Raw genomic sequence first — 56,212 nt, 5'->3', positions numbered from 1 at the left:
AATCCAACCGTCTGGTCTGGTCTGATTTTGAAAACCATGGATAGAGATATATGCAGCCTTATCTCAGCACGTAAAGAGGCTCTTTCCAAGATTTGAACACTAGTCACCCAGATCTCAATGGAGCAACCCAGCTATTGCACAAAGGCCATCCTCTTCTGCAATCTATGTATTGACCCACTTTATTTTTTGCCAAAAAATGCCATTTTGGGTTTATGCCTGGTCCAATTCTCTCAACATTTAGTTTCTGGTTCAGAGAGAAATACCACTTCATTAAGTGAAAAAAAATATAAAAAATAAAAGGAAATAGAAAACTAAAATTAGAAAAAAAAAAAAGAAGCAATAGTAATATAGTACCATCATTTGGTTACGAGTTCAAGGGTTCCGCCACCACGTACGTGAACCTGGGCTAATAATACATGATTTGGTGCTTTTTGGATACCCTTCTTTTTAACACTAAACGCGTAGAGAGCAGTGGTTCTGAAAAATGCCTCCATAGTTCAAAACTTCAAATCAAACTCATGAGTCATGGCGTACCGCGTATGGGGACAATGTACAAACAATGGGCTAACCGCTAATCCAATTCCAACAAAGACGGATCAACCATGGATCTCTTAACTGAAGTACGAGTAGAAGTGTAGAACAGAACAGAGGACGGTTGGAGCTCAGCTGCTGATGAAGAAATCGACACAAGGGAGAGAGCAGGCGAGGTGCACGTAAGGTCTGCCTATACCACCACGGACACGGAGATCCTGTCACTGGGTCAATAAGCCATTCGGTTGATAAACGGCTCCAGTGGCTGAACTGAACTGAATGATTTATATTTATTGTCATTGTGGATAAAACAACGATAATAATAAATATACAAGAGTACAATAATAAGTCCAGCTTCAGCTTCAGCCATTAACGAACTCAGAACCTCCTTAACGACTTTATATTCACAAAAAGACAACAAAACATTCGGTTCAGCCATTTCAGCTGTCACCAAACGGGCCCCTTATTATGACACTACAAATGTGGGCCCTGGCACTGGCGCTTTACCCAACTGCCACATTCAGATCTCAACCTAAACCTACACCTGATGTCCATGTAGGCTACCACCTGCAACCGTCCAACATTAGATGGCTGAACGATTTTTGAGAAATTACTAAAGCTCTTTGCTACTCAAACCGCAGCTACCACCTAAAGAGTACTCGGGGCAAAAAACCTGAACGAATGATCATGTAACCAGAAAGATGAACTAAAATGCATGCAAAATTTAGAATGATCTTTACTACAACAAATCTAAGAATGAGTGGAGAATGTAGCCCTAACGTGGTTATCAGTCTAATGTACACCCATCAGGACATTCGGGTTTGCACTATACTGTGCATCTCTTGTATGCAGAATTGAAACTTTTTGTTCACTTCTGCATGACCCAAATAAACCCTTAAATCTACCAAAAACTAAAAGAATGTAACTACGTGGGCAAGTTCATATAATGCCCAGTTTTCCGTCTGTGCCGGCTGAAGTCTGACACGAACCGGAATGTTAGGCCACATCCCGCAACCTTGCACTTGTAAGGTCGCTCCCCTGTATGTACCCGTAAATGCTCTGTCCTTGCCCAAGCCCACTTAAATGACATCTTACAACCCTTCCATGGGCACTTGAGAGGTCTGTCTTCAACATGAACCCTCTGATGAAGCATGGCATACTTGTGGGAGCTGAACTGTTTGCCACAGCCCTGGTGTGGGCACCGATTTCTCTTGTGCACAAGGAGATCTGCTTTTACCTTGAAACTCATATGGCAGCCTTCAAAGTCGCATTTGTGAACCCTGTTAGTTTCATCTTTATTTTGTTTAGAAGCAGTATCACCGTCCAGTCGTCTCTTTATCTTCTTAACCACTGCCTTTTCCACTCTTGTATTGATACGAGTTCCAGGCCCAGATGTTGCACCTCTGCCTGCCCTTGGCCTCAGCCCCTCACATGGGCTTCTAATAAAGCCCTCAAGGCACTGACCTGTAATCTTCTCTACTTCTCTTCTTCTTTTGTTTCCCACTTTTTTATTCAGCTTGGTGTCCAAAATACTGGAGTCGGCCGCTTCCAACTCCATTCTGTTGTGTGAAGAATGATCATCAGGACCAATGCATAGCCCCTCAGTATCTTGTATCTCTTCTGGAACTCCAGAAGATTCTAATATTGGGATGGGATGAATACACTGATCTGTTGTTGAGTTGCCATCATTATAACCCTCAGGATCTTTGTTAGTCCCATTTACAGTCTGGATAACTTGTTGCATTTCTGATTTATCCAGTGTTGAATAATTATGAGACTCAGCCTTCTCATTTGTTTCCCCCAGAATTCCGTCATCCATATTTGTTTCATAAATTCTATCAGTTGAGATAGCAACAGACAGAGAACGTGGGAAATTTGGATGAGTAGAGAACTCATTCATCTTGTTGATTTCATTGGTGAATTGCATGTCATGCTCTTCGGAACCATCCTGTGTAACCAAATTACAAGCCTTGCCCTCAATGTCAGTCTTCACGGTTTTATCTGCCTGTGCTTCAGCAGTTCCAAATGCTGGAACAGCAATGGCATGCAAACCTGCAGACTGGGATGGATCAGAAATCACACTCATTTTTCTAGTTTCTTCAGTTGTCTGGATTTTATGATGTATGTTGTCATTATGAATGACAAAAATAGATGACTGCCCAAGATCATTTTCTTGCTTCTCAGCGCCACAAGAATTATCTTCAGAAGATTTTTTGCTGTTAACATCTGAGTCTTCATTATTAACCATTGCAACTTCCCCCAACAGGGGCTTTCTAAGGTAGCCACAAGGCCGATTAGCTCCTACAGGATTACCTGTTTTACCATTGGAGCTTCTTCTTGAATATTGAATGATTTTATTTTCTGTGGCAACCTTGCTGTCATCTGGTTTTCCTACCAATGCATCGGCAGCATCGCTTTTCTCAACTTGTACGTTCTCACAGGATTTTGCTTGATTTGGTCCAATTCCTTTGTGATGTGTTCGGGATCTTCTGCACTGCCACTTCAGCCCCGAGAGTCTTGAGCCAGGAATAATATCAGAGAACAACCCACCCAAGGCACGAGCATGCTGCTCCTGATTTGAGAGAGATGCCTTCCTGAGCTTGACACAGTATCGCAAGTTGAGTCCGATTTTTGAGGTCCAGTCTTCTCCACATTCTTCCTGTCCATCATCAATTGAAATATTAATTAAGTTCAGATCTTCTTGAGATGCATGCTCCAGTGGAATGTCTTTGTAGTTGAAAGGAACACCAATTTCATCTGCTATGGCTGTAGCATGTGCCTTTATCTTGGGATAGTCTATAGAAATCAAATCCATAAATGAAATCATAGTCAGTCCTCTTCAAGTATACAAGATAGAAAAAATTCAGATATCTCATCTAGTTTGATCATGTAGAGCCATGTTAGTCACAGAAAGATGTAAAATAATAAAGTGAATAATAATATAAAATAGATTGCCTCACCTGAATGGCAAATTATGAGTACATTTACACCACCTTTTGACAGCAATAGCTTCTTAATTTCTAGTGTGTGCTCCAAACAGAAGACCCGTGGTCTTAGAAATTTATTAGATGTGTTCCACAGCTTGCTAACCTTACCAGATGCAAACATCTGCAGACTCCCAGATTTTGAAATAGATGGACCAGCCATGAAATCTGCAGATCGAAGCATGTAATGGTTCAATCACTTGAAAATGCCTCAACAGTTAAGTGACTTGGTTGTTTTTGATGATGATTGGTAGTGATGAAGAATTTCCAGCTGTTATTTTTTATTAGCTTGATTCTTGAAATCCCTCTCATAATTCAGGGCTCCAGTCATGGGTATAATATTATATTCTTCTTGCAGCTTGAAGGTAATTTTTCCTATTTTCATTCTTATCTTGCCCCCCTTGTATATCTGTATAATAACATCTACAAAATTCAAATCTTTTTAACCTAACAAAATACTGAAAATAACTCACTTCTATATTTCATTTTGGACTTGGATGTTTGACACAATATATAGAGCCCAAATAATTGCAATTAAGGTTGAGTTGGGTAGATTTTTGACAAAATATCAAACAAAAAGACACAATTTTTTTATCAGAAACAAAAAAAAAAAACAAAAAAACACAATTGGCAGTGTTAAAGGTCTCTTCTTTTAAGGGGTAAGCAAAAAATGTACATAAAACTTGCAGAAGACACCCCCCCCCCATTTCCCAAAGATGGAAAAATAAAACAAAGGGATGATCTACCTCCTATAATAACAGAGACAATGGACCTTTCCCATACAACCACTTTAGAAACCATCATACCTCAAAGAAATATCTTGACCTAAGGATTGAACCATTTTAATGCTTCTTTCATCCTAACACAATTATGATACTCAAGCTTCTTAAGGAATACCCTAGACCTACAAAAAACACCCCAGTTTATGCTAAATTCCAACATTAAAGGTCATGTCAGAGTCAAGACAGCTGTACCTTATGCTTGAAGCAGGGTAGAATTCTGAGTAGAATACAGAATTATTTAATGTTTGAAATAGTTGCACAAGGATAATAACACCCCCCCCCCCGGTCAATGTGGAATAGAAAATTGGTGGTCAGTATCTAGAGGTTGATCTCTTGAAGCCACTCCCCCCTTTATCTTTCCAAGGGTAAAAAAGAAAACTAAGAAAGGTTATCAATCCATCATATGCATGGAGATCATCTCAAGGTTGCAAATTTACAAGTCCCTTTGTATTGAGACTTTAGCAGTTCAGCAAACTTGGAACGCATCCACATGTTTGACCCTCTGCAGGACCTATGATGACCAATGCAGAGGGAAAAGAGCCATTACAAGCACACTGTTCCTGGCTTTTCATTACTATTTCCCTACAGATCTAAAAAACATAACAGATAGATGGTGAGATCAACTAATTCTTTCAAGTGTTGGCTTAGTAGATGGCTTAAGGGGGGATACACTCCTCTGCATAGAAAATTGCATAGCACAATAAGTTCTTAAGTGAGATCTTCATCCAATCAATTATCAAAATAATGACTATATAACCCAAGGAAACCAGGAAAAGATATTAAATAAGACCAAGTTTGCAGCAGTAGAACCTGAAGCAGAACCATTGCAACTGACATCCATGTATGAAGAAGAAAAAGACTTTTCAGAGTTTAGAGTTGTCCCTTCTTGAGACGATTGGCAATCTGCATGAAAGAATTTCTCAAATGCTTTCTCAGATGGTTGTACTACAGACATAAATGGAAAACCAAGAATCCCACAAGCCACACATGCCAATGTTTCTGAGTCAACATGTAAACCATATGGCAAATCAGCATCTTCCGCATACAAGTTGTCGGAAGTGTCCATATTTAACTTTGTTTGGTCAACCACACTATCACAACAATCGTCATTATTGGTACCAATAGGCAATAATTTTCTGCTTGATGTAGTACCAACACTATCGAGCCCATCATGTAACACATTCTCTGGATGGAAAATTTTCTTTTCATTGTTGCAGGTTTCCATGTTTCTCTCATCAATTAACAAGCTAGATGCATCTGGAAAAGTGGGCAAAGGAAATGACTGAGAATCTTTACAAGGGGAAGGCAGTGATTCAGGATCCCACAATACTGCATGATAAGTTGATCCTTTTCCAAGAAGATTCGATAATAGATTGTTTTCTGTCAACATATCATCTATAAATGCTTTCTTTACTAGTAGTTCTCTTTCTTCCTTCTGGCGATCTCTCAGTCGAGAACTTCGTGCTCCTGGGAGTAAGGATCTAGGTACTCTGGCATGAAAATAAGTCCAGCAGATTCAAACTGGAGAAAAAGTTATGGATTAGGTGCCCTCTCTAAAATGTTTGGACACCACAAGAATGGAAATATAATCTACGAAGGCAAACAAAAGGAATAAAATTATAAAGGTGGTGCAATATTTTACCAAAACTTTCCAGTGAAAACTTAAAATATAAATATATATAACTCAACAACTCACATAAGCATAAGGGCATAAGAACCTGATTTACCACATATAAATCTAAAAGTTTTATACACACAATCACAGAGAAGAAATGCATTAGCTACTTGCAATTTGCAAAGGCATCTTTGGAGATTCCTGTTGGGATTATCAGATATAGAACTAATGAATCCAGTGTAGCCATTAGATGACTATTATATTTGAAATCATAAAACATGGAAAGATATTTAGGATTGGTTGATTTCATAGGGTAGTTGTAAACCCATTCTACCTTCAGGATGTTGCAGCACCTTGCAGGCCCTCCAATGATTCCATAGTGCTTGAAAGTATTGTGTGATGCAGAATCAATTAATGGTGAGAAAGTGTACAACAAAAGATAATGCAGTAGCTTAATGATCCAAGAGTGAAGGAAAAACCCAAATAGTAGACATACAAATCAGAAGTCCAACGCTGGAAAACTTTCCACCATCTTGTTAACATTCTTTATCAAGATTTTCAAAATCACCCAATTACTTCCTTTCTTTTGTCCCCGCCCCCCCCCCCCCCCCCCCCCCCCCCCCCCCCCCCCCCAAACCCTTTACCAGGGATCTATCACCAACATAAAAAAGGAGAAAAGGAAAAATCTCTTGGCTTACCAAATACCAAGGTTACAACCATTTACCCTAAAAGAAATAATTCAAATTTTAGGATACTAAGATCATTTAGATTCACAAAAATTAAGAAATTTGGATATTCCCAGAGTTTGTATGTGCATGTTGTAGTAAATTGTTTTAGACATGCATGGTTTATGAACAAGCCCAACCCCCTCCCCCCCGGCAGTGGCCAGCCCAAACCAAGCCCGGAACTCCACACCTAAAAGCTCAGGTCCATCCAACCCCAGCTCAGCAACCTAGAGGCCACCCATTTGATATGTTTATCCAGACAACCACGTCAGTTAGTGGTTGAAATGAGATCTATAACTAACTAATTCAGTTGTAAAAGGCATATAAATAGTGGGTGATTGAACAATGGAAGGCATGTGTTTATCAAGGAAGCATTCTCCACGATGATACTTAGAGCGAGAGAATGAATTTCGGCAGCAAAGAGAACAGGATAGCGACAGAAGTAATCACAGGAGAGGCGGATTCACTGGCAAGTTCACAAAGCTTGATTTCCATACCTTCTCCAATGATGATCCAATATCTTGGATCTTCAAGGCTGAACATTACTTTGAGTACCACAAGACTCCTCCACACCAATGGGTTTCAATAGCTTCCATCTACCTTGATGTAGAGGTGATTTTGTAGTTTCAATGGGACAGGAGATCACATGATCGGACTTCACTAAATCCATCTGTGTTCTTTTTGGTTCACCGGCCTACAAAGATTACAATGAGACTCCCTCAAAGCCGAGGTAAATAGGGACCATTCAAGAGTACCAGGTCGAGTTTAGGAGGCTCACCACCAGGGGCACCGGCTGGTTGGAGAAGGCTTTGGTTGGCAGTTTCATCGGAGGCCTTGGGTAAGAGATCCCCAGATAGGTGAACCAGAGACCAGGGCTGATCTTGAAGACCCCACTCAATCAGGCCTAACTGCCACCATTGAAGACAATTGGGGCTATAGTCCAATCTCCTATGCCTTTCAGACACTTGACTTGGGCCGAAATGCAAGCTTGGCGTAGAAAAGGCTTATGTTACAATTGTGACAACAAATTTGCACCAGGCCATTGTTAGAAGATCCGGCAGATTTATCTACTACAAATTGATTATCTACCTAATGATGCAAGCCCAAATGAGGAACAAACGTCTGTCCAACTATAGGCTGAGGTTCCTAAAATATCTCTCCAGGCCTTGATGGGCCACAACTCTACCCAAACCATGAAAGTTGAACGTCTACTATTGGGTCAAGCTGTCATGGTCCTCATTGACAGTGATAGTAAATAGAATTTTATCAAGGGTGATCTGGCCAGACAAATGGGCTTAGTCATCCACTCCACTAAAAGTCCAAGGGAAACTCTTGACAATGGCCTTTTATCCATTAGAGTCCAGTGGAACAAACATCATGTTGGATGTGCAATTGGTTGCATTAGTTGGGCCGGGTGATCTATGACTGGGCCCAACTCATCATGGAATTCCAAATGAATGGTATCACACTTCCTCAAGGGAATTAAGCCCAACTGAATCAGTTGGAGACCCAAGAGGAGAACCTCAAGTGTTTCCAGTGGTGGTCCAATCAATGTTTTGATTTGAATGTTATGTCTGGATCCTTTTCTGTAAAAATCTTATATTTATGTTTCAATCCCACAATTTGATTCATAAATCTTATGATTTCTACGATTCACTATGATTCAAATAAATTCAACTAAGAACTAGTTCTCTAATTTGTTATTTTTTGTTTATGTTCTACCAAGGGAGGCTTTTTTAAAGCCCTTACAAGAAAATGATTTATGTATATTATTTAAGACAGAAATGAGTTTATTTTCCATCATATGTAGGTTAAAGAGCCATTTTATGCAAATTTGTTTGATTTTCAAGTCAAACTTGATTATATCATCTTAGGCTTCCATTGTATAAGTGGTAAATTTTATTGGTTTAAGTACATATATGGTAGATATAGATTTAAAATGGAGTAAAGTCATTTTCCTTTATATATTTAGCCTTTTAATATATCTATATTTAATTTTTTGATAAGTCTGTAAAAATAGAAATAATCTTACAATTTACGATATGATTCACGATTTGATTCGATTCAACTTTCTCTATGATTTACAATACAAATATGATTTTCAAAACATTGGGTCCCAATAGCTAGTCCTCATGCAATTGGGCTTAGTTATGCCTGGCCTAGAGTTGTTTTCATCTATAGAGGTAGCGCAAGCCGACCCTCACAAACAGGCATCGGACCATCATCTCCTACAACAATGTGTTGATGTGTTTGTTGAACCCAAGGAATTTCCTTTGGTCAAGGTCCAAGATCACCGCATTCCTATACAAGCGGTGGCACCACCCACTAATGTAAGACCCTACTGCTACCCTCATTTCCAAAGGAATGAAATCAGAAAAATGGTGCAAGAATGGCTAGAGAAGATGATACAACCAAGTATTGATCCACATTGATCATGAATCCTCTTAGTCAAGAAGAAAGGCAGAACATGGTGGTTCTGTGTGGATTATAGCACCCTAAACCACATAACTATTACAGACCAATTTCCGATATTGGTCATAGATGAGTTGTCGGATGAATTATGGGCTGCTACAGTGTTTTCTAAATGGATTTGAGGTCAAGGTACCACCAAATGCCCGAAGGATGTGCACAACACCGCCTTTAGAACACACGAAGGCCATTACGAATTTCTGGTGATGCCTTTTGGGCTTACAAATGCCCCATTTGTTTTTCAAGCACTCAAGAATGAAGCTTTCAAACCTCACCTCAAGAAGTTTATATTGGTCTTCTACGACAATATACTCTTCTAGGAAGGACCCATCCAATGGTGGGTCCTAATGCTCCATGTGTCCCCAAATCCTAAGGTTTCAATGGCTATAAAAGCAGAACTAGAAGAACAAATTCCCAAGCATCAAAGAATTCCAACTCCCCTAAGGCTTATGAGAAATGAATAACCATAACTCCCAACTTTTTTTTTGATCAATAACAATAAGCTTTATTAAAGATCTGAATCTTTAATTACAAGAGAGGGGGGTAAAATGTCTTAACTCCCCACCAGCATATTATAAGGAAAGAGGAATTAGAAATTAGCCCAAAACAAAGAATCCCTATTCACCCCTTACTTGGCTAACCAATCGGCAATTGAGTTAGCAGTACTCTTCACTCAACTGTATTTCACCTCAATGTCCCTAGTAAGCCATTTGAATATTTTCCTTTCATTGTTGTAGCTCCACATATGCCACTGCTGTCTTCCTTTAGCCATCTAACCACTACCTTCGAGTCACCTTCAAGGACCAATCTTTTGATGTTCAACTCTCTTGCTCTTTGGATTCCTTCAAAAGCCAAAAAGGTCTCAGTCCTAAGAGAGTTACCTTCTCCAACTGGACCTGAAAACATGGCAAGAATAATCCCTTCTTCATTCTTGAACACTCCCCCAATCTCAAAAGGCCTTGAATTCCTTATGCTACTACCATCAAAATTTAGTTTTATGAATCCAGAGGATGGAGAGGTCCAAGAGGGGCTAGGAGTCCTCTTAACCTGGGCAGAATCAGCTATCTCTTTCTAATTTCTCAACAAATCAACCACAGAAAAATCTGTGAATAGGTCCAAATATTTCAGCCTATGGGCCACCCTTGAGTGTATCAACTCTAATAAGTTTTCAATGGTTCTTTCCTTGTTTGAAAAAAGTTCATGAGTTTTTTTCTTCCCATAAAAACCAACATATTGTTGCCCTAATGCTTCTCCACATAATCCTCTCTCTTTTCTTAGGCCATCTGAAATAAGGAGAGAACAAGCTTTGCATATTCAAAGGGGGATTCCAATTACACCCAAAAAGGGAGAAAACCCACTCCCAAATAGTTTTAGCAAACAGGCAAGTAACCATAAGGTGGTAGCCAGTTTCCCCATCAACTTTACAGAAAGTACACCTATTCGAGGATAAACAAGAATTGGGTCTCTTTCTTTGAAGTAGGTCATTTGTGTTGATTCTTTGTAGGAAAGTTTCCTAGCAAAAAATACCAAGCCAAGGAGGAATGGGCTTGCTCCAGATCTCTTTAACAAGGACGGCCAACCCAAGAGAGGTAGGAGGTTGAATTGGGGTTTCAAAGAACGAGGCACAAGAGAAGGTACCCGAGGAGGAAGGGGTCCAAATTCTAATGTCTTCCTTAGTGGGGTCCTGGCTAATAGAGTCAAAATGCAACCCAAATCTGTATCCCTAATGGCCCTTCTCAGGCCTAGGTTCCACCCAAAACCAGAAGTAGAGTCTGAAGGAACTAGGAAAGAAGAGATAGGTTAATTTTTCAAATCTAACAGAGTATGCAAAGAGGGAAACTGGTCCATGAGGGAAATCCCAACCCAAGTTTGCTCACAAAACTTTATTAGGTTACCTGAATTCAAGCCATACTTGATCCAAGGGGAGAATACTGGAAGTAGATCATGGATGGCTCTCCATGGAGAAGCAGTTGTAGCCCTTGTAGGAATTCCCAGATCCTAGCCATTGTCCTCCAGCCCATGAATGCTAGCCACTATCTTCGTCCACAATTTCTCCTTTTCCAAAGGAAACCTCCACAACCACTTCCCCCAGCAAAGCCATGTTTCTTTTCCTAATATTCCCAATCCCAAGACCTCCTAGCTTCTTACATCTAGTTACCACCTCCCAACTCACCTTGTGGTCCCTCTTCTCCTCTCCTGGCTCCCCAAAAGAAATCCCTCATTAACTTTTCCAAATTGTTGGAGACGTTTGTGGGAATCTTAAACATTGATAGGAAGTAAACAGGTAAGTTATCTAGGGTAGACCTAATCAAAGTGATCCTCCCCCTAAGGAAAGATAATTTTTCCTCTAAGAAGCAAGTCTTTTCTTAAATCTTTCCACCATCAAGTTCCAAAAGCTTTCTTTCTTGGGATTATCTCCTAAGGGGAGGCCTAAGTAATTCAAAGGCCAATCTGAGATTGCACAGCCTAACACACTTGCATAAGTCCCAGCTTTCATTACCCCTTACTTTAATGAGCAACATTTGCTCCAACCCTTGATCATTTCAAGGAGCATTCTGCATTGTCCCGTTCACACATAAAGAGTCCCATTACCATTTCTAATACCTTTTATTTTCCCTAGTTGTCCATTGATCAGTTTGGTTTACCACCTATATGAGTATATGATTGTATGGTCTGTATGTGTGTATTGAAAGGTAAAGTATAGCTCTTCCATTTATGTATATTAAAAAGGGAAATTGTCTAAAACTCAGCGTGGGTTTTCAACATTTCCCTTAAACTCACCACAACTTTTCAAAATGGCTAAAACTCACCATGTCAGTAAAGTTTTATTTTCCAAAACTCACCTTCCGTTAGTGCACTGTTAATGCTTCTTAACAGAGGTGTCCATGTCAGCATAAATAACAATTTTCATGACCAAATTACCCTTGAATGGCGAGTTAGAGGAAAAATGGTCTTTTTTAGTTTTCAATTTTCTTTTTTTTTTTTGCATTTTTAGTATTTTGTTATAATTTCCAATGTTTTTTATAATTTCTGTTTTCTTAACTTTTCTATTTTCTACAATCTATAAATTTTCCTGTATTCTTTGTTATTTATTTGTAATTTCTGTGTTTTTTCTACAATTTTTATTTTCTGATTTTGTTTTTCAATTTCTATAGTTTCTATAATTTGAAAATAATTTTTTATTTTGTTTGTAATTTTTATAATTTTTTATATTTTTTTGTAATTTCTATGTTTTATGTATTTTATATTTGAAAATATTTTTGAATTTTCCTTTTTTCATGTCTAAATATTAAAATGGTAATATATTAACACCTGTTAATTTATTTTGTATATATTTTATATTTTTCTATGAAGGTTAAAATGGTAATATATTAACACCCGTTAGTTTGTTTAACGTCAAGTTAGTGACATGATGAATTTTAGACATTTAGAAAAGTTGTGAGTTTAAGATAAATGCTGAAAACTCATGGTGAGTTTTGGACAATTTCCCTATTAAAAAAGATAAAAAATGTACACCAGAACCTGTGTGCACTAGGCTAACACAGTGGGAGGATATCTACATTCATTTTTTTCAAAGATAACAAGTCAAAAAAGGAGAGCAGGGTACTTCCTGAAGCTCTGTTGCACCAAAAGCCACAAACTTTAAAGTACCTACATACAAGATTGCCTTCCATGAGTTTTCCTTGCTTTCAAGCATGTATGAGTTCCTTTCACTCAAAACAGCCCAAATCACCACTATAGGCACCATAGAACAAAATAATTTCCTCCTTAGCTTTTTTTTTTTGATATCTTTTGAAGGGCTACACAATGGAGGGTAGCCCATCCCCCAACCTAGGTGCAGACAGGATTCGATCCCCAGGTCTCCGCTACAACCAGCAGGAGACCTTACCAACCTGCTGGTTGGCACCTTACAATTTCCTCTTTTGCTTAAAGCCTTTCATTTTCAGCAATTAAATAATGCTTTTATGGTCTCTGGGAAACATGACAGCTGGTGCTCATTTTGTGGAAGGGGATATATAAGGTTTATCCTCATTTTGTGAAAGGAATTAAGTGTAAGGTTGGGAATGGTACAAGGCTGAATTTTTGGCATGACAGCTGGTGCTCAGATTGCCCTTGAAAGATCTGTTTCCAGAATTATTTCTCTTGGCTGCTGATAAGGATGTTATGGTAGCTAAGTGCTGTGTTGCTTCAGGTGATTCACTTTTCTGAACTCCCTCTTTCCGGAGAGACTTTAATGATTGGGAGGTTCCGCAGGTGGCAGAGCTGTTGGCAAAGCTTCAAGACATAAGGTTAAACCCCCTTGCCCCAGATCAGTGCTGTTGGGGTTGGTCCAAATCTGAATTGTTCTCAGTTAAATCCTTTTTCTCTGCTTTGGAGACTGCTGACTCAGACTCTTTCCCTAGTCATCTAGTTTGGGGTGGTCCGCCCCCCTCTAAAGTGAAGTTTTTTGCATGGATAGTGGTTGGAGATAAGTGTTTGACAAAGACCTTGCTGATTCAAAAAGGGATGGTGCTGTTAGATGCCTCTTGTGTCTTATGCGGTGAGGGAGAAGAGACTTCCAGTCACTTGTTTCTCTACTGTGAATTCACTTCAAGAATTTGAAGTCACTTTGTTAAGTCCACTCACTACTCCTCTTGCATGCCTAATTCTGCTAAGTCCCTTCTTGAGAGCTGGAAAGTTGAAAGTTTGAGCAAAAAGGGTAGGATCTTGTGGAATGCAATTCCTTTGGCAATCTTGTGGTCCATTTGGAGGGAGAGAAATAGGAGGGTCTTTGATCAAAAATAGCTCCAAGTAGAAAAGGTGATAAATTCAGTTGTAGATGATCTGAGAGGGTGGCTGAGTTCAAATATGCTGTTCAAAGGGGATGTATCGAGTGCTTGTGTAATGATTAATTTTTGGAGGATTCCTAAGGTGTTTCTTTTGCACAGCCTTTGTGCAGTGAACAATTCCTGTATCCTTTTATTTTCATAATAAAATCTTACTTTACCTCTTCAAAAAAATGGTCTCTGGGAAACATAGCTGCACTTTAATAACCCCCCTGAAACTAGACCATTTGATGGAGAGAGCAATGCACAAAGAGCCAAGTAGCTGACTCTGGGTTATTGGAGCATAGCCAATGGAGAGAGAGCAATGTACAAACATAGCTGCCCTCAGCATGCCATCAGATTGTCCTCATGTGTGTCTAGGTGGGGCTATGTATGTATTTTGTATGTGGGGGAATGCCAATGACATTATTGTAACTATCAGTATGATTATTCAACATTTTGATGTATTCTTCTGTCAGAACCCCCAAAGCTTAAGTGCTTCTTTAAGGGGAGGTAGGTAGTCAGAAGGGAACTAAGGTGTAAAGGTTAAGCACAGGGTCCCCTTGACAAAATGTGTGCCTATACTTAACACATTAATGCAGTACAGCGTCAACTAGCCCCATGACACTATGGTAGTTATTCTGTCTTACATGACATGAAATGGTTTACCCTACATCAAGCCAAGGTTATTAAATTGTTTATAGAAAAAGAAAATTAGAATACTGTGCAAGTCTATCAACCAGCTAAAAGTGTATGATTTAGACAATTTTACAAACCACAAAGCTGAATCAAAAGGTGTCATAACAAGTCCAAGATACACTATGATCAGATAAAGGCTTTCGTGGTTTTTTTATTTTTTTTTTTTGGGATTGGTAACAATCAAAAAAGTTTTATTAACTTGTTAATAGAAAAAATTACAAATCACAGAATTATGCCAATCACCCCATTGTAGGTTTTTGTGTTTTTATCATTCCAGATTAATGATCAGGTATAAGTGTTTTAAAGCTCAAGATTTACAAATTTTTATCCAAGCCTAGTAGATAACCACAGCAAAACATCAAAAAAAATTTTCATAGAGAAGTTCCTAATTAACAAGCACTGGTTAATAATATATATTGAGGAATTGAGATTTGAGAAAATTTACAAGCTGACCTTGAAACAAATGACATGGTCAGCAAGTACAGCAGCTGCTGATGGGAAAGCATAGGAAGATAATTCATAGCAGCCCTACGAACTGCAGCTTCTTTGGCTACCTTGAGCCACTGTGGGGTTCCAAAGTTAGCAGCTTCCCCGCAATTAAAACCTTTTTTCCACAGAAAGGAAGGTCATGAGAACCTATTAACAAAAAGAAAGGGGGAAAAAGTAAAAGGCACACACAGACACTCATTCAAGGAGATTTCTAATGATTTCAGTTTTCCAAAGCAAAGGAAAAAAATACCCCTCTCATCCTATCTTCTATGTTACCCTTTTTTTTCTTTTGATTGTTAACCAAGATAAATTTTATTAAAACTAAGACATGCCAGTGGTTCTGCAGTGGGTTCCTAGGTCAGCAAACAGCTTAGCTGAGTATTTAGCTAAGCAAGGGGTCAATAGAAGGAATTGGTTTTGGGCTCAATTGTAATTATAAGAAATATTTTTTTTGTTATCCTAAGCTTTTCTGGGGTAGCCAAGGCTACTCATTCTTGTAATATTTCATATGTTCTAATAAAAGTTGTTCTTATGTTGCTGATCAAAATAAAAAATAAAAAATAAATTTTATTAAAACTCAAACAAGGAAGAAAATACCCCTCTCATTCTATAGACAGCAGAAGGGATACAAAACACAATCAGCCCAAAGGACAACCATAAACCATCATAATAAATTAATAATTCACTGTCACTTTGGATTAAATACTACCTTGTTACTCATGTAACCAACCCATATAGTTGAGATAGGACTAGATGATAATGATGATATTGTAAAACCTAGAAAATCTCTTAATTTTTCTTCTCTTTCCATCTCTTTTCTTTTCCTCTCTTTGTTTTCTTCTTGCATTGGAAGTCTTATAGTGTAACCGGTCTTTGATTGTAATGAAGGGAGAGTTCGAAGTAGTGGGAAGGTGGAGAAAGGAAATCTCTTTCGAAGCAAAGCAATACAAACTAGAAGAAGTGAAAACGAGGCTTCTGGTGTTTCTGAAGATAAGAGAATTAAAAAGAGCCACAGTGTATATCCAAAGGGAGGAAGCAGCATGGTTGAAAGGTTTCCTAGACGTAGCTTTGGTGTCAAGGAAAACGCAAGCCTGGAAGAACTCAATCAAAATCAATGGAAAGGAGTTTGTAGCTGAACTTCGACTAAATAGGAAGGGCTGGTTTGTAACAGTTTCAGAATGGTTCAGCAAAGGTAGAAGACAAATGATTAGTATTCCTATGGGAAAACAGAGCAAGGGGTGGTTGCTGTTCGTAAAGGAATTGCAGATGTTCTTATGGAGAAACGAAAACAGGCAAACGAATATCCAACCCAACCAAGCTCCGGAAAATCTATTGCATATAGTTGGTGAAAAGGAAGTTGCAGGGAAGGAAGACCAAGCATACCAGAACTGGCATAAAAAAATGTGATACTTGCAAACAAAAGAGTAGGCAGCTGGGGATGTGTCGCAGAGGAGATTAAAAGAAAACTGAAAGTGGACGGAAGCTTCGTTCTTCGGCCATTTCAAGAAGATAAGGCATTACTAGAACTAGAAGCAGACAATCGGGTGGAAGAAATACATGCTCTTCCCATTCAGACTTCTGTAGGAGTAATGGTGATCAGTCAGTGGTGTCTGAATGCGAATTGTGTAGATCAGACAGAAATCTTCCGCATCAAAGTGCTAGGGCTCCCATTTCATCTTTGGTCCAGTGAAAACTTCAAGAAAATCACAGATCTGTGCGGCGGTGTCCTGGAGGAAGTGGACGTATCTAATATCAGTGCAGCTTCGATGAAACTGGGGGGAATTAAAGTAGAATCAATACCGAGAACAGTGAGATTGGAGGTAGGCGACACACATGAGGTAGTCTGGTTGCTGCCGTCAGTGGAGGAGAGACTCTGTAGAAGCCTGCAAGAGGTAGAAGATGATGACATGGCAAAGGTAAAAAATGGGAGAAGCTTGGAGGATAAGTCTGACTGTCTTTGCAAGGAGAAGGCAAACGGGCAGACAGTAAACTAGAAAGATGACCGTCAGAATTCTAAAGAAGGATTAGAATCTGAGCCATTCATTTCAGATCATCGAGCTAAGAAAAATCCTATGCTGACGTGGCAGCTGGAGGGAGCGGAAATAAAAGAACAAATTTTGAAAGGGCGCCAAAACTGGACCCAGGGTCTAAACCGGTCGAACCAGGTAACTTAAATAGGTCACGTGACCACTTAAAGTCACATGGGCACAGGCCGACACAAAGGTTTGGGGACGGTTGCTGGGGTCTATCATCATCCAAATTGACCCCTGCAACCTCTTCTATTGCAGTGGTCGCGGAAAATATCTCTGGAACCCCTCTGAAAGCAGCCGGCGATGACGCTGGGGTAAAAACCATACGGTCAAAGAGCAACTGGAAATGGATGCCGATTGTGAAGACAAATTCCACAACCCCAGACAAGCCAAACCCGAAGTTTAACAGGTCCAAGCGTGAAGACTCTGAGGAAGAAAACGATTGGGAAGATCCAAGGCAAGAAGATGTCTGGCACGATGAAAGCAGCATTGGAAGTGTTTCTCACACTAAAACTTATAATCTGTGGAATGATGAGATAACAGGGACGCATCTACTGTTTGAAGAATCCTCTAGAACCTATGTATTGTCACCAGAAGAAGAAATAGAAATGAGACTTGCCTCATCCCCTAAGGTGGACTGAGTTGTAGCCAACAGTGATCCAAGAGAAATACCAAGGGAGACACAACCTCAGGATATCCAAGACAGAGATCCAGATATCAGCACTATCCAAAGCACAGATACACAAGAGGAACAGAAGTTAGATGCTATCCCAGTGTTACCTGCCAGGGACTCTCAATCAGCCAGTTTCGATCGAAGGAAGGTTTTGGACGTGCCAAACCAGGGAACCCCTACGCCTTTATCTCCAGTTCCTTTTTCCTCTCCTTGGCTTCCTTCTAAAGAGGTCTCTAATTTGTTCTTGGCTACCTGTGCAAGTCCTGTCATAACCCCACCTACCATGGAACTCTCAATCCAAAGTGCCACAATTTCGGAGCCAAAGAATCTGCTGGGAGATGGAGTAGAGGAGGAGAGGGCTAGGGTTATATCATTAATCCTGGAAGTTCTAGCTGGCCCAACCCTAGGTTTGGATAGTGCTGATGCTAGCTTAAACCCACTCACTACCCAGACAAAGCAATCCCAGAACAAAACCCTAGAGGGGGCAAAGGAAGATGGGCAGGAAGAAAAGGAGGGGTTAGAAGGAGATAGGGTGGGCAGTACAAAGGCAAAAAGGAAAGAAAGTCTACCTGAGAAAAAAGAGTAAGCAAAGGAAAAGGAAAATGAGTGAGATTGAGAAGCTCAAGAGTGGAATAAATTATGTGGAGGAAAATGGGAAGAAAAGAAGAGGGGAGTGTTGAGAAGAACCAACCCAGGGGTGTCACAAATCACTAAGATGAAAATAATAAGTTGGAACGTAAGAGGATTAGGAAGTGTGAAGAAGAGAAGGTTAATCAGGAATGTTTTCAGGAAAGAAAAACCAGACTTTGATCATGATTCAAGAAACCAAATTATTAGAGCTGAATAGAAGGTGGATAAGGAGCAATTGGGGAGCCAGGGGTTTGAGCTGGTCATATACACCCTCGTGGGGAGCTTCAGGGGGAATTCTGACCATATGGAGGAATGAGGAAATGGAATGTGTGGAAGAATTGATTGGCCAGTATTCAATCTCCCTAAAAATTAAAAGAAAGTTGGATGGAAGAGAATGGGCTTTAACAAATGTGTATGGCCCTAATTCTTACAGAGAAAGAGAAGCTTTCTGGGAGGAATTATGTGCCATCAGGGGATTGTGGAATGGCCCGTGGTGCGTGGGGGGTGATTTTAATGTCATCAGTTATTCGGGGGAATCAAACAACCCAAATCAGGGTTTATTACTAGTATGAGGAGGTTCAATAGGCTAATAGACACTCTAGAATTAAGAGACCCCCCCCCCCTTGCTTCAGGTAGATTATACTTGGTCGAATTTTCAATCCCCCCCAACCTGCCCCAAACTAGACAGATTCCTCTTATCTCCTAAGTGGGAAGAAATGTGGGGATCCTTGATAGCAAGAGGCTTACCTAGAGTTACCTCAGACCATTGCCCTATTTGTGTTGAGAAAGAAATCCCAGGGGGAGGCCCTTCTCCGTTCAGATTTGAGAACATGTGGTTTGAAGACCCTACTTTTAAGACCAGGCTAAAGGAGTGGTGGGAGGCACACAGACCTTTGGGGAGGTTGAAAATGGTAGGTTTCTCCAGAAAACTGAAGACACTAAAAGAAAAAATAAAAGAATGGAATAAAGCCCGTTTCGAAAGGGTAGAGGAAATAAAAGATATTTTGGTGAAAAGGATTGAGGAGCTAGATAGGAAAGAGGCTCTCGGAGTCATTTCAGAAGAAGAAGAAAGAGGGGAAAGATGGAATCAAAAGCAAAAACTTGAAGAGATACTACGAAAGGAGGAGATTTGTTGGAGACAGAAATCAAGATGTCAGTGGCTCGCAGAGGGGGACGGAAACACCAAGTTTTTTCACTCTCTTGCAACGGGAAGGAGAAAGAAGAACTTAATCTTGAGTGTGGAGGAAGAGAGACAAGTGGTAAGAGAAAGCCAAGGGATTACAAGGATTTTTGTAAATCATTTTAAAGAAATTTTCTCAAGCCCACATGGAGCGTTGCCAGAACTGCTAGAGATGGAAGGGGATATTTTGTCAGAAGAACAATCTCGTGTCCTAGAAAGGAGTTTTTCTCTTCAAGAAATCAAGGAAGCTATTTTTTCAATGGACAGATCTAAAGCCCCTGGGCCGAATGGCTTCTCCATGGCCTTCTATCAAGAGTGTTGGGATATGGTAAAACCAGACATCCTGGAAGTCTTTAATGAATTTTTCTCCAAAGGGGAGGTATCACTAGGAGCAAATGCCACTTTCATCACTTTGATTCCAAAGAAGAGGGAGGCCAAAACCCCTAAAGACTTTAGACCAATAAGTCTCATTGGGAGTGTTTACAAAATTTGTCAAAGGTTTTAGCAGAAAGACTAAAAAAGGTATTACCCTCGATCATCTCTCCTTTTCAATGAGCTTTTGTAGAAGGAAGGAAGATTGTGGATCAAATCTTGGTGGCTAATGAATGTGTAGGGGAAAGAAGAAAGGGTAGAGAAAAGGGGCTGGTTTGTAAGGTAGATCTAGAAAAAACCTATGACTTGGTTAATTGGGATGCCCTAAAAGTTTTAGAAAGATTCGGATTCGGAGATAGATGGAGGGCTTGGATCAAAAGATGCTTAAGTTCAGCTCACTACTCAATCCTAATCAATGGTACAGCAAAGGATTTCTTCCCGGCCAGGAGGAGGAATTAGGCAAGGTGACCCCCTATCCCCATTCTTGTTTACCTGAGTGGCAGAAGTGTTAAGTAGAATGGTGGCAAAAGTTGATGCTCAAGACCTCATCAGAGGGTGGAGGGTAGGTAGAAACCGAGTGACTGTTACCCATTTCCAATTTGCAGATGACACCATATTTTTTTGTGAAGGAAACAATGAGGAGTTGGTGGAAAATTTGAGGGTGTTGCTGAATAATTTTGTGAGAGTGACAGGGTTGAGGATAAATTGGACCAAAAGTGGAATTGTAGGGATCAATTTGGAGGAAGGAGAACTAATAAGATTTGCAGAAATCTTGGGGTGTGAGATCAGAAGCTGGCCTATTAGTTACCTAGGTTTACCCTTAAGAGGAAACCCCAAGTCAGTTGGCTTCTAGAAACCAGTGTTAGAAAGGTTTGATAGGAAGTTAGCCCTTTGGAAGAGGAATTACATTTCATTGGGTGGAAGAATAACCTTGATTAGAGCCACTCTGGCAAACCTCCCCACCTATTTCCTTTCAACTTTTAGAATCCCTTCTAAGGTAGCAAGATGCCTAGAGAAGTATATGAGAGATTTCCTTTGGCACCCAAGAGAGGAAGGGAAGGATCACTTGATCAAGTGGGAGCATGTTAGTAAACCCAAGGAACAAGGGGGTTTGGGAATTGGAAACATCCTTTTAAGGAACACAGCTCTACTAGGTAAGTGGCTTTGGAGGTTTCCCTTTGAGGGTGACAGATTGTGGCACAAAGTGATTGAGAGCATTCATGGGGTGGCTAGAAATGGTTGGGATAAAAAAGTTTCCCCTCACAGGTCTTTGGCTTCTCCTTGGACAGCAATTCATGAAATCTACCCTACTTTCCTCAATTCCATCCGATTTGATGTGGGACAAGGTAATAGAATTCTGTTTTGGGAAGATCTATGGGTAAGGGAAACCCCACTAAAAGACAAATTCCCTGATCTCTTTGCACTATCTAACCTTAAGGGAAAAGCTATATCCATGTTGGGATCACTGTGTCCAACTGGTGTGAACTGGAATTTAGGCTTTAGAAGGGGACTAAGGGAGAATGAGTGTGAATCCTTAACCCGCTTGCTGAACCTATTAGGGCAGATCCAACTGGACCCTCCATTGGAAGACTCAAGAATCTGGGTAGGCTCTCCAGATAGCCTCTTTTCTTGCTCCTCTTTCTTCAAAGTACTTGCTTCTCCCAACCCTCTAGGTGGGATCTTCCCTGTGAAAGAAAACCGGTGCAAGCCTATTCCCCCGAAGATCTAAGCTTTTTGTTGAGAAGTATTCCTTGGTAAGGTATAAACACTTGTGATATGCTGCAGAAAAGAACCCATACATGTGCCTTTCTCCTCATGTGTGTTCACTGTGTAAGGAAAGTGGTGAGACCCTTTCTCATTTAATGATATCCTGTTCTTTTGTGCATCGAATTTGGGATTTCTTTCGTACTCTCTTTGGCTGTAGGTGGGCTCCCCCTCAAGATGTGGCAGGACTCTTCAACCATGATTTCTTGAGACAGAGAAAGAAAAGAGGGATGGTAATATGGGAAGAGAGAAACAACAGAATTTTCTTGGAAAAAAGTAGAACAGTAGAGGAAGTGATTGATAATATCAAGGTGAAAGTAGCCCATTAGGTAAAACTCTTGGACTGCTTTCAAGTCTTCTCAGTCGCAGATATTCTAAGAACTTGGTCCGAAGTAGCACAATCTTCGAGATTAAGAGATAAAGTAAGGCCGGAGTGGACACCACCTGAGGGCAATAAAGTAAAGCTGAATTTTGACGGGTGCTCATATGGAAATCCAGGCATCTGAGGAATAGGAGGAGTATTAAGAAACCCTAACAGGAGGATATTGAGTATGTTCTCAGGGCCGATTGGCAACAGAAACTCGCTGAAGGCTGAACTATTGGCATTACTACAAGGGTTAAAGCTAGCCAAACAACTAGGATGCAGACATGTTGAAGTGGAAGGGGATTCAAAAGTAGTAACTTCATGGGCAACAAATAGCGGCCACACCCCATGGACATTTAAACATGTGATTAGGGAAGTGGAGAAGATTACAAAGGAGATTGAGGCTGAATTTAAATGGGTTTGAAGAAGTGCAAATGGGCTAGCTGATGGATTAGCAAAACAAGGGGCATTGAAACAGCAATTATTTTGGGCTACATTGTAATGAGGGATGAATAGAGTGAGGAAAAGGGATCAATAGTTCCATCATCAAATTGTATAAAATGATTACAATCTGAATTTTAATAAAACACATATTTACTGATCAAAAAAAAAATACTACCTTGTTACTCCACCCCTTGCAACTGCATCCATTACAATTGGATTGGGCTTAGGCTCAACCTATTCCCAACCCTAAGACTAACCTTAGCACAAAGTGTGGCCCAAACTGAAGCCAAGCCAGAAGTTGTCAGCCAGGCCCAACTCTCAAGGTAAATCCTAGCATACTCAAGCTAGGCCTTGGGTTGTCTACTTGTTTCTTATTTATCTTTTACTTTTATGGATGGTATTTTACAATAAGTTGTAACCACCATACACCTCATCTAAATAGTATATCTTATACAACATACGTCTACATTTATACAACAAATGTAAAACGTTGTGTGTGTGTGTATTGGGTTGGGTAGGGTTCAGGTTAAGCCCACCCAAGTTGCACCCCTAGATACAATATTAGTTGATCTAGTAGTCTATCTAAACGAACACTTCATGGTGCATGATGGACACCAAATATTGAGCTTTTCTTATTAAGTGTTTAAGTACCTAAGGGCCAATTGTCCTCTTCTTTTTTACTTTTCAATTTGTTAAGGCATCTACAATTCTACCTGTTTTAAAATGTGCTGGCACGATTCTTTTCACTTGTAATTGTATATTCTTATAATGTTACATATGGATATGTATGGATTAATGTAGACAAGTGTGTTCATGGGAAGAGAGGTGTAGAGGAAAAAGGTTGGTGATGATGCTTCTTTGTAAAATATGAGTGCTTGCATGACTTATGAGTATGCAAGTATGTATTTATATATCTATTTGCAAAGTTGGTAGGTAGCATTTCAATGGGTTAGGATTAAGAACCTTGGGTAAAATTGGGTTGGGTTAAGGTTTTAAAACATCAAATTGAGCTAGGGTTGATATCAACCCAAGCAAACCCAGTCCAAGTTGCATCCTAGAATACCTTACCTTATCTGCTGGTCCTCTAAAGGACTCTACAATCCCTAGCACTTTCAGAGTCCTACTAAACATCCATGAATATATTTCCCACTGGAAATATATTCTAGACCTCTTATGGGAGATACAAGGTTCTCAGTCAACATATGCATGCTCCCAAAATATCACGCATCTTACCAGCTGAAAGGATATTGAAGTATTTGAAGAAGCATCCTTGAAGAGGCATATTGTTTGTTAACAATGGACACTTGAAGGGTTCTTTTTTTTTCTGAGAAGACTTGAAGGTTAAAACCTATTAGTGCAGAGTAATTTAGTAACATGGAGAAGTAAGAAGCAGTCTGTGGTGATTGTTGAAGTGCAGAGTCTGAGAACCATGTAATGGCTCATAGAGTGACTGAGACGTTATGGGTGAAGAACATGCTTCTTGAGTTGGGTCTTCCAGTGACAACCCTATGACTTTATATTGTGACAACAAAGCTGCTACCAGTATTGCCCACAACCCTATTCTTCATGATAGAACAAAGCATGTTAAAGTTAAAAAGCATTTTATTAGAGAGAAGTTAGAGATGGGTAGACATCTGTACTCCTTGCATCACTTCCTCAAACTAGTTCATTCACTGGTATCCTTACAAAAGGAGTTCCTACCCCCTGTAATATTGATCTCTGTAACAAGTTGGGAATGATTGATATTTATGACCCAACTTGAGGGGGAGTGTTGGATTGTTGTTTACTCCAACACTCCCCCTCAAGTTGGAGTCAAGCCTATCATAAATGTCTTTGCCCCTTTGTACTATGGTCAATAGAATAGAGCGGGCAGCAGCCCCTCATATTATTTTATAATAGGGCGACCATAATATAAAGGGACAAAGACATTTACGACCCAACATGAGATGAAATTAAGTATTAATCTAACATATAAATTGTTAAAAAAAAAGGAAAAAATGCATGTTATTGATATTTAAAAATTATGAACAGGCTTGAAAGTCAACAATTGGCATTTTCCATTTGCTTAGTCAAGCCTTCAAGAAATTTTACAATAATGTATCAAGGATCATCATTAGGACACTAGTTCAGAACAACTATTAGTTTGGTTAGTTTGGGAACAAAGTTAAAACAATTATATTTCATAAGCAAATGCTCTCTAAGAATAGGAGAATTTTGTAAAGTAATTACCATGGCTGAATCCAACATGGTAAGCCCTTGGAAAAGTCACAACAAATTCACCAGGATGCTGTACTACCCTAAAGGAGAAAAAAGAAAGAAAAGAAAAACCACAAGCATAAACATTAGTCTATATCTAAAAGGCATATGAGTGGAATAAACAGTGGTCAACTTATAAGGACCCACCTGCAACAGGGAATTCCTGATGAAACAACCACTTCAGGTGACAATAGAGTTGTCTTCTCTCCTAAAAGCGCAAGTGCAGCTAACAATAAAAAAAGAAACTCAGTTATCCTTTATTTAAAAAAAAAAAAAAAAGAATAAGAAGAAACATTATCTGAGTGTCATTGAAATGATATTATTCTCTGTGCTTAGTATAGTTGTCAGGGCGTCGCCTAGGCTTCTAGGCACCCTTGGCTGGGTGCCTCGCCCAAACGCCTTGACTTTTAGCAACTATGCGCCCTTCTAGGCGACTAGGCGCCCACCTAGGCAACAAAAATGACAAGGCAGGCGCCTTTTATAATATCATTTATATTGCTGTATCTTATTAATGTATGTGTTAATACATTTTATTATAATGGTATATATATCAATTATACTTTATTTTAATGTTTTACTATTGAAATTTCAAAGATCAAAGGGTTTTGAGAAGAGAAAAAGAAAGAAAGAAAAAAAGAAAAGAAAGAGGAAAGAAAGAATAGAATAATAAAGTTATTTTTTCTATTCTCTCTCTCTCTAATTAAATAAAACAGAAACTTCATCCTTGTTTTTTTTTCTATTTTACTTTCCATCATGAATATTTATCATATAAAGTTGATAACCATCTTTAGCTGCTAATTAATATGAATTTTCTCTATTAAATACTTATTATAGTAGTATTATTTTTGAAAATAATGAAATTAATATATGTAAAAGATTTTTATCTTTTAGATGTGATGATTTGCCACATTTTTAGAGGAAATTTAATGTTCTTAATAAAGAGAATTGCTATTTTTTCAATTAATATACATGCTGAATGGTATATAAAACTAGGAAACTAGCCAAAAGTCAGATTTTTTATATTATAAAATTTTTATCGCCTAGTGCCTAGGCGCCCCAGTGTCGCCTAGACATCTTGAAAACTATCTGCTTACAGCCACTGTTTTTGGAAAGAAAATATGAAATGAAATGGGCAGAATGGCAGATTGCCTAAGAAGTAAAAGACAGAATCAATCAGAAAAAACATTAAAGTTACTCCACCACTGTCAATTTGCTGTTTTTTTTCTCGGGCTTCGGAGGGTGGGGGAAGGATTGTAACATAACATTCATAAGAGAATAGGGCAACAAGAAAAAAAAATGAAATCATGAAAGCTCATAAGATGGACTGAATATTCAGTAGAATCATGTGAATGTACCTAGCCGATCAAGATTTCCCCCATAGCCTTGGGCACGAACAACTTCCTCAAAAGTAAAGGCATAATCTCCAGGAACTGCATACCAAGTCTTTGGAGAACCAGTATGGAGAAAATTTAAGCTGTGAAGCTCGTGATCTTCCACATGCCAGGCAAACCAGCTGAACAACATGCCTATATAAACCATGGGAGAAGTAACTCCCGGGATATCATCTGGCATAAAGCGTGTAAGTGAGCCAGGTGAGCGTGCAATAACTTGTAAGTTCCAAGGGCTGTTTGAGAGTTTCCAACCAGCGGTACCTTCCCTGTCACAACTAGCACTTAGACTCTTCTGCCTAAAAAACTTTGAACCCTCATCTGATGACAAATTTGACGAGCTAGATGGCTTAGAACTCTCTGAAGATGGAATTGAATCATTATTCACGAAGGTGTCTTTCTCAATATCCTTGTTAGAATTGCTTATATTATCCACTACCTGGTTCTCACAATTAGGGATTCCCTGAACCTTCTTATCAAACTTTCTCTTCTTGCTCCGCTTGTGGAAGTACCGAAATGGTTCCTTGGGTTCTCCAAAACCAGACCCAGGCACATCATTTGCATATTCCACATATATAGGCTTTTCAGAAGCTGCCTTCCAAAATAATGCCTCTATAAGGAGTGGAGAAACTTCCTTACACATGCCTAAAATATTCCGAGCAAAAGCCTTGGACTTAGACTCGAACTGCTCCAGTGTATACACCTCCCCACTTTGCCAAACTTGCCTTTGCATTGCTGATTGCCGAACCTGAGGGGGTCCCTTGGTTTTTTTCATACTCTGGCCTAATTCTTGATGCCTTGTCGTGAACACCGCCCGAAGCTCCCCATCATTCCCTTTATCCCCACCACCCAGTTGAGAGGAAGCACAAACAGCTGAGGAATTTACATCAGAAGCCAGTTCCGGGCACCTCGAAAGTGACCTATTTAAGTTGGCAATAACATATCTCTTTGAAGGTTTTGGCAATGGAGGGATAATTTTGCAAATCCCAAAGGCACTCGCTTCCTTCTCGATTTTTGATATATAAGCAATTGGGTCTGCGAATTCGGTATCCGTTGGGTGATATTCGGGTGCCAAAGGCAACCCTTTTAACCAATTAGGTATCTTTACATCACCCATTGTGAACCGAGATTTACAAGGCCAGAGCAGAATAAATCAAGAAACAAACCACACTGGGCAAACATATACAATTTCCTTATACAAACACCAATAACCCATGGATTAAGTACGTCTTTCTAACCCTAGGCTGAAGATTATTGACAGATTTTCCACTGGTTTCCTCTGACTCAGCATACATTAATCGAAGAACAAGCATGCAAAACAAAAATAACAAGCTAGTAGGGAATTAGATGAAGAAAATAACCTTCGACGGAACCCGTAACGGCAGTTGAGTAGTAGGGTTTTGCTTCCGAGACACTGAGGTAACGAGATAGAGGACTCGATTTCTACGGAGTCAAAACTGAAAACCGGTTGTCTGGGTTCCAAGGAACATTCTCTCTGCGCAATATGGAACCGCACTCATTAGACTGTCCTAATCTACGCCCATGGCGCATAGCGCATCGTCGGAGCCACGGTGGTTCGCACGATTTCGGTTGGGAGTTGGGGAGTTCAGAGTTTCGTGTTAAACTGCCTGCCTGGCTGCCTGTTTAGATTTGTCCATAAAAGAACTACCTGCAGATTTTATCCAACTCCCACACCCAATCACATCGTGTTATTGTTAGCCCATCTGCGCACGTTAGCACGCATAGACAGTAGCCTAGCCTCCATGACTATGACTACTACGGATATAGATTATAAACCAGAAACAGAAAGTCCGCACGCAGTAATTTGTGGGCCTTGGACCTTGGTCCAATTCCACGAGCCGAAGAACGAAAGTCCATGATATGACAGAGCAGATGCCCATGTTAATATTATAATACCAACTCAATCTGAGCCGTCGGATTTTCGAATATGACATCATAACGTTCTATTCAATACGATGACTCGGTATCCGTCGATCCTAACCATCAGATCACTCCTTTACATTTTGATCTAAAACAAAATGGAAAGATATATACATCAAATAACTGCATGCATAATATCAATACGGTACGTAGTGACTAATGAGTTACGTATATGGATGGGGGTGGGCCCGTATGCGGCATTGTGCTACAGTGTAACGTGACTGTATCGTTGCTCGAGTGTGTTAGCATTTGGGGGATACGAAGGTCAACTGAAGTGAGTTAGTGGGTAACAAATCTTTCATGTCGTGAAATCCCATATTTTTCTGAATAAAAAATATTGCTTAAATACTTTATTTGTGACTCGTACTATCACTGAAGCATGGATTTGGGTCAAGCTGGTAGAAACTAATAATATCTTTTTCTTTTTGCTTTTTTTCTCCATTTCATTGGGGTGATTTTGTATTTTGATGCCAATCCATTGGTTAAATAGCGCACAATCAGCTTCATAAAACCATAATTACAATAAAAGTAGTGATTGCGACCTATCATTGAATCGGCCGATGGCAATTTGGTTGGGTGGGTCGGGTTGGGTCAAGACACTTCGAATTGGTTTCGGGTCGGGATGAATTTCGGGTTGGGTTATCAAATGCTAGACCCTAACCCAAAATGTTCGAGTTAGGGTTAACCCATGGGTCAGTTCGGGTCATCCTAAAAAATAACTGAAATTTAAAAAAAAATAAAGAAAACTACATAAAATTTGCCAAAATTAAAGGATTTAACCTTGAAATTCCAAATATAAAATAAAGACTAAAGACTAAATAGAAAAAATTAAAGAGTGGAAACTTCTAACAATGTATAAATAGTCTTAATTAGACTTGGCAATCAGGTCAACAGGTTGACCCATGACTCAACCCAAAGCAGCCTAATTTTTTCCGGATTGGGTCGGGTCAGGTCATTTCCACATTTAGGTAGCTAAATATGAGACCCTAACCCTGCTTTTTCGGGTTGGGTTGGGTCGGATTTGTGGGTTGGATCAACTTTTTACCAGGTCTAGATCAAACCATTCTACATGTTTCGTCACCCAAAGTAAATGATGGGTTCTCCACGCTCCTCACACCAACCTCACAATGCCTCTCAACCCCATGGCGAGAACATCTTCGGTAATTTGTATTGTTATTTACAGAGAGATGCTTTCATTACACGATGGGATATGGCTGTGAGTAGGAGTGTTTATTATACGATTCAAACCATAAAATCAAACCAAACCAAATTGAATTTGTGATTTGGTTCGGTCTAAATTTATAACAATTTAATTCAGTTTCACGATTTTAAATAATACGATTTATTGTTCATGGTTTGGTTTATTAAATTTTATGAATCAAACAAAATCATAAACCATAAACCATAAACCGTATTAAATAAATATATAAACATATATAGAAATTGTTAATAATATAAATTAATTTTTTATTTTTTATTTCCTCTCTTCTCTTCGATAACCTAGCCTTTTGCTCTTTTCCCTTTTGGTTTTCAAGTTTTCTTCTCAGAGAAGAGAACACCGAACAATTGAACGAAAGTCAAGACTCAAGAGATAACCTCAACCCTCCCTTCCTCTGCTCCTCATACTCAGAGAACGCCAACGATTTAGTGTTGTCGGCTTTCCACTACCACTGGTTTGGTTCAGCTTGCCACTTGCCACTTCCTTAGGCTCTGTTTGGTTTGTGGGGTGGGGATGAGAAAAAAGGGAATATTCCAAAATCATTTGTTTTGTTTTAAGGGATGAGAAAAATATTCCATTTTCTCTCATTTGTTTTAAGGGAAAGAGAGGGATGGGATGAGAAAAGTGTGGGATGTCAGATCCCAAAATCATGGATTTGGGGTCGCACCAAAACCGTGCAACCTTGGTGGAAAATTTTGGAAAAGCACTGTTACAATTGAAAGAACCATCGTTACTGGCTTCTTCTTCACCTGGCAAGGAACCAGTGTGAGGGGTAGTGGCGATTGCAAGGGGCAGCAACGATCTACAGCGATCTCCCTCCATCTTCCTCTTCTCTCTTCTCCCTCACCTTTCTTTCTGTCTCACTAGATCTGTGAGAGGGGCACTCCTATTCTTCTCGCCATCACCAGATCTATGGCGAACCAGGCAACAACAAAGTGAACCAGGCAACAGTGATGCATAGGCGAAGCAAACCAGAGTAGTGGAGACAAAAAACGAAGAAAATAAGAAGAAGAAGAAGAAGAAGAGAGAGGAGAGAGAGAGAGAGATTAGAGAGGGGACACACAAGTCTACCGTCGCTGCAACTTGTACTAGCGGTGATGAAATGAAGCGAGAGAGAAAATGGGGGAAGAGGGGAAGAAGAAGGAGAAGAGAGAAGAAGACCAGGGAGAGAGAGTGGGAGAGGGAAGTCGGAGATGGGTTCAGATCCGCCGCTTCTCTTCCTAGTCGCCGCTCTATTCGGTCAAGAAGAGGACGAAGGTGAATAGTGGATTCTTCTCCCCTTTGTACATTTTCCCATCTTATCCCATCCTAATAAAACCAAACAATGGAAACTTAATTTTTTACACTTTCCCATCCATCCCATCCCACTTAAATCTTCCCACAAACCAAACGGAGCCTCAGAAAATGCTGGCAATTTAGTGTTGTCGACTTGCCACTACCGCTGGTTTAGTTCGGCTTGCCGCTTGTCACTTCCTCAGAGAACACCAACAATTTAGTCTCGTGGTAAATACTCTCTCGCTCTCTCTCTCTTATTCTATTATCTAATACAATGAAGCCCCAACCATTCTTGTTGACCCACCATTTTCACCGACTCACCGGTCATCTCTCTTCCAACGAAACCCTCTTCCTCTGTTCAACCAAACCTGTAGAGGAGGAAGCTACTTGTGCCTTCGTAGTGGCCTGTTATATTCAATTTCCTTCTATTTAATAAAATTACTTTATATTTTTCAAAAAAAAATGATAGTAAATAGAAATAAGTTTTTTCTTTTTTTTTTAATTTAAAAGCAAAGAGGGTGATGAGATGCCATCCAACCTATAAATATATAGGCCCCATTTGGCGCATCTTTTCATGTGGGTTGTCAACTTTTTAGAAGCTCGACAGCTTGTATTTTGGTTTTTTTCCTGTTTGGTTGGGAAAAGATCTAGTCATCGAAAGTCACAACCCCGAAAAGACGCGATAAGCTCATTTTGAACTATTTTTGTGAAACCCAAAATGGAGCTTTTCGCCTTTTTTTCAACTCATCTTTATGTAGAAAGACGTATAAACAAACGTGCCTTAACCAAACGGTCTTGAAACTATTAAGATCTTGATGCAAAAGCTCACACCGTCTTTTGACTGCTAAAACTTCTAAAAGATCTTTTAAAAAAGACTTACCAAACGGCCCCATAATATATTGATAGAAGCTAAGATAACAAGCCAAACAAAATCAATTACAATTCGTCTGTCAACATTTCTAAAGTAGAGAAAAACATAGGATCTAAAGGAATCTCTTTACACATTCATGAATTCTGATTGCACCAAAATCAAATCCATGTCCATGGATTTGGAGGTTTGGGATGGAAAGAGGCAGTTGGTGGAGAGGTCTAACTGCTGCAAAGTGTGGTCTGGATAAGGGGATTGGGTGATTATTACTTCTTTCTTGCCGTCCCTAGGCTGTTCAATTTAGAAAGGGATTATGAATTTACTCCCCTGTGGGGATATTCTTTATGGTGGGAAATGGCTTCTGGCTGAGTTTGTGGTAAGACCTCTCCACCCAATCACCAAATCAGTTACCCCTATTAGTTTTGTTGCCTACCTAATGGACATGATTATCATTTTGATCCAGCTCAAAATTCTTCTCAGACATGTAGTTAAGTCTAAGTTTTTGTTATTTGTTTTACATTTAATAATGGTTTAGATGTCATGGATTAGCCAATATACTGTATACATTTATTCAATTTTCCTTTTATATAGGATATTATTTTAATATTTTCTTTCATTTTATTGATTGAAACCTGAAAGTATTGGGTTATACTTTTCAGTTTTCACTATGGCGTCACCCTCAGCTTGTGGATCTTGTAATGTAAGTTAAAATTTTTAATTTTACTTTATTATTAAATATTCATATTTTTTTGTATCTAATTTGTGAATTTGTGTTGTTTTATTGATATCTATGCTTGCTTGTTAATTATTATTTTTTCTCTACTAGTTATGTAGTTCAAGTAAAACATAGAATGGTACAAAGTCTCCATATTGTATTAGAAATCGCACCAAACCGTAATAAAACGGTTTGGTTTTTATACCAAAATGGTTTGATTTGGTTTGAGAATTTCCCAAACTGTAATTTATTAGTTTGGTCTAAGATATTCTCCAAACTGCACCAAACCGCCCCCGTAAACACCCCTAGGTGTGAGGTGTGCCAGGAGCAAATTCCGATTCTATTTTACTCCAAAGGCCCAAGCTAACAGTATGTACCAAAGAAAAGAAAAAAGAAAAACAATTGATTTTTGTAAAAATTGTAACATGAATGGATAGATTGGTGAACCCCTCAAGTTGTTCACTGTCATGCCAAGTAGATATTGGGGCTATTGGGCAAGTCTTTTTAAGTAGGTATTTTGATAGCTCAGCAGATCAAAAGATGTGTCGAGCTTTTTGGAGCTTATCTTTCAAGATCAAGACCATTTGATAAATATCCTGATCTATTATGGTTTATTGGAATGTTAAATGAAAGATTTTATGCATGGAATTTTCGATCATTTTAAGCATCCATGAGCTTTTGGGGGCATGGGTCTTTTGGGATTACTATCTTTCATTGCCAAATAGAAAATTACTAAATTTTGGTCTTTTAAACTTTGAAAATCCTAAAAGACTGTACAAAAAGACTTGTCAAACACCCCCATTGTATGTTACATTTATAATTCATTGGATTATAATAATATTACAATATTAAAAACACTTACAAAGAAAGAGATGAAAGAGGAGAGACTAACCGAGAGGAGAGAATGTATATGGGTTCGACCATGAAACTAAAAAGACATGGTACTAGAAAAAACTAATGACTGATCGATTAGCATATAAAAGTGGTAACTAATCAAGTGGTTTTTTTTTATCAAAATTCATGAGGGTTTTGATTGGTCATAGCCTTTTTGGTATCATGCCTTTCTAGCCTCTTAGGTTTTTATATATTTTCATCAACCATGTCGGTGTAATACCATCAACATGTGGCTATGTGTGTCTTGGGTGGGACATTATACATATTTTGTATATGGAGGAATGTTAATGACATAATTACAGTTATGAGTATAATTCTTCAACCTTTTGATGTATCCTTGTGTTCCCTAAAAGCTTAAATGCCTATTAAGGGAGAGGTGCAAAGATTAAACATAATGGTTCTTTGAATTATTAGTTGTATGTATGTATTTGGTTCATTAATGCAATATAAAGTATCTTTTTACTAATACATGTGTTGTTTTGATAGTCTTTGTTTGTGTTATTGTTTTATTTCGTAGGTTTACTTGACCCACTCAAGTGTGACACGGGCCTTGTCATAACAATGTAATCAACCTCATCCTCCTCCCTACTTCTTGGTCCCTCTTTCTCTCTTTCTATCTTACAAAAAAATACACATATAGCTTAACCTAATATTCCTATCAAAAGAATGAGGACTAAACTCAACTTAATATTCCCATCTAAATGTCATCCTCTACTTTAACAATCTGACCCACTTAGCCTAGACATTTGAGTGGACAGACTTTTGAGTATTTTAGCTTTGGCTTTGGAAAACAAAACTGAGACAAAAAAGTGTTTTGAATATTTGGTAAAATTGCTTTTGGAACCATTTTAATTTAAAGCCAAACACTTTTAAACCCCAAACCGAAAAGCCTGAAATTGGGGTATTGTGCTTTTGGGCTTTGATCTCCATTTGGAAAGAGCATAAATATGTAAATATATATGGTGCAAATACAAGGTTTAGAAATACAGTATACAATGTAAAACTATTGTATATATATTTGTATTTGTACTCTTCTCAAATTGGGGAGAGTGAAAATGCAAATATGTTTAATGCAAAACAAAATTGAGCCCTAAGCACAAATGCTGAAGTTTATCAAAGCACCACCTACATTGACATTTGATAGGATTTAAAGCGTTGGTTATAAATATTATATAATTAATTTTAACTTTTATGATCTGCATCAAAAGCAAGGCAAATATCCTCTTATTAATAATATAAATAATATATTTTTCACAAATTGGTATATTAGATAAAACCAATTTTTTCTTTGATAATTTGAGGCCACTATTTAATTTGCTTCTAACTAGAATGATTAATATGGAAATTGGAAGAAAAGGATAATTTTATTGTTTGTCATTATATATTTATAGCTTTTAACAAATGTAAATATATATTCATGTAAACATGATATTGAGGCCTTACTATGACTCTTTAGAATTTCAAGTACCTCTATAAAAAAACTAATCAATTTGAGAAAACAATTTGATTGGTTTTAGATGTTGTATGTCCAAGTTTAAATATATAACATGGTTTTAAACAATCTCATCATAAATTTGCACCAAGGCTTTTCGTAAGAGTATTTTGTTCACGAAAAAGTTCAGAAATTAGAATGCACATTCACATTTTTTAGAGAGAGAGAGAGTGTGTGCGCTTACATTTAGAGGTGTAAAACGGACTGTGCTGGGCCGGCAGGGCATGACATGCATGTGGCCCATTCAAAGTGCGGGCCTTGCCACGCCGGCCCGTGGGTCAGCCTGGGCCATGCCTCCGTCCCTTGGGTTTTTTTTTTCTTTTCGGGGGGGGGGGGGGTTGGCCCAAGCCCGCATGGGCCCGTACTGTGCCATGGGCCGGGCTGATCCATGGGCCAAGCCTTGGGCTAAGCTAGGCCATGGACCGAGCTAAAGCTATTTATTTAAAAGATTAAAAAAATCATAAAATTTTAATTTTATATGAATTTTGATGTATATAATTGTTTATGTATACAATAATTAAATAAAATAATATAATAAAATTGAGAACAATTGTTTATTTTATTAATATTATATATTATTATATAATTATAATTTATAATATATTATATATTATATATATGGGTCAGGCTGGACTAGCTCAAAATCGTGCTGGTCGTGGGTGGCACGGCAAACCTCCCTAATATTAGATGTGTAAACACAGATCATGTTGGAATGTTGTTTTCTTTTTAACAATCTCAACCAACTTGAGTACAAACTTAAAAAAATACCTGACACCTAACAATAAAATTGCCTTGGTTAAGGGCGAGTGCCCATTTGAGAGGGCTTTCAAACAACAACATCCGGTTTTACAAAATGTGTCCTGCATGGAAGCCTATAAGTAGGGGTGCCATTGGATTGGATTTGGTCCGATATGAGTCTGTTACAAATGGACCAGGTCCAATCCAACCCAATGAATAGTTTGGACCATTTTGGATCAGTCCAATTTAATGTCTAGACCTAGGAATAACAACGAGGTGGGTTCAGGGTGAGGATTATATTCCCTATCCCCGACCCTGATTCTGAAATAATCCCCACCCCAATCCCGATCCCCATTGAGGATAAAATTTTTCCTCCATTCTTGATCCCTGATGGGGACGGGTTCCCCACAAGGACCTGAATCCTCGAAATTTTTTAAGTTAACAATATTTTTTGAAAAATAAATTTACTTAAATAAATATAATTTAAAAATATAAATAATATTTTAAATATATTTTGATATATATATATATATATATGAATAATATAAATAATATCATATATATAATAATATATATTTAATGTATATAATCGGGGTCGGGGTAGGGCGGGGACCTCATTCCCCATCCCTAACCCCGACCCCATCGGATTAGGGAGGTTGGGTACCCATTGATGGGGAAAATTGCCATCCTTATCTGGACCGTCCAATCTGTTCAAATTGGTTTTAATTTAGATTCGTTCCAATCCAAACCTAGTCCATTAATACCTATATTCTTATTTGTTGTCAATGGACTGGATAGTTATGCAATATGACCCAACTAATATATACTTTAGACCAAGGATTAAAGTATTGGTATTGGTTTATTGTATTGAACAACTTGGATACGGATACGGATACGCTTTGGAAATGCATGGATACAAATGAAAAATATGGAACATTTGAATACATTAAGAAAATGCATATAAATCTATAAATATATTAATAGCATTAAGTTTAATGCCAAAATAACTATAAATAATGTATAAATACATAGGAATTGTATATTTAAATGGTATATATATATATGAAGAAATATATTATAATTAATATAGCAAGACACATAAATATTATACAATTTTACTAATAATGTATCAATCAAGAGTCTAAGACACATATTATATAGATTTTTACAAATTAATACATGTAAAAATCCATTATTATTTTATTATCTATTAAAGTGCAAGGTATAAAACATATGCAACAATTATAATTGAATTATTATATCAATTTTTCTATTTTACTATTTTTAATTTTTAACATTAACAAAAAATTCAACGAAAAAATCAATTCTTAAATGTTTGGTAAACAATATTTTTATTTTTATAAACAATAAATATTTTATTATAAAATGTAAATTAAAATATAAATTAATAATTTACAAAAATATATAATCTTAACTTAAAATATATTAGATCGATTAAATTTTTGAAGATGTATATCATATGTAAAAACATAAATTTTAATTACTAAAATAATTATTCATTATTAATATTTTATTTTTATCAATCTTATAAATTAAAAAATATATATATTTTTGTAAATAATAAATACATTTATTTAATGCAAATTAAAATATTAATTAATAATTTATAAATATCTTGAGATATATATTAGTTCAAATTTATAAATTATATATGTGTGTGTGTGTGTGGATTTTCTAAACTATTTATTCCATTGATTTATAAAATACTAATTTTTAATATTATTCCTTTTAATTTGTAGTTGGAGTTGTTTAAAATAAATATATGTTGTTTTTTTATTGCATGTAGACATTAGTCTTAATAAAAGTAAAATCGTTACCCTTGTTGATATGAAATAAGAATTAGCTTGGTAGTTAAAGAGGCATAAGCATCTAAGAACCAAGGTTCAAATCACGCCACTCCCCTTTTTATATTGAGTTGCTACGCCATATTGTTGTGAATCTATGATCAATACAGAAAACCGATAGACTGGAATGGTTTAGATCTAGTCATGGCATATCTTGTATCGGTGCAATCTGGTACCAGTACGATACTTCCCATATCAGGCATATCATATTGATATTTTAATCTTTGCTTTGGACCATTAAGTTTGGATTGGTCCAATTCAACATGCCTTATTGGTCCAATTCAACATCCAAATACACAAATATAAGCTTTTATATATAGTATAGATTTCATCTTGGGTAAGAATGATAAAGAATGAAAATTGATGTCTTCTTTCGAAGGGTAGTTTTGATATTTTAAAAGTTTTAAGCGGCATATGTCATCACATGATACCGATAATTGGTGAACTATTAATGATAGAGACCTATTAGATAATTTTTGGAAGTTCAAGTACTACAGTGGAACGTTTGAAGTTCGATGACTAACTCGAGACAACCCTTAAAATACATGATACCGATGAGGAATTTTTCCTAATAAATTGTTATTTATTTATTTGTTATTATTATTATTATTATTATCACATGCAACACGTACATATTTACTAGTCATACTAATAAACTAAACCCCGAACACATGCAAATATGATTAAAATACTCCTGATGTCCAAAAATACAAAATACATAAAAAATTTTAATTTTAAGACTTCATCTCCTTTACCATTTTGCCCTGGTTCAAAAAAAAATGTCATTGAGCTTTAAAGAACTTAGCTTGAAGATGAAAAATTTATATGCAATAAATGACAAAAGGAAAATTTTTCTTTTTAGCTATTCCATTTTGACTACGGTATACACCTCATACACGTAACCAAGAACGGGCCTTCACCCTTCAGCAATGCATGCATAAAGCATCTTCTTTCTATAAACCTTCTTAGCTAAGTATATTCTTCAACATAAACCTTCAGATTGTAATGGCTTCTTGAGAGAGAGAGAGAGAGAGAGAGAGGCCTCAGAATGCTCTAGAGCACGGAAAAACACAACTGCTATTATTCAGGGATAATACTTGGCACGGGCCAATCTGAAACCTAACTAACCCATTCTGATTTTGGGCCAATTGGACTGAGGTTTATAGGGGTTGGAGCGCATTAGTTGGATTCAACCCAATTACTCAACTAGATTTGGATACCTTGGTTTAAGGTTGTTGCCTTAGACAACCCAACTCAATTTGAACCATACCTCTCTCTCTCTCTCTCTATATATATATATATATATATATATAATTTTATTTTCAACTTTATTATATTATTTCATTTTCTTATTACATATATAAATAATTGTATACATCAAAATTCATATAAAATAAAATTTTGATATATATTTTTTAATTTATGTTAAATTTTTCATTATATTTTTCAAAAATTTTAGACTTGACCCGGTCTATGGCCTGGCCTGGCTCAAGACTCTCGACCTGTGGCACGACACAAGCTCGGGCCGTGCAACAGGCCAGGCCAACCCCCCAAAATATCCTAATGGAGGGAAGTAGGGCCCAACTCGGCCCATAGGCCGGCACGGCACAACCTGATTTACACCTCTATGTCCATTGAGTTGAGGCATCTTGCCCTAGATTGGGCTTGGGTTGACCTTAACATAAACCAACTTGACTTGAAGATTTGAGACTCTATTTTTATCTGCACCCACCCGTATCTATCAAAACAAAGGCTCAAGTAGTGAACTGTTGAAGTGCCTCCAGTTATATAGGTTAGGTTTTATCCCGTGCCTCCATATTTTGAGAGACACCAAGTGCCCATCTTAGCTATTGGTCATCTACAATCAGAAATCAAGTTCACTATATTAAATCAGTAGCAAGATTGTAAGTCAGGTACCAGATTAGAAGAATTTGCATAGCATTCTCAAATATGCCCAAATTGCACCCTCTAATTGTAATTGATTACAACAAGAGATTGTAACTGATGAGGGCAGATTTGGCCCTCCATTGACATCACGACACATGGCATATTAGGAACAGTTGGACTACATCCCAGCATCACCTAGGTGACAACTTGCCTTATCCAAAATGGGGTCCCAACTGGTGACCTGCCTTTGTCGCCGATCTGGCGACTTACTTCTGTTGCCAACCTAGCAACCTGCCTCTGCCACCGACTTGGCGACCTACTTCTATCGCTGACTTGGCGACCTACCTCTGTTGCCGACCTGGCGATCTGCCTCTACGCCGACCTGGCAACCTACCTCTCTAGAAGCTTGCCAGTTGTCTCCGAACCTTTCAAGATCATGCCGTGTGATTGTATGCCTTGTCATCATCCCGCTCGAATCGGAGGAAAATAGTAAACCTTATTAACTAGCACGTTATCCTCCTTCCAAAGCGGAATGGATGCCTACATCGTGGGCCAAGGATTTTGGGAGCATTTTGTGAGACTCACGGCAGCCCAACTATATAAGGGCATCAGCCCCTGAGACCTAGGTAGATGCGCAATTTTTAGTTCTCGCAACTCACATTTAGCTATCTTAAAATATCTGATTCGCTAACTTAAGCATCAGAGTGCCCACCCCGGGTAAAGCAACCTGGGCACTCTGACACTGTTTCCTTGCAGGTTGCATCAAAGCCACCTCTCCAGCTCGTCACCATTCAGTTAGGCATCAGAGCCACCTCTCCAACTCGTCACCATTTAGCTAGGCATCAGAGCCACCTCTCCAGCTCGTCATCATTCAGCTAGGCATCAAAGCCACTTCTCCATCTCGTCATCATTCAGTTAAGCATCAGAACCACCTCTCCAACTCGTCACCACTCGGTTAGGCATCAGAGTCACCTCTCCAGCTCGTCACCATTCAGCTAGGCATCTAAGCTACCTCTCCAACTCATCATCATTTAGCTAGGCATCCAAGCCACCTTCTAGGTAGGGATTATTCAGCTAGGCATCTAAGTCACTTGCTAGTTGGGAGCTACCAAAACATATATCATCAATAACCTTGATTTGGCTGGCTATAACCAGGAGTTTCATATATCACCTATAAGTCTATAACTACCATCACAATTCAAGAACCTATAAATTCATCAAGAGTTAGTTGTAATTATTAAGAAAAAATGATTTAGTTTGCTAAGATGATGACCATTTAATTGTTTTTCTATCTTAATAAAACTAATATCCCACTTGAGCCAATTAGTTGGTGGCTTAGTTGGTATATTCTCAGCTACGACATAGTGGATATCTATTCCTATTATCACTAAAGGGAGAGGGTTTAGGGATGGGAGATGGACTACCCCCTGTTGTATAATCAAGATTGGATATCTAATCCGAACAAGGGTCCCAATAGCTAGTCATAAGACTCAAAACAGCCTTTTCATCCATGCATTGGGAACACATCTCCCTTGTCCCCCATGGCCACCGCCATCAGATGTTCCCAATGTACAGCTACGTACAAAGGCTGTTGTGATTGGTTATTGAGACCCTATGTTGGGACTGGATCCAAACTCTGGATATTTATAGCAAGGTTTTTAATATTGAATCGGACAACAAACCGTTTAGGGGTCCGGTTCTCGGGTCAAATGGTTTGATCATTCAAACCGAATGGATGGCCCGTTTTGACAAAAAAATAAAAAATGGCCAAAAACCACTAGATGGTTTGAACAGTTCGAACGCCTGGGTCAGCGGTTTGCTGACCAAATCAACGGTTTTCTGGCCAAGATGACGGTTCTGAGGTAAAATGGGTGACCAATTCCTGGTTTTTTTCCAATCTGATCTGGTTTTGAAAACCATGAATTATAGCCCTAAAAATCTTCAAAAAAAAAAAAGAAAACAAAAAACTAATACCAGTGATTATTGGCTGGTTTGTAATTGGTGACATACAAAAAGACAGGATAATCAAACTATTAAATTATACTGCAATTGATGACTGGACTCTCCTCTAGTGGTGGCAATTAGGCGGGTTAGGTTGGGTTGGGTTTGGGTTGAATTTCAACCCAATCCATTTAACCTGCCAACCTGTTAATGGCCCAGTTATATAAAATTAAATGGGTTGGGTTCAACCCAAACCCGCTCAAACCCATTAATCTTATATTTATGTACTTAAAACAAAAAACTAACTCCTTTTAACAAATAAGGTAGTCATACCTTAGTGGTAATAGTAGTTGTTATTTACACAAGTGGTGAAGGTTCAAAGCAAGTGGTATCAAGCCATCCCGTCCGAGGTCTATTTCGGATTCGGGTCGACCCGGATCTGTATATGTTGGATCGGGTCAGACCGTGTTGAACTAGTCCGGACTTGAGTATTGATTTGGATTTATGTTGGGTGAAGTGTGTTGATTTAAGACAAAACTAAACTTAGTCAATAATTAATAGAAAATTAATGCATTAATTATAAATTATTTAATTCAAATGAAAAAAATAAAAAAAAAAACTAAGGAATTAATACTAATGTTTGTAATGGTTAACCCACCCCAACCCATTTAAATGAGCCGATTGAATGATGGATTGATCACACAACCCACCAAGTAAATAGGCGGATTAGATACTAGGTGGGTTGGGTGAAAAATTGCCACCCCTACTCTCCTCCATCCTCTACTTGGAGTACTCTTCTTAACATGGAAAATCAGTTCAAGACAATTTCAACGCAATTTCGTTGGTTCTACGTTTCCATATTTTCCTCCAAATTATAACCACCTCATACAAGAAACTAACGGTATATCATCAATTTGCCGCTTCTAAATTCTAATTGAATCCCACTATATATAAATAGATCATCACAAACCCATGCATGCATGCATCGTCGTCTATATATATCTTCTATACTTGAGAGATTAATTCATACACAAATTGATCTCCCTCATCAGATAAAAAATGGCCTCCTGCAGCAAAGTAGTCGCAGTTCTTCTGATCACGGCCTTGCTGATAACGAGCGATATCGGAGTGTGCAGAGCGTACAACACCTACGTCGCCCGATGTTTCCAGAACTGCATGCCCGTATGCATGGGCGTGCAAGGTGCAACCGAAGAAATGTGCCGAAGTAGTTGCGACGATGGCTGCAGACTGATGGGGGTACCTCATGAAGAACAACACCTCAACTCTACTGCGTAATAGAATACACCATTCGCTTTCTTTAGTTTTGGCTTCCCACCCTTCTTCATTTCCTTTTTCTTTCCTTCTCTTCTGTTCGGCCTATCACAACAGCTCAGGAAAATGTAGGGAAAGGAAGGAAAATGTAGGAAACCCTTTTATAAATCTTGTATGGATTAATTTCCCTACATTTCTCTTCCTTTCCTTAATTACCTTTTCCATCAAACCAAATCAAACCAAACATAGCCTTAATTAAGCAGTTGAGAATATAACAATTCTTCTCAGGTTTAATTGGGGAGATTTTTGGATTGAAGCCCCCTGCAATCTTGCATTGCATTCTGGATGCATATAATTGCTAGCTATCTTGGTCTACTGCTTGTATATATATTAAATTTAATTTGGGTTTGTAATAATAAAACATGTATTTTCGCAGTTGATGAAACTTCTTTTATTTTTATTTTATTATGAGGGCAAGAATGGTATTTAATTAAGCATTAAACATAATTGACCGGCGAAAGAGGATTCATGTAGTCGATCCACATATATAATTGGAATAAGGGGCTTAATTATATGATAATGGCAATGCTTTATTTCAATTGACGATACAATTTATTGTGAGGGGACTAGTACGTACTGTAATTCCTACTTAATAGGAATCCTTTTAATTAGAAGACTAGCGGAGGGGCCCTACTTCGCACGGGCTGAAATAGAATCGTCATCGATCCGTTGATTTAGTATCTGGTAAAAAATTGTTGAATCGGTTAATGATTCATTGATTCGAGTAGTGAACTGTTGATCCGTTCAATGGTTTTTAGCTGTTTTTTTTTTTTAATTGGGTACCATCCAGGCAACCGATTCCGTTTTATTCTAATCTCGGTCCTTAGCCAAAAATCGTTGTATCAGTCAACGATTCATTGACCCAATCGATCGAACCATTGACCCGTTCAATGGTTTTTTGTCATTTTTTTATTTTTTTAATTTTTGTTGTCAGAACAGGCCATCCATTCGAACCAAACGGTTGAATCATCAACCCGAAAACCGGTGGTCAAAATGGTTCCGTTTTCAGGTCGTATGAGTCACACGCTCAATTTTTTGCCTGTAATTTTTTTTTGTCAGAATGGGTCATCCGTTTTTTTTATTTTCTTAATTGGGATGGTCCGCCTTGCCCTAAATTGAGACACAACGGATCTCTCCCAAAAATCACTCCACCTGGCCCAAATAAAAAAAAAATTAATAAATATATCCGAGAACCGACAAACCAGTGTGTTCTCAAAAACCAAAACTTTGAAATACATAGGCATATGGTTAACAGAGAAATAAAAGTAGCTTGAAGCACTATCAATGCCCAAATTAGCTAAGGCATCTGATTTGTGAAATAATTTTTCCATTATGAACAAGAGAGTGAATTGCACAAGTTCGGAAAAAGATGAATATTTACAAAGCTATAGGGCCTGATGTCTGAAAGTGCAATAATTACATTAAGATGTGTATTGGTATTGGTGAACTTTTCTTTCCTCTGAAATGTAGAGAATATTGCTTTGAATTCTAATAATTATCAAATATCCATTTTCATCCTACATATAAGAGTTTTGTTTGTCTTTTTAAGGGTATCATCAGAAAACAAAAAATTGTATGATTGCACTTTAACGGATTATAGATAAGAGGAAACGTACAACCATTTTTCTCTTAAAGTTAAATGGTATCTCTTAAGAGATAAGAATTAAGAGGAAATAATGAACAGGCCCTAAGGGTGTTCAATGTATAATTTTATTTTTTGGGATTGAGCTTGAGAAGAAAAACTTGTAGCCAGCCAACGTTCCCCTGGTCGGCTTTAGTGGAGAAGTGGTGTGGCCCCTACGCCGGGTGAGAGTGTTAGTAACAACAGAATTGGCACCAAATCCAATACATTTTGACCATGACTTTCTAGTGGTTGTGACCCCCTCGCCCAAAATGCCATTTTGGGCCGACCTATCTTGCACGCCCTCCAAGCAGTAGTATCGACCAACTATTTATCGATGAAGTTTCAGATAGACTATGGAGTAGGAGTGGTGCAAGTGCTACGTTGTCGCACTATGGAGTAGAATGATACGCTACCCACGAGACGTAAATGCGCATGCACATACTCTTCTACTAAAAAGAAAGTTGCAATGATTCAAACATGCGTCAAGAAATAAAGGACAACTTAACGTTCATGCATGTAAGCCATTACACCACTCCATCTTTTGTGTTTATGAGTAAATGAATACAAAATTTATTTCTTTATTACTTAAATGCATATTATGGTTAACTCCAACTAAAAATTAAAAAAAAAGTAATACTTAAAATTAGTATTTTATAAAATAATAGAAATAAATAATATATCAAATCCACATTTATATCAAAATATTATTTGAATCTCAAAAAAATTATAAATTTGCACATGATATATATATATATATATATATTAATTTGCATTACATAAAATCATATTTATTATTTAGAAAATAAAAACATTGTTTACAAAATATTCAAGAATATAATCTTAAATTGAATCTATCAAATCTACTAATCTACATTTATACCAAAATAGATTTTTAATTAGAAAATTATAGGAATAAAAATATAATAATGGAATAATCATTTTAAAAGTTAAAAATTATGAATTTTCATATGCTATGTATCTTAGAAACTTTAATATTTTTGATATATTTTAAGTTAAGATTATACATTTTATAAATTATTTATGGATATTTTAATTTACATATTAAATTTAATATTTGGTTGACCTCTTTGTTAATGTAAAAAAAAAGTAAAAATAGTAAAATTGAAAATAATTGATATAATAATTAAAATATAATAGGAAAATATATTTTGCATTTTGGACCCTTGATTGATACATTATCAATAAAATTGTATGGTATATATGCATCATATTATATTAATTGTAATATATTTTTTTCATATACACCATTAAAATATACATTTTCTATGTATTTGTACATTATTTATGGTTATTTGACCTTAAATTTAATATTATTAATGTATTATGAAATTTTTATGTGTTTCCCTAAGGTATCCATATTTTTCATCTGTAGCCATGCATTTCCAAAGCGTATCCATATCTATATCCGTATCCAAGTTGTCTAATACAATACTCGATACCGATACTTTAATCCTTGTCTGTAGATCATCAAGAACGACCATCCGCCACTTCGATCAAGGAAGAAATACTTCATCTTCCAGGCTGATACTTCGGAGGGGAAGTCATTCAGCAGCTTACACCTGGGGCGATAGGAAAAGTAGTAACTGTACATTCCCCGAGTACTGGAATGATTTTTCTTTATATGGCATATGTTGGTGAAGGTCTTAAGATATAAGGGGAAGCCGACGTGGTGACAAAAGGAGATGGTGCCGATTAGGGTCCTAATAGAGTTGGGATGAAACTAATCTAAGCTAATGTTATAGTAGTTCAATACCTTGGGAATAAGTGGATGAAGGGGAAACCGAAGACCTACTTTTAGGGCCTCCTCGAAGACAATGACCTCGTCTTCAATGTGCTCCCACAGGTGTTGCCCAAGGGGAAGGGAATATCCGAATTGATTCAAAAGATTGGAACCCTATATTGAGCTACAAGTTCATAGATATTCTTGACAAAGAGCATAGTGGGACCGAATTGGTCTGATGCTTTAGCCCTAGATGGTTGTTGGGAAGATGAGGCCCTCTTATGAGAACCTCGTCAGTGCCGAGTGACCTCCCCTTAAGCGAATTATCACATCCAAATTCCCTAGGATCACGATGCCACGTTGAAGGAGTTAGTTATCACCTTGCTCGCTTCAGGCGGGATTGGATAAATGTTACCTACCTATGTGGAGTCCACCTCTCCACCTCCAGGCATGAAACCACCTCTCTCTCTCTCTCTCTCACTTTCTAGCTTTTCTGAAAACTCCATTTCTTTAAATTAAGCATTGGAGTGCCCACACCGAGTAAAGCAGCCCAGGTATTATGATCTTTTCTCTCTTTCTTTACAGCTTGACTAAATGACCTACCTAATCCGGCATCTGAATTGTCTACCAATAGGGATTGTCAAATCACACACCATCAACTATAAAACTGACCAACTCGGATCGAGTTTGATTATATATATACATTAACCAACTATAACTAGACAAATCAAATTAGTAGACTACAGCCCACAAACACATTTCTAATGACCAAAATAACACTAATCAAACAATACAAAATACATAAAAATTTAAAAATTCCAATATTGACTCGTCGCAGACTGTAGGAAACACCTAGGAGAATTCACCAATACCTCAGTTCTTTATACTCCCAAAATCTGAAAGTGGAGCAGCTAGCTCATACAATTACTCGATGTATCTCATCTTTTCTGTTTAAAGTTATGGTGTTTCCAGAATAACATCATTATCAAAAAAGACAAAAAAAAGAATAAAATAATTATGTCACAACATCTAAAGCAGAATAAAAAAACAGCCACACGCAGCAAATAGTTGTTTCTATTTTTTTAGGAAATAGAATCAATCACATTGCCAAATACCCCCCTTAGAGTTTTTGGTGCATATTTGATACATACTTTATTAGCATGCAGATGTTATATAGGGGTTTGCTGTGGGAGATGTTCCCAATGCACGGTTGGGATTTGCTGTGGGGCGCAAATCTGAAATCATATATTGTAAGTTGGGTTATTCAATTTAAAGAATTTCAATTGCATTCGGCTAGGGGTTTAAGCCCATGAAAAATTTAAGAAATTCTCAACCCAACTCGGCCCAAACTGCACCCTTAATCTGGGGTTGGATCAGGTTGCCCCAACCCAACTTTGAATCTAAAATTGGGCTTGGGCTAACCTGGCCCAAGTTGCAGCTCTTTCTTAGAGAAAAAAAAGGATATATTGCAACTGTTGTACGCATCAGCATTTGAGATAATTTAAAGACAAAATATCATTTTTTTTATTCAAAATAAGTTAAAGAGACAAAAGAGAGGAGTGAAATGGAAAGGAAAAGGGAGAATTTTTTCAATTAATTCTCATATACCCATCCCAATGCTTTAATTGAATTGGGATCTCCTCCAACAAAACATGTCCCAACCCCTACCAACTTGATCTAACACCGCACCTCTCACCATGAAAATGGGAGCCACCATGTTTAAAGATGGACTTCGGATCTTTTGCCCACGTCTACCCACAATACACTACCCCCGTGAATTGGTAACATCTCCCCTCGCATAATACTATATAGAAAAATGAGATGTTCTCCATATGTGACTGCAGTATTATGTGGATAAATATGAGCAGAATTTGTTTAGGCAGGAGATCTGGTCTCATAACGATGTACGGTGTCAGAAGTTGTTGGAGTGTATATTATTGGCAGGTGATCCGAGTTATAGGTCCAGGTTGTCCTCGGCACCACAGAAAATCATGGGTCTCAGCCCAAATTATAGCAACCCCTCAATGGGGCGAGAGGACCCCTCGACCTAGCTACCTATAAATCACCTAAACAAACCTCTTCCATCTTCCACATTCCACAGCATTGGTGATCAAGAGGATCTCCTGCTTTCACACAGAAGCAGAGACCATGGTGCCCTGCAGGAAAGCAGTTGGAGTTCTCTTGATCTGTGCACTGGTGATGATGGCCAGTTTTCAAATGGGCCTTTCTGCCAATTGTAGAATGTCTTGCATGCCCGTATGCATGAAGCTCCCCACTTCTACTCTTCAAGTTTGTATGACAGCTTGCGGTAGAGGGTGTCAGCAGTTCGACTTGGAACAGTCCTCATCTTCATCAAGACAACCCCCATTCATATTCAGAAGTTTCAAGGGGTAATTTACATTTATTTTCTTTTTTTTTTCTTTTCTTTTCCTTTTTTTAAATTAAGACAATATTCATAAACCCATTAAAACACTTTTTCAAACATACAGGGATTTCTCGGACAAGCAAGAAACAAAAGCCCCCTGAAAACTTGGCTAACTGAGCTCTTCATCCGATTCATCCCTTCAATTTTCTTTCTTTTTTTTTTTTTTTCAGTTGCATTATTCCCTCTTTTATCTTCTATCTGGGGGGAGAAGGCTCAGGCGCTCAGCCATCATCATCCTACCTTTAAGATTATTTCATGTATGTTTTATTTATTTATTTTTAGTCGGGCCCTGTGCGATGAACGGTGTTATTAATAAAATTGTTGCAGGAGTCGGGCCAATGGTACCAAGTCCAACTCAAACTATTTTTGGGTTATATTTTATAAATTTTATAACTCTTAAATGCGATGCATAGGCTTTGTTAAGTGACACTTAAACAAGAGTTTTAGGACATTTCTAATTGGACCAAGCTGAATCTGATAAATAAATTAAAAAAAAAAACAAAAATCTAGAAGGGATTAGGGAGAATGGGAGTTCATCTTTTATTAAGTTGAATTAAAAATTAATTTTTATTTCTTTTAATTAAATTATGTTTTTATTAATTTGTATTGATTTTAACTAATAAACTAACTTTTGCTAAGTATGTTAACTATTTTTATTGTTTTTAATTATGTATTTTTTATTATTTATTTAAATGCTAATTTTTTTATAAAATTGATTTTACTAATTTTGGAATAAGTTAATAAAACTAAGTTAGTTAATTTCTTTTAATTAATAAGTTAGTCGTGTAAAGTAAGCTGTTGATTCTTAAGTTTCCCTTATTTATATTTTTTTCTATTGATTTTTTTATTTTCATATTTTCTTAATAAATATTAATTTTAATATATTAAAAAGTTTCTATTATTTTTAGTGAAAATTTCTCTTATTTTATCAATTAATTAAAATGCTAAGTTTCTAATGTTGTTGTTATTTTCTGAATTTTTTTAGAAAATTTCCTTATTTTATCTACTTTTCTATTAATTAACAAATTGTTAATAATTTTTTTTGTATTATCATTCCTTGTTTTTTATTTTTATGATATTTTCTAATTCATAAAATTGTTTTTAGTGAAAGTTTTCTCTTATTTTCTCTTTTAATTTTCAAAATTGCATAACTAGGCCAAATAGATGAAACCAAATTGGTGCAATTCAATATGAACTGGTAATTGAAGCTAGTGAATTGATGGTTTGTAGGTATTCAAATAACACGACCCATGAACTTTGTCTTCTTGATGCTCAACGATTTTTTGGGCCCCTTCATTTCTTCTTTTGCTGTTTTTCTTTTCTTAAGAAATTGGCAAACTTGGGAAACAATCTAATCCATTTGATTTACCACTCAATACTTCCAAAACTTAAGTTTGCTACAATGGAGCTATAAGACAAAGGAGACCTTTCATGTTCATAAAAAACATTTTTATGAAATTAATAGTGAAATTTTCACATAATTTATAGAAAAAGTTTTCAATGAATTTTTAATATGTTTTTTTTGAAAATATAATAAAAACATAGTTTAATCAAAATTTAATTAATAGTGAAATTAATATTTTGATAAAAGCATGTTAATTAATAGTGTTTCTAATATTTATTTTCAAGACATATTTTCTAAAAAAAATTTACATGATAGATTTAGCAAACTAAACTGGAATCAATCAAGATATGTTCACATTGGTAGCTAAAAATTTTTATTTTCTTGACCTATCTTCTAGCTATAGTGTTTACAGAAACAGAGATAGATTTTATAATGACAATATTAAAATATTATTTATAATTAGAATAAGAGTTTTAATTAATTATTAAACTTTATTACTTTACTTTTTATTATTTGTCTTATTGCCTTATTTATTTTCTCTATTATTATTATTATTTTAGATAGTTTTAAGTTATCTTATTTCAATATTTAAGTTTTAACTTAAAATGTTTTTAAAAAAAGTTAACATGAACATTAATATTTTAATATATTGATGAAAAAATTAAATGCATGTGTTTAAAAGGGAGAGAGAGAGAGAGAGAGATGCTAGAATTAAGGGGGCGTTCTTTTTTTGGATTTTGAGAGGGGGAAAGTTGGTCAATGGGATTTTAGTTCCCATTGACCAAGAATCCCATGTTCTTTTTTTAGATTTATGTGGGAACTAGGGAAAGTTTATTTTTCTGGGTATCACTTACGTGGATAAATAATTTTCCCACCTAGGGGGAAAGTTTTCAACACTTGAATGGGACCAAAATGTCCCTTTTAATAATGAAATTTTATGGATAAAATGATCATTGTCGTATTTACATGAGAAATAAAAGAACATGGGTAAATGCACTTACCTGGGTAAGTGTTTCCCAAGAAAAACTTATCCAAGTAACTGCATTTACCCGGATAGGTAATTTACTGAAAAGTGAACGAGGCCTAAATTGTTTAATGGGTATGTGAAATAGATTATGAGGAAGTTTTAGGTGGGAGAAAATACTTTTAAGATTTAAAATGTTGAGAAGAAGGATAATATGGCGTAATAAGATAGGTTAAATCCCTAGTGACTTGGCTTAATAGGAGGGCTGGAAAGGGAAAATGAACTAAGGAGAGCGAGAAAGAATTAAAAGAGAGCAGGATGTGGATAGACAGATAGATAGATAGATAGAAAATATAGATTCATTTGCAAATTAATCTAAAACTTAAAAGGTGTTCTCAAATTTCAACCCTTCAGCAGTTGCAACCTCAGCAAATTTTGTTTTGGCTCAAGCCCAATTCCAACTTATCTTCGCGAAGTTGACACATACCAAACACATTCCCTATAGTATTCAGGATAAAGACAAAAATTTGGAATTTGGGTATATAAAGCAATAAGAGAAGCAGAGGCCCACAACCCACGAGCAAGCATGACTCGCTGCTTAACTCAGAATGTCAAGTTGGTAGATTCGGTGATCCAACAACTGTTTGGTGCTGTCATTTCTGTGGGCCTTCTTTCAAACCTGGGCGGGCTTAATAAGGCCGTGAAGTGCCAACCTTAATCCAAGACACTACCTTCTCATCTTCATCATTATTGACATCACCGACATGCCACCACCTCTTCGTTGTTATCAAATTAGGCTGTGCTTGGTTGCAGATTTGCAGTGTAATTTTATTTGCACTAGTCCAAATGCATGAGAGTGCAAATGAGATAGGGAGCAGAAGAAAATGGTTTGAAAAGATTTGAATCTATTACATATTTAAAAAAAATATTTTCATTTTTTTTTTTGTTTTGGGGATTGGAGGAGAATTAGAATATGATCATTTACATTTTAATTTAAGTTTATTTTTTGGAAGGGGGGGGGGACAGATTGTTTGTTGTAATGGATGATGCAAACATGAATTTCAATAAAGCATATGCTTTTCTTTTATTTATCAAAAACCCATTTGAGTGTAAATTTACTTCCTTTTATTGATGTACTTTTACATCTTATTATTACTGTAAATATGATTTGGTCTTCATTTGTCAATGCATAAATATAATGTTGCTAAACACAAGCAAAAGTGAATCAGAGTGCAAATTTACCCTAAACCAGAATTTACACTCCATTTGCATCGTTTCCAAACACAACCTATATAAATAATGATTTAACAAAAAGTTTGAGAGGCCAAGGACCCCCTCCCCCCCAACCACTATACTTGACTCTGCCCCCTGGCTGGATCAGGCCCATGAATTCTACATATTGGAGCTAATTTATGTAGAAAATTAGTTTAGACTTAAAACCAGTGTCGTTTCCAAGGTGTAAATGTTAGTGCATTTGTAAATGTACCCTTATTTGATAGGGGTGTCAACTGTATTCGAAAATCCGATTTTGAATTCAATATTCGATATAATCGAATCGAATTCAGATAATTCGAATATCTAATCGGTCGAATTTGGACATCCTATTCTTACCGAATAGTTAATCGAATTCGAATTTGGATATGATTTCATTCGATTTGGTAGATATTCGAATTTGATCAATTATTTAATTCTTATGTATAATGTATAAAATATTTTGTATAATGTACATATAATAATTAAGTTATATAAATAATTTATATATTTATATATTTTATATCAATAAAATATTTATTAATTATCTAAAATAATTAATTAATCGAATTTGAATCAAATATTCGAACATTTAATCAGATTCGAATATCAAATTTTCTAATCGAATTCAAATTCGGATATTGTTTGATCCAATTTGAATTCGACCCGTTTACACCCCTATTACTTGCAAAGCCAGTTTGCTCAAAGAAGAAGACTTAAGTATAAGTTATGTTTAAGATAATAATTTTGTTAATTGTTTAATTCTTATTAAAATAATTTTTACTAATATATATTATTCTAATCTATATGTTTTATTACATTATTAAATTAATTTATTATGTTATTAATTAATTGGTTAACTAATTAAATAAGCTTTAGTAATTAAGTTATAATTAGTTAACTAATTATATAATTATCTTATTATTTAGTTAATCTTTTTAATTATATAATCATTTTCTAAGTGAACTAAATTTGTTAAGTTAATTAATGTAATTAAGAAACTAATAACTAATTAATTAACCTTAGTTAATTAATTTAATTTAATTATGGTTATTGATTCTCGGGGTTATTCCATTAATTTTATTGTTTACATTTTATTAATTATATTTTGAAATTATACTTAATTTAAAATTATTAGCTATAATGTTTGTTGAGAATTTAATTAAATAAACTGATTTTATAATCTAATTAGATTGTATTATATTCAATTAAAATTATAATATAATTAATTGAGTTATTGGTGGGACATCTATGCATTTATTGAAAACCAAATATTCCATATTCAACATGCCTTTTAAAGAAGATAACTGAATTCCTAGCATGCCTTCATTCTTAAAAAAATGGAATAATTATCATAAGAAGATTGCCTTTGAATATTGACGTTATATATCGTCCACCCGAATCGCCCATAGGGATAGGGGGCAGAATTCTTTTTATCCTTACTAGTGTAAGGGCATGTGCTATGCATAAAGTATAAAATATAAGTTAAAACATTATATAATTAAATTTAAATTTTATGGCTTGCACCAATGCCAATGATACAATATAGACAAATGATAAATGATGTATCGTCGTTGCTTATTATGAGAATTAATATGAAAAAAATCCCAAAATCTTATAAGACATGGCCCCATGATGGAGATAAGGGAAGTTTGTCTTAGTCTCCATTTGGAAGGAGTACAAATACAAATATATACCGTGCAAATACATACAAAATATAAGGTTTTGCACTGTACATATTTGTATTTATACTCCTTCCAAACTGAGCCTTCATGTCTGACATGAGGCCAAAGCAAAACATTGAAGAGCTTGTTTTCAGTGTTTATGTTTTAGGTTAAAATGCTGGCACAGCAAATATGGCAAGTCAATTTAACATTCACAAAACATATTTGAGGGCATTCCTACTTCAATTGTCTATCAGATTTTCTGCAAGCAAAACCTCTATACATACAATCAATCTCAAAGTATGGAAATCCAGCCATACATCGAGAATATCTTCCCATAAATTTAATATACATGTACGGGAAATAATCCCAATATTCAATTGGACGCTATATGTTCATAATCAAACGGGAATTCACGGCGGATTGAGAGTAGATAGGAAATCTGGATTAGTGCATAGTTTTTTCAGATTATTTTTTAAAACAATATAGTATAAAATATTATACACCATGTTTCGTACCAAAATGTATTTCCTTCTTTTATTTTCCCATGTAGCTTTCAACACTATTCAAACTGAAACGTACCAGCTTGGAAACCATGGTATATCGAATACCATGTAAATTTGTATAAGTCGTAGGTTGAACGGTTCAACCAGCTGATGTCTGCTCAGTGGCTTCTTGGTTCTACCTTTGGGTCCACAATGGCAACCCTATTATTTATGTGTTTACTTATTTATTTATTTATTGTTTTCATTGCAAACTGATTCAACATAAAACTATGTCTCAATCCATATTATTTATTTATTCATTAATACCCTATCATTTTCTCACCACCCCCAAATCTCACACATATAAGATAATGGTCTAGAGGCCCTAAACATCATAGATGAAATAACAGGGGAAATCATTATCAAGCTGAGCCCATCATCTTATTTTATATTGTTGTTTGGTAGATAAAATCATGGTGGTATGGTTGGTTCTTCAGAAATGAATTTAGATTATTACTTCCTCGGTACACAATTGTATTTAAGAAATGGGTTACACTCACTGATTATGAGAAAGGGCCCGGAGCTAAGCTTTCCCTATAGCTTGTCTAAAGACTGGCTAGGGAACCCATGTTTAGGAGAGTTGAAGTTTTGATTGAGTTGCTTTGAAGAAACTATTAAAACAAGCTTTACCGGAAAGTTAATTTTTTTGGCTGATTAAAATTATTCTATATTTTTTGGATTAAAATTAACCTATATTTTTTTTTTTTGTTTGAGAAATGGTATAAAAGTCATTTTATTATAACTTTAGTGTCAGGTGTAATGTCTACTAAAATGCCTATGTTTGTGTATTTAATCCATCTCTAATTGTAAGAGTTGAAAATGTAACTTCAATTATTACTTTCTACCTCATTTGATCCCCTCTCATTAAGTCTTATATTTAAAGCATTAAATCCCATTTTCTCTTATTAAATCCTATATTTTTAAGTTATTTTTCTCTAATAATGCTACTAATTAGATCTATGTCAATATTTATAACAATATAAACCCATACGTTTTAAAATTAACTCAAAAACAAAAACCATTTTTGTCTAAGTGGTGGATAAACAACTCAACCATCCGAATCAAATTAATTAACCTACAGAGTCATAGTTAGGTAATAAAAATTTTAAAGTAGAAATAAATATAGAAAATTAAAAAAATATAAAAAAAATTAGACACATTTATGATATTTTTATTAATCAAATTAAAAAAAATAAGTGTAATAAACAAGAATATTTTTATTGATAATGAAAAATGAAATATATAATTTAGAACTAACCAAAAATGAAATATAAAAATTGATAATAATAGTTCAACTTTTGGGTTAAATTTGTTAAACTTTAATGTCATAAATAAATAATAAAAATTAATAAAATATAAAAATACATAAATTTTGCAAAAAAAAAATCATCCAGGCACATGTATAATATCATATATTTATAATATTAAATAAAAATTAAGTGTGATATATTACAATTATTTTTACACAAAAATACAAAAAAAACATAGAAAAAATTGAACACATCTATAGTTCTATATTTACACTATTATTAAAAATATGAATAAGATTGTGAAACTTTCTTTTGACTAAAATATTCATTTTTGAATTTAGTCCCCATTTAATTGTAAATTAAACTACTAATTTTCACTTCATTCAATTCCTTCTATTTAAATCTTACATTTTTTTTTGATAAATGAACAGAAGAAAAAGATACATAAAAAAGATAAAACACTACAAAAAGAAGACTCTAGCCAAGCAATTAGGCTTGTTAATGATACTTGAAACTTTATAATGTGATCCGATTATCACATATTTGGATAAGATGTTTATGTAATCAGATATGAATTTTGTAATCTGCATTCGATTAATAATAAAAAATATAAAAATGAAAAATAAAAAATACATAAAAATTTATAAAAAAATTTGGATATATTATTACTATCATTATCAGCATTTAGAATTATGTGCATGTTTACTAGTTCTAAAATGGACAAGAATGGGTAAAAATAGGTAGAATGAGAAAATATTACTATGAATCAAACACTTTTTTTCCTAAAAATGAATTCTTTTCAGACTAACAAGTGTCATATATGTTGCTCATTTTCATTCTTAAAAAAAAAAACTATGCCGATATTCATAAACCGCTAGCCTAGGTCTCCAAAATTGTTGGCATAGATGTTTACCGGTGGATGGCCGACAGTTAGGGTTGTCAATTGGACTGGATTTGGTTCAATCCAGTCCATCCAAAATTGGTCCATTTACAAATGGACTGGACCAAATCTAGTCCAAATCCATACAAACCAAGC

General features: G+C 36.5%; 1 protein-coding gene and 1 long non-coding RNA gene across 3 annotated transcripts; one reads left to right on the top strand and one right to left on the bottom strand.

Annotated features, from left to right (window-relative positions):
* Window positions 1-1,202: 1,202 nt before the first annotated feature.
* On the bottom strand, window positions 1,203-27,865 carry ELF6 (Zinc finger (C2H2 type) family protein / transcription factor jumonji (jmj) family protein). Of its 2 annotated transcripts, XM_010255622.3 has the most exons (7): window positions 26,168-27,865; window positions 24,960-25,038; window positions 24,786-24,853; window positions 15,064-15,214; window positions 5,108-5,787; window positions 3,492-3,683; window positions 1,203-3,327 (listed from the first exon to the last, which is right to left on the bottom strand). In XM_010255622.3, exons 1-7 carry the CDS (start codon window positions 27,315-27,317, stop codon window positions 1,457-1,459), a joined length of 4,191 nt encoding a protein of 1,396 aa, XP_010253924.1. In that variant the 5' UTR covers window positions 27,318-27,865; the 3' UTR covers window positions 1,203-1,456. The 2 variants fall into 2 exon arrangements, with proteins under 2 accessions (XP_010253924.1, XP_010253925.1); XM_010255623.3 differs by lacking the exon at window positions 3,492-3,683.
* A 19,957-nt stretch (window positions 27,866-47,822) lies between these two features.
* Window positions 47,823-48,558, top strand: LOC148801972 (uncharacterized). The gene is made up of 2 exons (XR_016082116.1): window positions 47,823-48,122; window positions 48,222-48,558. It is a non-coding gene; the product is annotated as an uncharacterized LOC148801972 (long non-coding RNA).
* The last annotated feature ends 7,654 nt before the right edge of the window (window positions 48,559-56,212 follow it).

Source organism: Nelumbo nucifera, chromosome 2 (genome assembly GCF_055504915.1).
Source record: "Nelumbo nucifera cultivar China Antique chromosome 2, China Antique-T2T, whole genome shotgun sequence".
In the NCBI taxonomy this organism is placed as follows: Eukaryota; Viridiplantae; Streptophyta; class Magnoliopsida; order Proteales; family Nelumbonaceae; genus Nelumbo; species Nelumbo nucifera.
Note: the sequence above shows the minus strand (reverse complement) of the source record. Positions and strands in the feature narration are given on the sequence as shown.

Bases quoted from the DNA above. Each gene is read 5' to 3' on its own strand.
- ELF6 (XM_010255622.3), bottom strand. From the start codon at position 27,317: ATGGGTGATGTAAAGATACCTAATTGGTTAAAAGGGTTGCCTTTGGCA. The intron at 25,039-26,167 runs GTACATTCACAT...TTTTATTGTTAG, and splicing joins GGGAAATCTTGATCGGCTAG to CTGCACTTGCGCTTTTAGGA. The intron at 15,215-24,785 runs GTAATTACTTTA...TGTGGAAAAAAG, and splicing joins CCATGTTGGATTCAGCCATG to GTTTTAATTGCGGGGAAGCT.